Source organism: Callithrix jacchus, chromosome X, assembly GCF_049354715.1.
Source record: "Callithrix jacchus isolate 240 chromosome X, calJac240_pri, whole genome shotgun sequence".
NCBI lineage: Eukaryota > Metazoa > Chordata > Mammalia > Primates > Cebidae > Callithrix > Callithrix jacchus.
In genome coordinates this window covers 35622157-35694245 of record NC_133524.1, presented here as the reverse complement: position 1 = coordinate 35694245, position 72089 = coordinate 35622157, and the positions used below count along the sequence as shown (strand labels likewise).

Below are 72089 nucleotides of genomic sequence, written 5' to 3'. Positions count from 1 at the left end.
TCTTTGACACGGTATGTTAACAAAAAGGCAGATAATACTATGGTGCTCGGTAACCTTTCCAGGCAAACTTCTGCTGTATCAAAGCACGTTTGGAGAGTAGGTCCCTCTTTGTCCATATCAGTGCTTAGAGATAATGTGACAACTTCAGACATCAAGCACAAGTTTTCCTATTTTTAACTTTTAGGTGATTCTTCTTCTTAATCACCATCTAGCTATTATGGTTGTGTTAATTCTTTGAGGCATAGGGTTTGTGTGAAGGCAGCAAATGAAGTTGTAACAAAACATTTAACACGTATAATCATGAAAAGTATGTTTTCTCATTTGACTACAAGGTACAGATACTGTTTCCCATTAGAACACACAGGCATAAATTTGACAATATAGAAATCTTTATAGGGATTTGTTTCCTTATATATGTTTCATAAAATTTCCAGTTATATTATTTGAAGACATTAGCATGTTTCAGTGCTTCTTAATGAAGATGAATTGTGGAAAATTTATTGCTCAGTCTATTTCTCTCTGCAAATCTCAGTATTTGGCACTTATCTTTCCAACCAACTTGCAAGACATGGAATATTTTGAAATACTTTCCCCTATTGTTCAGGCTTGAGTGAAAAAAAGTTTTCCCTGTCTGTCTCAGTCAATAAACATTAGTGCATATTTAGCCAGGCGTTTAAGCTTTGAGGATGTTGCAAGTATGAGCCAAAGTACAGACAGCAAACTACTGCTACTGTCATTTCATGACATCTTTGAATCAGAAATGCTCTAAAAGATGAGACAACTTTTAAGCCGTATGCTCATTCAAACCAAAAGTACTGTTTGGCTTCAGTTAGTCTTGTTTGACTATTGTGCTGTTCGGATGGAGAAAGCACTTGTAATATGCTATTTTCTTGAAGTTGGGCTGGTTTGTATTGGAAAGTATAAATATCCATAAATTACATGCATTTATATACTTTGAATGGTTTGTGTAGTATCTATTTTTAAATGAGAGCACTTTTAGAATTATAACTTACGGAAATACAAAGAGTAAGGATTGGGGGAAGTTATTTAATAGGAAAAAGAAGTCAAAAAGTTGGATCTTCCAAGTGCTGCCATTTAGTCATGACTGCATGTTATAAGAGTGTGCAGGTATGGGAAAGAGTAGAAATCTGGCTGAGGCAGTTGGATTACCAGAGGTCAGGAGTTCAAGACTCGTGTGGCCAACATGATGAAACCCTGTCTTTACTAAAAATACAAAAAATTAGCAGGGCATGGTGGCGGGCGCCTGTAATTCCAACTACTCAGGAGGCTGAGGCAGGAGAATCGCTTGAACCTGGGAGGCAGAGGTTGCAGTAAGTCAATATTGCACCACTGCACTCAGCCTGGGCAACAAGAGTGAAACTCCATCTCAAAAAAAAAAAAAAAGTAGAAATCTGACTGGTTGATGGAATTGATTAGCTTTGGAGATTATGCTCCACCAATAATGATTTCTTAGAAAAAAAAATTTTGCCAGGCAGCGAAATTTGTACCACATGACCCTACACCCCTGGTCAGAGATAGTTCCTGCCTTTAGGTAGCTACTCTGTTTCTCTTGCCCATTAATTTGGATTAGATCTCTGCATGCAGCTAGTAATAAAATGCATAAATTATGGGGCTTTGGGGTGTGCAGAGATGCAAAGAAAACATACTGGGAAGAATAAAGAAATGAAATAGATATGCACAGAGAAGTAGTCCAGGGAGAGCCCTGTAGGACCCAGAGAGAACAAGAGTCAGTGGTTCAGTGGTCTCAGTTCCTGGTAAGGTCAAGTTGCCTTATGTTCCATAAAAGACTCCTGTGTTCTTCCAATAATTTCCTGTTTTGATTACGCCAGTTTTAGTTGGACTCAAGAGAATCTTGACAAAGACGCTTTTGTTAAATGGTTCAATATTCATGTGCTAACACTCCAAAAAAGAATTGAAAAGTACACAAAGATTTGTTTACAAACTTTCTATCCCACCCAGGAGTGCCAAACACTCTCTATTCCCCCATAAAAAAAATTGATTCCAGTTGTCTTACAGTAAAGTGTAACTAAGTAAAAATATTTTAGTATTAACTCTCCATTTTTGTGTTTATTTTTCTCCGGATCAAAATCATGTACTAAGGGGAAAAAATCAATCATCATCAGATGACATGAAAACTGTCCTGGAGTCTCTGAAATCATTCATGGTAGTTTCTTCTCCATCGTCTCTGTAGGATACATTACCATTCTGCATTGGCCTATAAGAGAGCATCATTCATGTGTGTTTTCCAGTAATGCTAGTTTTGTTGACTTTTTTTTTGTGCTCATGGCTGCTTTTGAGGATTTTACAATAATATCTCACACAAATAACTACCAACTGGGGTTTTTACCACCTTTGTTCTAGTGCTACTTTGGGCTAAGGGGAATCAAGCCCTGGTAGAACTAAGCATGTGGAAGCAGACATGTTAATAGACTATGGACAAAGATTGTACTCATCCAAATCTCTGGTGACTTGACCTACATGACTGCTTAAGCAAGTCAAGCTAACAGTTACAACTATTGTTAGATCATCCCTTGGCTAACATAGTGACTTTACATATGAAAAAATGATTGTATACAAGAACAGACAACTGAACCCAAAGTCAGGACCTAGTCTCCACATTTGTGTTCCCAAGTCAGCCTGGGGTTAAATAAAAAAAGGGAAGTGAAATCCCCCTTTCTTGCTATCAGGTTTCCTAAAGGCAAATCTTTTGTGTGTGAAAAAAATTATGACTTGGATATATTTCTATCTCAGGTACACCTATGACATAGATTTAAAAACTTTCAAATAAAGGACAGTTTCCTATGACATAGACAAACACCTACAAAGAAAGGAAATGTCTTTTTGCAAAGAAACAAAAAAAATTAGGTGTTTAAATGATGTGGTACACTGATTTTCTTAGCTCTAATCACAGTGTATTACAGGCAATCAAATTATCTGTCATTTCCACACCTTTTTTCCAGGGCCAAAGAAAAGCATCCACTTTGAGAAGTTTTCTTTCTTTTTTCCTCCACTTTGAGAAGTTTTAATTCCAAAAAAACAAAGTTCTATTGACTGATGGACAATCAAACTTTGATGGATTCTGTATGACAGAAGATGTCCTCAGCCCCTTAAGAGAAATTGATTCATCATCAAAAGTGTCCTCTGGTATAATACACCATCCCTCCGTTGTTGTGAACAATATCTTCAACTTTGGTAGTGAAGTCACATACACTCAGAACACAAGACAAAGGAATGATTCTGACAACTTTTGCCAGGGAAAGAAGAGCACTGTAAGACTTGAGTGACAGAAAAAGATTTGAGCAATATAGTGGGACTTCCTACAGGCCATTTTAGTTCTGTCAGTATTAGATATTATTACGTACTCTACATTATAATTTTCTCATTTGTTTGTATTTCTCAGGCCTTCAAAAGATGCTTGGACATATATAATAAAAATTCTAACCCATTAGCCTATTCCCTTTTCCTATGGCCTGAGTAGCAAAAGCTATTTGTTTTTGAAATACTAGAAAACTGTCACATTCCCTGGGTCAAAAGAAAATATGTGCCTTGTTATTTTCCTTTCTTATTTGGATCTAACAATGTGGGGAAAAATAATTTTGCATTCCTGACTCCTTCATCAGAAAAATCACATAAGAATCCACATAACAAACATAGCATGAGGCATTTAAGAGTGCTGCATTTTGCACACTATATTTAAGTGCTGCAGGAATAAGAATAGAGTCTTAAAAATATATCCGGTCAGGACTTGCTTTTTCCTTTCTCCACAATCTTTAAATGCAAATACATGCATACTGACAGCTCTCAGAAAAATAGACCTAATGAGAACTCTCCCTTTCCCAAGGGATGCCCTCTGCCACCATCTATTTATGGAATAATATCTGGCTCCCTACTTCATTCTTACATTGTACATTTAAAAGAGCAATTTCCATTTTTGAAGTATTGCTGAAAGGAAAGAAGTCATCTTTTATCACAGTCAGGAAAGGTCAGCAAGTCAGTAATCCTCCATTCGCTTACTGAAAGAAATATCCTCTTTCCTTCCACATCAGACCAGAAAAGTGATTTATCTGAGATTGGCATTAATACGTAAAATGGCCAATGCACCTAGCTATGCCAGGGCAATCTCTTACATGGTCCAGAGCCTTCTTTTATTACCTGTTAAGGCTGTGAATTGAATCTGCTGGAGCAAGCATCGTAGATAGGATTTCCAATCTCCTCCCAAGCACTCTTCCATAAGATCAAATCCTGGCAAGGCCAAAATGTTTTCATAATAAAAATCGACTCAGAAGCTGTCTTTACTCCTGTGTCCTGATACTGACCTTTTCTTTGTATTCGGTGGTACACACACACGCACACCGCCACACCAATTTGCGGAAGTTTTTGTGTTTCTTACAACTGTATTTCATGTTTATTTTTCAGCTCTCCAACCACTAAACAAGTTTTATTGCATCTTTAATATGGGCTCAATACTATACAAGGCAGCAGGACATTGCTAAAAATATAATTTTAGACTTCTAGGGTCCTAGAATTCAAGTTGGGAATACAGCATGCACATAGAAATAATTCTTCCTTATGTTGTAATATGACTTACAGTTCTCAAAGTAAGTTCACTAATCTTATTACAACCTGATACTTTTACTAACAATATAGAGTATGTAGCAGGGTTTTGACCAAATTTAATGTGTGCTTATCTAAAATGATTCATGTAAAAATCAATCTGAGTCTTTCTATGCAATTCTGAGTTAAGTATTTTCTTTTGGAAACAAAACCGAATCTCTAATTACCTGTAACCTGTATTTTGTATAAACTAAGGCACCACTGATTGTAAGATTTTATGTACCAATAAGAAAGAACGCAACCAAGATTTTGTGGAAAGGCGATCAAATAGGAACTCCCTAAATAAAACTGGGACACCAAAAGCTATATATATACCTTCATTGTAAGACTACATGACCCGGTAGTGTGGCCACAGAGAAAGAAATAGCAAGGGAACCTTCATATCTCAACCTTGGCATAGGGTGGAAAATTTTAACCACTAGAGAGTATTTAGGCAGATTTGAGGTCTGAATTCACATTACCAGTGTGACCCAAAATACCTCATACAGAGAATTTGTTGTAAAGTGGTCTCTGGTTGTAAGTACCTCAAGTTAGCTGGCCAAAGCAAGTGAAAATTCTCTCTGAAAGACTTGGACTTCAATCCAGGTTGACAGATATTAAGCATACTATTGATTATAAGATGCACTCTGATTTCATTATGTTAAAATATGTTTTAGAATTGATAAAATATAGTTGTTACTTATTAAGTGAGTAAAGGACTTTTACCCCACAGTCACCTCTTAGGATTAAAATATCTGAGATTTAAGAAAAGTCAATTGTCTCACATATCTTAGTCCTTATTTTTTAATGCCTTTTATTTTAGGAGACTTATCTATATATCTTCTGGAAAATGTATCCAGACTAGCATTTCCAAGCTAATACGTCATTTATTTTTTTAAAAAAACAATAATGGTAAAAAGCAGCTCAGACTTTAAGAAGTTTATTTGGAACATTTGCTCTTTATAAAAGCAAACATTTAAAAAAATTATGATGTTTAATCACAGCTTAGGTTCAGGACTGGAGATGAGCTAGAAGATAATCTAGAAGGAGTCCTTCCCTACATGAAATTCTGATCAGTGTTTTTTTAAATTTTGTCATTGTAAAATAAAACACAAAAGTGTACAAATACAGATGTAGAGCTCAGTGATTTATCACAAAGTGGACATTCATATAACCATAATGAAGATCAAGAAACAGAAATTGCCAGCACCTTAGAGATCTCTCATGCTTACATTATCACTGTATTTCCATTTTGCCCAACCCACAGATAATCATTTCTTTGTCCACCTTTTTTAAATAGCTTGAGCATGTAACTATTCATTTCTATACATCAGTTTTATTTAGTTGGTCTTTTGAACTTAGGAAAATGTACTCATGGAGTATTTGTTTTGTGCCTGTCTGGTTTTGCTCAACATTATATTCTTGAGCTTCATCTATGTTGTTGCATATAGCTTTAGTTTGGTCATTCACATTGATGTACAGTTTTCCATTATATGAAGGTGCCACTATTTATCCATCCTGCTACGTTTAGACATACAGGTTGCTCTCATTTTGGAATATTACAAATATTGATGCTATAATTATTGTGTGCAAGTCCCTTGATAAAACTGTAGATACAGTTGTTTCGCACATTTAAAACTGGAAATAAAATTGATGTGTAATAGGAAATTTATATGTTAGGCTTAGCATGTTTCCAAACAGTTTTCCAAACTGGTAGTACCACTTTGCCTGCTCACTAGCTATGTAATGGAGTGCCAATTTTTCTAGTTTCTTTTGTTTTTATATTTTAGTTATTTGGCTGTTAAAAATTTGTTGAATGACTTTTAAGAATACATAAGAATTTTAAAATAGTATTATGGGATTATGTTCTAAGAATTAAAAATTATTGACAGGATAAGACAATAAAGCAACGATGGTTAGGTAAAATTCAGTAGGAACAAAACACCAGCTGACCAAGTAGGGTATGGAGAGACTAAGTGTCACTGAATTTCACTTGAAAAAGGTAATGGAGTATTACTAAAGTGTGGTAGTCAGAAAAGAAAACTGTCATCTAAATCTAATCTAGCAGGGTAAGTTTTCCCTAAATAGAGCTTGTATATTGCCAACTGCCAATGAGGAATGAACATTTCCCTCAGTAGATGTTTGTTAAGTTGATTAATATGTGAATGAGTGAATGACTGAATGCTTTGTGCTCAAAGCTGAATATTAAAATATGGAAAGACACTCCAAGGCAAAGCTCTTCTGCTCTTTCTCTCTTCTCCTTAAATTTCCTTTTTATTCAAAGAAGGACAGAAAAAATTAGGTGACAATTACCAGAGAAACCGATGATTAAAATAAGAACCAGTTAAATCAAACTCAAAGTTTTTTGGAAACATTTATGAAGCCATAGGTTGTGTATAAATTATTTAAGTCTCAGCTACCCTTTCCAAAGCAGAATTTTCTTTTCCTATTCTGCTGAATATATTTCTTTTGGGTTCCTTTTGTTTTATTTTTCTTCTCTTAAGCCAATTTTTTTTCTTTCCCCCTTTTAAAAATGGCATTTTCTGTGTTTTTTTTTTCTTTATAAAAAGAATACTGCACACAAAACCTTCCAGATCAAAATGTTCCTCTTCTAGTCGCGCCCTGCTCAGCTTAGATCCCATGCTTCACCAGTCATGCTCCTGATTATTCATTTCATTCAGTGCATAATTCTATTTTTATTTTGTCAAAAAAAAAAAAAACTCCAGGAGATTTCAATACAGGACACATGAAAAATCGAATGGAATTTTTAAAAAATCATGCTTATAGAGAATATTCCATGTAAATAAAGTCATACCTCATAAACTTAATCCCTATTAGCGTCTCCAGACTTTTTTATGTTTATTCCAATTTCAAGGCATAATCAGCTTTTTGTTTTGCACCATTTTTATTTGCATGCCTCCTCTAGGCTGAGGAATAAATGCCTTGTTTCATTACCATTCCCTGAGGTTATTTTGGTTCAGTGGCCTGATGTGTGTAACGCTTCATAAAATTAAGGAATATCTTATTAATGCCTTCATTTTCCCTTCAGGTTTTTTTGTCTATAGGATCTATATCACAGATTCCATTTACTGTAAACTTAAGCTATTTTTAATGACAGCTGCCAAGAAAACCGTGGCTTTATTTTTCTGTTTACTTGGTATTTGCCTAGCAAATAGCAGTGGTCTATCATTGATTTGGAAGGAAGGTGGCATGTTAAATTTCACCATTTATCAATTTTATCTATGTAACTAGCTTATCAAAGAACAGTGCATTTTAAATCATCTGGTGCTTGCCTGGGGTTTCTTTCTTTATGAGATAAAGAAAAAATTTAGCTGGAATTTCACATCTTTGAAAAGGAGTTGCAGCCTCATAATGATGCCTTATATCTTCAGTGTGCTTCAACACTGAAAAAGTACTTTTGAAAAATAATCTAATTTCATCTTCACAAGAACAAAGCCATGCAGCATGCTGGTTAGAATATGGCCTCTGGAGCCAGGCTCCCTAATTTCTCCCCTGCCTTTGTCATTTACTGTCTGGTAATGTGACCCAGGGTCGTTTATTAAGCTTTTCTCTGGGTGTCAGTGTCTTCTTTTGTCCAATGATGATGACATTGATGCCTGCAGATGCATTGGGTGGATGAAATGAGATACTCATTTGTATCTGTTAGTTACTTTCATAATAGTATGTATAACAAAATAATCCTCAGTGGTCTACAACTATACCTGTGGTTGGCTAGTAGCTGGCTATATTAATCATGCTTGGCCTTATCAACAAGTCTGTAGACTGGCAAGATATCTATTAATTTAAGATAGCCTAGGTTAAGATGGCATAGTGTCCTTGGCTCTGTTCTACATGTGTTCATTCTCTGGTAATCTATGCTAGACATATTCTCTTAACAAAAAAGGGATAATCCCATTGCATGAGTTCATTTCAAGCCCCTGCTTATTCAAACATGCTAACATGCTATTGACCAAAAGAAATCAAGTTGTTGAGCCCAGACTGAAGGGACAGGGTAAGTCAGCCCACTCATTATGGGAGGAAACTAAAAATGTAAATTGCAAAAAACACAAATACAGGGAGAAAAAAAAAATGTAGCCATCTGATATGGTTTGGCTTTGTGTCCCCACCCAAATAACATCTCAAGTTATAATCTGCAGGTGTTGAGGGAGGGACCAGGTGGGAGGCGGTTGGATCATGGGGGCAGTTTCCTCCATGCTGTTCTCGTGATAGTGAGTCAGTTCTCACAAGATCTGATAGTTTAATAAGGGGTATTTTTCCACCTTCATTCTCTCTCTCTCTCCTTCTCTCTCTCTCTCTCTCTCTCTCTCTCTCTCTCTCCCCCCTCCTCCATCTCTAACCTCCTATCATATAAGATGTGCCTGCTTCCCCTTTCAACATGATTGTAAGTTTCCTGAGGCCTCCCCAGCCACATGGAATTGTAAGTGAATTGAACCTCTTTCCCTTATAAATTACCCAGTCTCAGTGAAATTCTTTATAACATTGTGAAAACGGACTAATACAAAGAGTTGGTACCGATAGAGTGGGATATTGCTATAAAGATAAACTGAAAATATGGAAGCAACTTTGGAGCTGAGTAATGGGCAGACGTTGGAACAGTTTGGAAGGCTCAGAAGACAGGAAGATGAGGGAAAGTTTAGAACTTCCTAGAGACTTGTTGAAAGGTTTTGGCCAAAATGCTGATAGTGATATGGACAATAAAGAGCAGGCTGAGGTAGTCTCAGATGGAGATGAGGAACTTTTTTGGAACTGTAGCAAAGGCCGCTCTTGCCATACATTAGCAAAGCAACTAGTGGCATTTTGCCCCTGCCCTAGAGATCTGTGCAACTTTGAGAGAGAGAGTCTGAAATTAAAACTTAATGTTTAAAAGGGAAGCAGAGCATAAGTTGGAAAATTTCCAGCTGGAACATGTGATAGAAAAGAAAACCCCATTTTATGGGGAGGACTTCAAGCCTGCTGTAGAAATTTGCGTAAGTAACAAGGAGATGAATGTTAATAACCAAGACAATGGGGAAAATCTCTCCAGGCATGTCAGAAACTTTCACAGGAGCCCTTCTCATCACATGCCTGAAGGTCTAGGAGGGAAAAATGGTTTCCTGGGCTTGGCCTAGGGCCCCACTGCTGTGTGTAGCCTAGGGACTTGGTGTCCTGTATCCCAGCCATTACAGCTCCAGCTGTGGCTAAAAGGGGCCAATGTACAACTTGGGCCATTGCTTCACCCTCTTTTGCCATGCCTAGTAAATTTTGTTGACAATGGGTTTGAAAAACATTCTACTAGTAGGCTATGCTTCCATGTCCTCTAGATTGGTTATCATGTCCTCTTGATATTAACTGAAGCAGTGTGTTTATAAGGAAACTGGATGATCACATAATTACAGTGTTTCAGTTCACACTGGATATGCTACTTAATAAAATGAGAGAAATATAGACTCCCAAATGAAATTCCCTTGCTAAGCCAAATACATGATTTTCATATGTCACTCATCAGGTGACTGTAAGCCAAACAATTCTACTTCTGAATGGATATATCTAATACCTAGTCTCTGATGAAAGATGAAGTTTATTTTGATCTAAACTATTTTAATCACTTTTCCATGAAGGAATCTTTTTGTTACCTATATAGTGTTCAGGCAGCCTTAAGACTGAAATAGCTTTAAATAAGGAGGAAATCCTATTAATAAAATTACTCACATCCTCTGTGCTTAATTGCAAGACCTTTGGAAAAACAAACAAATTACTGTGGAATGAAATTCACTCAGAGATTCTAATGATAAAGGTTTTGGGATTTGATATCTTTATAAATTGAAACTCAAAAAACAGGAAAGGTAAATTGTTCATAAAGTAGTATTTCCACTATGCGTATGCATTCCACATTTTAAATTATTTGTATTCCATCTTTGTGCCTTTAAAAAGGTATCTAACTTTACGCTTTCTGGGTCAGTGGTAATTGCTTTTCTTCTTAGGTCCACTGCCTATTGTATAAGCTAAACTTTTGGATCTGTCATTTCAATGAGACTGTAGCTATCTTGTCAATATGCATGTGTAATCTCAGGATTAGCCCACTTTCTCAAATATAAGGGAAGTAGTAACACTGGGAGTAACAACTAGAATTTGGACCAAAGGATCAAACAAATAAAAAGCCCTAAATGGATGAAAGGGAATGACCAGAGTCATGAACTCAAAGGCCTATGTGCTTACAGAGATGACATATATTAATGAAACTTGTTGTGTGCAAGACACATAGCAGAGTGGTGAGGCATATGTACAACTGAGATGGTGAGAATTTATTTGGCCATAGCCCAGCTGCTAGGCTTATGTGAGAATATGGGTTCGGTTTTTCACATCTTCTTCTTTTCTATAAAAATGAAACATATTTTTGATTTGAAGATGCTGATAGTCATTTAAAAAATTATTTAACATTAATGTAAAATAAGCTTCAATATTGATCTTTGAGTCATCATTCCTACACATTGTAGGTATAATTTATATAAAGTAAATCAGACATATTAAATATACAGTTGAATAGATTTTATTAAATGTATATATCCATGTAACGTTTACCCCAAATGAATTATGAAATATTTTCAATACCCCAAAATGTTCCTTTTAGCCCCATTACAGTCAATTCCCCACCTCCAGTAGTAACCACTCTTGATTTCTAGAACCACAGCTTAGATTGGCCTGTTCTAGAACTTCATATAAATTGCAATTACACATTCAACTTGCTTTTGGTTTCTTTTGCTCAATATAATGTTTTGGAGATTCATCCATATTGCTACATGTATTAGTAGTCTGTTGGACCAAATCTTATGATAGAATTGAGCTGCAGGACCATGTTTGGTTATTCCTGGATTGGAGACAAGACAGTAGTGAAGACAAATAAAATTAAATGCAGAAAAGATGAGGACAGATCATTGTGCTATGAGAGTGTTAAAATAAAACAATATAAAATAGTGGAAATAAAAGGATTGGAAGGCAGTAGAGAACAGAGGAATCCTTAGGTAGGCCTGTCAAGGTTTTTAAGAATTCAGGTATGAGAGGGACGTGGATGTGACCAAAGAAGTTAAGAAAATAGCTGATGATAAACAAAGGCATGATTTAGAAGTTAAGAAAAAAGGAATGTGATTTTTTTTTTTTTTGAGACAGAGTTTTGTTCCGTCGCCAGGTGCCAGGCACCAGGCTGGAGTACGGTGGTGCAATCCCGGCTCACTGCAACCTCCTTCTCTCGGGTTCAAGCAATTCTTCTGCCCCAGCCTCCCGAGTAGGTGGGACTACAGGCGCTCGCCACCACGCCCAGCTAATTTTTGTATTTTTAGTAGAGATGGGGTTTCACCATGTTGGCCAGGACGGTCTCAATCTCTTAACCTCGTGATCTGCCCGCCTCTGCCTCCCAAAGGGCTGGGATTACAGGCGTGAGCCACCGCGCCTGGCCTGGTATATGACTTTTATTACCTAAACTCAGTAGATGCAAACCTTAGGAATTTTTTTTAAATAAAAACATGAGTTAGCACACATTTTGTTGTACTTAAAAGACGTTCTTGTGGTGTGTCAATGCACATGTTCTATTTCTTTTCATTTATTACACCTACATTTCCTTGTCTCTCTCTCATTTTCTTTTTTTAAGATGGATTCTCACTCTGTTTCCAGGCTGGAGAGCAGTGGCCTGGTCTTGGCTCACTGCAACCTCTGTTTCCCAGGTTCAAGTGATTCTCCTGCCTCAGCCCCCCAAGTAGCTGGGATTACAGACATGCATCACCACATCGAGCTAATTTTTATATTTTTAGTAGAGACAGGATTTCACCATGCTAACTATACTGGTCTGGAACTCCTGACCTCAGGTGATCCACCTGCCTCGTCCTTCTAAATTGCTGGGATTATAGGTGTGGCCCACCACGCCTGACTCTCCGTCTCCTTTTTAAACTATGTTCATCTTTTGTAAAATAAAAATTTAATTGTAGAATAGGTTTACATTAGAAAATAAATTTCAAAGATAGTAGAGAGAGTTCCAGTACACCCCACGCTCAATTTCCCCTATTGTTAATATCTTACATTAGTGTAGAACATTTGTCACCATTAATGAATGTATATTGACCTATTACTATTAAGTAATGTCCAGACTTTTTTCAGATTTCCTTAGTTTTTATTTATTGTTTTGTTTTTGTTTGTGTGTTCATTTGTTGCTAATGACCTTTTTCTGTTCCAGTACCTTTCTTATTCAGGATACTACATTATATGTACTTGCTATGTCTCCTTAGGCTCCTCTTGGCTGTGACAATTTCTCATACATAACTTATTTTTAAGGACCTTGACAGTTTTGAAGACTACTGATCAGATATTTTGTGGAATTTCACTCAAATAGAGTTTGATGTTTTTCTCATGATTAGACAGGTGTTATGGCTTTTAGGAGAAAGATCACAGAAGTCAACTGCCATTGTCATTGCATCATATCCATGGTACATGTAGTCACATGCCTTTATCACTGTTGTAACGGTTAATGAGTGTCAACTTGATTGGATTGAAGGATGCAAAATATTGATCCTGGGTGTGCCTGTGGGGATGTTGCCAAAGGAGATTAACCTGTGTTAGTGGGCTGGAAAATGCAGACCTATCCTTAATTTGGTGGGCACCATCTAATCAGCTGCCAGTGAATATAAAGCAGGCAGAAAAAGGTGAAGAGACGAGACTGGCCTAGCCTCCCAGCCTACATCTTTCTCCCATGCTGGATGCTTCCTGCCCTTGAACATCAGACTCCAGGTTCTTCAGTTTTAAGACTCGGACTGGCTCTCCTTGCTCCTCAAGCTTGCAAACAGGCTATTGTGGGACCTGGTAATCAGGTAAGTAAATATATATATAGGTATATGTATATATGTATGGGAAGGGAAGGGGGAAAGGAAATATATATATACATGCATGTATATGTATATATGTACATATTTATATGTATATATATTTAACATATATGTATAGATATTTATATTTATATCCTTGCTGATTTATCACCTAGCTGATGTAGTGTTTGTCAGATTTCTCCATTGTACTCTTTTCCATGTTAAAGAGTAAAGAGTTATGTTTCACTTTCTTGAGAGTGCAGCTACATAAATTATTTGGAAAACCTTACAATCTTTATCCCACTCAAGATGTCAATGAAGGCACTGGAATTGGGCTATTTTATTCTGCTAGAAAAGACAAGCTAATGGGGATTAGAGGACAGGTGACAACATTGTGCTCTGTTATGCATAGCAAAGAATGATATATATAACACCAGGTTTTAGCATGTTATTTGATTCAGGCACTATCTGGTAATATGCTCAGAAAAGCCATGGATAGATCTGGTGATCACATGAAACCTACAATTGTCTTCATTCATACATGTGTGTACCCACATTGATTCATACATTAATTTATTCATCAGTCTTTTCAACATCTGTATCAAGGGTTAAGCTAGGTGGAGGTTGAATGCTCTCATATTATAAACCTCAGAATATAGAAAGCTTAAGTTCTATTGGAAACCCTTTAATCAATGATCATATGGATTCTTTTACTTAAAAATAATTTTATTAAAAAGTCAAACTGCTTTTTTTCTCTTTTGTTTTCATACTTGTACTTTTCATGAAATTATGTTTTTCTGTAAATATATATAGTTTGATATTAAATTGTTTTTATTCTTTAGAGTGATGTGGTTTTATACATCTGCTTGTGTTCAAGTGAATGCTCCTAGTTTAGTTTATGTAAATATTTAGACAAGGAGGCTACTATCCAAGTATATTAGTCAGGACATTTTGGATGGCAAATGACGGAAACACAATCCAACTAGATTTCTTAAGAAGTGTGGTGATATACGATCTAACAGGCACTTCTGGATATAGAGTTGACTTCTGTTACAAATACATGTCAGGGAATTTTTCTCCATGTGATGGCAAAGTTAGCCTTAACGTTCCAGGTTTGCATGGTCCTGAAGGCATGTAGTCTACCAAGGCAAGAGAGACTACTTTCTGAACAGTTGTGGTTATAGACCCAAAGACTAATCTTGTTTGTTGGGCTTAGATCAGATGGCAAACCTGAACCAATCAATACGGACAGGGACATGAGATTATTTCATTGAATAGAGCATGAAAATGAGGGATGAAATTTCTAGAGGAACTGAGATTAAGGGAATATTTCCCAAACAGTTACTGGGCAAGCAAAATACATACCTCTTTGCATATCATCTCTTACCTTCATAGAAGATAATTCTAAATACAGCCATATTTACATGACAATACTTAACACCTCTAATAGGATTGTTATCCTGGATATATAAGCATTTTAGATGACTCCAGCTGAGTAACAGATACACCAATTTTAATCACAATTATTTTTAAGGGAATCTACCAGAGAACTCATTTTTGTAAATTACTTTTAAGTGGGAGCTAAATAATAACACACAGAGGGGGAAAACAGACACTGGGGTGTACTGGAGAGGGGGGAATGGGAGGAGGGGAAGGATCAGAAAAAAATAACTAATGGGTATACTCAGCTTAATACCTAGGTGATGAAATAATCAGCACAAGAAACCCCATGACATGAGTTTACCTATATAACAAAACTGCACATGTACCCAAGAAATTAAAATAAAAGTTTTAAAAAAGAAAGCAGTGATATGGTTTTATTTATTAAAATTCTGTCATTCTGACCTGCAATTAACTCACATATACATCTTTGAGGCTTTGCAGATTAAGCAAGGTTTTGTTGTAGTTTCAACTTTTTTCAGGGTTTATCTCTTAGGACTTTTATAATGGTACTGAAATTCTGCCACAATGATCACTGATTGTGGTTTGTTTGTTTGTTTTTTTTTTTCAGGATATTTTTTTCTCTCCCATCTACTTTTCTTCTGATCATCTGGTGGTAGTCTTTTACCAGTCCTTTACCACTTAACAACGATTGATTTTCATTTTCCTAACTTGTGAAAATTAAGCTTCCATTGTAAAATTATTTCTGTATTGATGGAACTTAAGCACAGGTCATCTTCTGCTTCTCACACTTAAGATAATCTCCTCTCTCTTTTTCACCGCTATCTCATGCTTTGGAATGAAATTGAACCACAGCTCTCTAACAGACAAATCTTCAACAAGGCCACTGGTGTCTATTATCATTCAATAGTCAGAGAGCAGATAAAATAGAAATTACTTCTTTTTGAATCCCTATTCTTCCAAAATTGCTATACTTTAGTTCAATTCTCTTGAGTTCAATTCATGATTGTTAGACTCTGCATTTGAGAGACTTTGTTACTTGAGGCTTAATTTCAGACTGAGGCTTTTTTGCCATTTTGAGAATTTGGATGACACTGACCTACCAACATATGCTACTATCTGTATTCTTGAAGATAGTTTGGTAAACCCTTCAGAATTGGATTACACTGTATAAGCCAAAATATATTTAAGTTTTCTCTGTTGCTTGCAATGTAGACAAGATCCATAAACTATGAGTTAGCCTAAAGCTCGGGCCAACAACAAAATACTTTACTGTGAAGCGAAGCCCAAGTATATATAATGAGGTACTTTCATAATGTTTAGAAGAATATTTTTGGTTAGACAAACTATCCAGGCACAGTTGCTCATCCGTGTAATTCCAGCACTTTGGGAGGCTGAGGCAAGTGGGTATCTTGTTGCCAGGAGTTCAAGACAAGCCTGGTTAACAAAGCAAGACTCTGTCTCTACAAAAAATTACTTGAGTGTAGTGGCTTTGTGCTTGTAGTCCTAGCTACTCAGAAGGCTGAGGCAGGAAGATTGCCTGAGTCCAAGAGTTTGAGGCTATCGTGAGCCATGATGGAGCCACTGCCCCCCAGCCTAGGTGATGTAGCACAACTGTCTTTAAAATATATAAATAAATAAACTTAAAATATATAAAATTACAAAAAATTTAAAAAGATAAGAAAGAGTAAATCAAATTCCATAAACCATAAGGAAATGCATTTCTTTGAATATCAGGAAAATTAGAGGTGGGGCAGGATTCAAATACAGAAATACCAGTGTTTCAATGATTCAGTAAAATATGCATCTCTTTACTTTGCTTTCCTAAATATCAGCTTCTTTTCAGGAGGATGCCTATGGCAACTGGGAGTGCTTACTTTTTTATTCATTCACTGAAACAAACAGAATAACTTCTCTCCAAAAGATGAATATAATTAACTCTGATCACTGTTAACTTAGATTACATGACCTATCTGGACAAGAAGAATGGCCAAGAGAAATGCTGTGCTCTGATTCCATCAGCAAACAGGTATTCCATGTGGAGCCGAGGATGGAGTAGATACCTAAACCAAACTGAGGTTCTGTTAGGAAAGAAAAAGTGTAGTCAGCTCTTTTTCATTTTTATTTTGTATTCTAATATCTTCTAAATTTTATTTACAACACATGGGCATTTGATAGCCATTTAATATGTGAAAAGGCAAGTATTGAAAATACATTGGAGTCTAAGTACAAGGTGGTTCATAAAATGCAGATGCTCAATTTTTATATTAAAGACATTTTTCATAACACAGAAATAAAAAATCTTTTCAAATCGCTTATTTTAATTGGATTTATTTCTTGGCTCTAGAAATAAACCACCATTTTAATCTGTGCAATACACCTTCAAACACCAGAGATGTGCTGAGTCACTGATAAATAATTCACTCATCCTGGAAACAGACAGATGAAACAATTTCTGAAAGCTGCAGACATCTAAGTTTCCCCATACGTTTCCCTGTTGAGATTAGCTAGTACAGATGAATGCTGGCATTCTAATCAGGACAAAAAAAAGGTCTATACTCCTTTAAATTTTTAGCAACCTGTCATGGTAAATTTCTGATGTCATGCCTAGTAATGTTTTGTGTCAAGAGTCCTTAGGTCTGCTGAGCTTAAGTGCGAGAAATAGTTGTGGATAGTTGATATTTCCTCTAGAAACAGTCACATTTGCAAATAATCACATCTCCTTTAGGGGATGTCAAATGCAGGGGAGTGAAATAATTCTACTCTAAGTCATATAAAAGTAGGTTTGAATTCATTTTACCCAAACTACTAATGTAGTTAAAGAATTTTTTTCTGATTTTTATCCGACACTGCTGATTACAAGGCATCTTGAACATTTATTCAATAATCTTCCTGGTCAATTTTTTAAGTCTCTGAGTAAAATAAATTAAATAACCTTCACCTACATAAATGATAACTTAGATATACAGGAATAATAGTAGTTACATAGTATATGTACATTGTACTTAAAAGCTAATATTGACTGTTAAATGAATATATGTGCTTTGGTGATGTTGAATAACTTTTGAGAACAGAGCTACAGAATAGAGGGCTATTTTTATTGAGGATTCAAAACTACATATTATAAAATTTTTCCAGGTAAACCAAACTAGATCAAAAAAGAAATTCTTGTATGTTGGGCAAATTTACTCCTGTATTAATCAGTCTAAATATATTTTCTCAACAAATTATCTTGAAATTTAAAAATATTGTTAAGGTTAAATTTACATACAGTGAAATGAACAGGTTGTAAGTGTATAATTGAAATGGGAGAGTTCCCTGACCTTCCTCACAGGATGTGTGACGGGTGTGGCTTGTCTGTGTCTGTCCTGTGCTCAAACCCCTTACAGGAGGGGGAGCATACAGAAGGGCAGGTGCAGGATCTGGGGTGAGCACGTTTTTTAGGCTCTGGCCTGATGGTAGCATCTAGAGGTGGATATCTAAGACTTTCAAAGCACAAGTGGGTGTGTGTTACAGTGGGCTCTTTTAGCTTTGCCATCTCCAGATGGCTTAAGCAGTAAAGAACTCAGTGGACCCTCTATCTTTTTGCAAGGGCAGAGGGCCAATGTGACAGCTTTTTGTATCCCAAGTTCTTGTCTAGCGTTCAGAAAAAATCAGGTCACAAATGGACTTGAAGGTTGGTGAATGTGGGGGTTTTACTGAGTGGTGGAGGTGGCTTTCAGTGGGAAGGATGGGGAGCTGGAAGAGGGATGGAGAGAAAGGATGATCTTCCTCTGGAGTTTGGCTGCTTAGCAGCAAAACTCCTCTCTGATCATCCCCAGTTGAACTCCTCTTGATGATCATATGTTCCTTCTCTTCTCTCCTTTGCCACTCTTCTGCTCTTCTGTTCGTTTGCACATCTGCTCATCTGCTTGTGGAGCCTGCGGATCGGGGTTTATATAGGTATAGGATAGGGAGATGTGGTGGGGCAAAGGCAACTCTTGTGTGTGAAAACAGGAATGCCTGTTCCCACTTAAGGCTGTGGGTTTCCAGGGTGGGGCCTTTGCCAGGGAATTGCCATCTTCTACGCAGTATTTTCCTGTCTCCTGTTTGTATCACAATACCACGAGATTTTATATACACACATGTAATATAAACATTCACATATAATAGACATGTAATTTATATCCACTCAAGATAAGATCAAGAGACACTGGTGCTTCCTTTTTCTAACCACATTCCCTCAGATAAGAAATCACTGCTCTGAATTCTATTGCCATGGGTTAGAATTGCATGTTCTAGAACATCTAAATGGAATCCTAAATATTTAGTATTTTGTATATTTCCTCTAGAAACAACCATGCTTGCAAATTATCACATCTTTAGGGGATGACAAATACAGAGGAGTGGAATTATTCTACTCTAAGTAATGTCAACATTATTTCTATGAGATTCATACATGTTGGTTTGTGTATCAGCAGTTCATTTTTATTGCTAAATATTACTTCATTACATGAATATATCACAGTTTATGTGCCATCTTGCTGAAAGACTTTGAAATTATTTCCCATTTTTGATTATTTTGAATGAAACTACTATAATCAGTAACATACAAGTCTGTGTGATCAAAGTTTTTTGTTTAAATAAATACCAAGAATTGGAATCATAGAGTAATGAGTGGTATGTGTTTAACTGCTTTAAATATTGTCAGTTCTCCAAAGTGTTTGTATCCCTGTGGTTTTAGTTTCCATTTCTGTGATGACTAATAACATGAGAATATTTACATGTACTGATTGGCTATACACAAATCTTCTTGTATGTAGTATTTGTTCAAGAATTTTGTCCATTTTTTATTAGTCATTTTTGAGAGATATTTATATATTCTAGACACAAGTTCTTTGTCAGATATGCTTGTTGCTAAAGTTTTCACTCTCTGTGGTTAGCATCTTTATTTTCATAAAGATTATTACTGAAAAGCAGACATTTACTTTGATGAAGTCCAATTTATCATTTTTTGAATGTTTAGTATATTTTTGTAATGGCCACTCTAAGAAATCTGTGCAGACTCTCTGTTCCCCAAAATATTCTGTAATGTTTTCATTTAAAAATTTTTGCAGTTTTAACTTTGGTGTTAAGGTCTTAATCCATCTCAAAGTAATGTTTGTGCATTGGGTAAAAAGGGGAGAAGGTTAGTTTTTCTGTATGTTTATTAAGTTGTTCCAGCTGGATTTGTTCAAAGTAATTTCTTCTTTGAATGGCATTAAGCTCTTTCTTAAAAATTAATTGTATAAGTGTGAGTCTTTTTCTGAATGATACAATCTTTTTAATTGAGGTTTTTGTATATCCATTTATAATACCACAAGAAGCTCATCCCCAAGACACATAGTCATCAGATTCTTCAAGGTCCCTCAGCAACCTAACAAAAAGGCTACCATTCAACTTAGCAATCCCATTACTGTGTATATATCCAAAGGAATACAGATCATTCTATCATAAAGACACATGCATACATATGTTCTTTGCACCTCTATCCACAATAGCAAAGACAAGGAATCAACCTAAATGTCCACCAATGGATTATTGGACATAGAAAATGTGGTACATATACACCATGGAATACTTTGCATTCATAAAAAAGAATGGGACTACTTCCTTTTCAGCAACATGGATAGAGCTGGAAGCCATTATCTTTACAAACTCATGCAGGAACACAAAGCAAATACCACATTCTCACTTAAAAGTGGGAACTAAATTATGAGAACACATGTACACAAAAAGGGGAAGAACAGACACTGGGGCCTCCTTGAGGGTTGGGGGTAAGACAAGAGAGAGGATCAGGAAAAACAAATATGTTTAATTATAATGATATTTATTTATAATATATATGAAATAATATGTAATATTTGTAACTATAATAAAAATAAATAGGCTTAGTGCCTGGGTGACAAAATAATTTGTACAACAAACCCCAATGACATAAGTTTACCTATATAGCCAACAAATAGATGTACCTGTGAACCTAAGAAAAAAGTTAAAAATAACAAAGACCAAAAACATTTATTAGAATGTATCTCATTGCTAAGTAACACATGACTATATTTTTATTTATGCTTTAAATATTAGTTTTTTAAAAAATGGTGAAACAAAACGAAAATCAAAATCATTTATATTCATACTTGCTGTTTCTGTCTCATTACATTTTGCTATTGATGTCTGTTTCTCTCTAGTATCATTTTTCTTTGTAGTGAATGATTTTCTTTATCTTTATTCAGAGGTCAGATCTGCTAGCAGCAAATTTCTTCAGTTTTTATCTGAAAATGGCTATTATACAAGCTATGTTATTTATTTTTTTAAGGTACAGATTACAAATGGTTAAATTTACCCTTTAGGTATACAGTTCTACTAGTTTTCAGAAACACATAAACTCATTTTTTTAAATCGCTATATAGAACATGGCCATCATCCAAAACATACTTCCATGTAGCCCTTTCAATTCAATCTGTCCTCCCCCTCCCAGCCACTAGCAGCCATGGCTCTATTTTCTGCCATATAATTTTGCCTTTTTCAGATGAGCATATAAACTAAATCATGCTCTATGTATCCTTTAAATTGGACTTCTTTCATTTAGCATAGCAAAGTTGAGATCTATTGAGTCATTGGATGTATCAATAATTATTGCTGAGTAGTATTTCGTTGTGTAAATATACCACTTTTTTTGTTCACTCCACAGTGGAAAAACATTTGTGTTTCAAATTTTGGTGATTATGAATAAAGCCACTATGAACATTCATGAGGAGATTTTTTTTTGCAAACTTAACTTTTTTATTTCACTTGTGTAAAGTTTCTGATTGATTTGAACACTTAACTTCGTAAGAAACTGATAAACTTTTTTCCAAAGTGGCTATACTATTTAGCATTCACAACAGCAGTGTATTTCCAGTTGCTTCATAGCCTTACCCATACTTATCAGAAATTTTTTGGCCCTTCTAATAGGTGAGCAGTGGTACCTCATCATTTTAGTTTTGATTTCCCTAATGACCAATAATGTTCAGCATATTTTCATGTACTAATTTGCCATCTGTACAACTTCCTTGTTGAAGTATGACGAGAAGTTTCTCCTTGACCAAACTTTAGTCGGACTTTGCTGAATTATCTTCCTAATTAAGCCTCAACTCTTGGACTTTCATGTCTATCTTTTCATTGCCCAATTTTGGCAATAGTCCTGCTAAATTAATTTAGCCAGATATCAAACTAAATCCTTATCTCTCATTATATCCTCGATATCAAACTAAATTCTTATCTCTCATTAGCCCCTCAGGTCCGATCACCCTGGCCTATCTCCAGCAAAAATATAGCTAGGTCTGTTTAGCCAGAATCGCCCCCTTATCAGTTAGGCTTCACCTTAATAATTTTCCCCCTCTCTACTCCTTGTGTATAAATTCCCACTTTTCCTTGTATTCAGAGTTGAGCCCAGTCTCTTTCTCTACTGCAAAACCCCATTGCAGTAATCCATATACCTATTGGAGTAGTCCTAAATAAAGTCTTTCTTACCATTATTTAGTAAGCACCATGACTAACTTTTACTTTAACAAGTGTCTGTTCAAAATTATTTTCAGTATTACTGACTTTGAAGCATATATACAGGATATAAGACTTCCTCAAATTTTTGATTCGCAAATACTTTTTCTAGTCTTTGGTTGATCTTTTTATTGTCTTAATAGTGTTCTTTTGAAGAGCAGACATTCCTAATTTTGGCAGCCATTGTTTCCAGTAATAAGTCAATCACCATTTGTATCCTTTCTCCCTTGTTTCTCTGCTTAGGCTTCACCTCCCTGTATCACATTCTGAAAACTCCCTCAAGACAAAAAGCCAGGTTGAAAAATGACTCACCCCATGTGTTTCCCTCTCTTAAGTATCAAAGGTTCTTTCTTTTCCTTTTTTTTTTAAAGCTTTGCTCAGTGCCTGAAAACAGCTGACACAAACAAGCTGTCCAGTGTTAGAGTAATTCATGATAAGAGGGTAAGCCTTACCTGGTTACTGCATCATGGATATATGAAATATTCCAGCATGTCTACTCTTTTTACTTTTATTTCTCCAATATATATATGAAGCAATCAATAATATATTTTTGGATACCCTCTATGAGTGTGTGTTCATTATTAAAAGATCCATATTCCCAAACTTAACAATTTTACCCTTTTATAGGCTTAGAGAAGTACAGAAATTATTCAAGAGTTTTTACTAGCTGCTGTTGCATCTCAAACATATCAAGATGTCAAGTGATAGGCTGTAAATGCATGATTTCAGACCTCATTGCTGCTCTGCATTTCCATTACACCCAATTGAAACTTTCATCCATTTCCCATAATAATTCCAAATTTTTATATCTTCCTAATATCAGGATAATTCAGAGCATGAGTCTCCTTTTTACAAATTCACTAATTAACATGATTTAACACCTTCATGGCCATATTCACTTGGGAGAATTTAACCCAGATGTGTATATTCAGATCTACCATTCTTGACTTTATAACTGTCAACAGAAATAATATGCTTATTTGCCATTGAAGTCCTGCTTAAAGGAGCTCCCATATTTGTTGATGCTTGTCTTCCTCCCACTTTAGTCTTCAAACAAATATTTGAGCTTGGAAATAATTATTGAACATCTCTTTGACCTTAGTAACACAGATTTGAAAGGAATTAAGGCATGCATTTATGGATTTAACAATTCAAAGAAGTCATCAAGGAACTAGTTTCTTTCAGGTCTTGTGCTAGACTCAGGAAGGCAGGACACAAACATGCATAAAACTCATTTTTCATCTATTAGGAGTACACAGTTTAGCTTGGAAGAAAGGGATATTAATACATTTTGTGAATGTAATGCAACTGTGTGTGTCTATGCATGTTTGTATGAGAGAGGTGAAATTTTGGAGAGTTAGGAACTAGTTCTATAGATTGGTGGTAAAGACCCATTAATTGGTCCTCTGATTAAAAAAAAATGTGTAAGAGAGCCCAACTCAATTAAGAAGAAGCTGAGGGCAGAGCACAAAACCTTGAGACAATAACTTTAGGTTAAAATTTTATACTATAATACTGATTAGGATAGTTGCTCTGAGGTTCTGGAGCTAAAAGCTAGAAATCTCTTTTCCAGCTAGATGCAGTGTGACGTTTGACATGCAAACTCCTCTATCTCATGGCAGTGAATGATTGACAGAAATTGCCTGACCTAGGCCCAGACTTGGCCATATGCAAACAGGCCAGCAACATGATACAGATGGTGATCTATACCAAGGAATATGCAACATGAAGTAAGACTGGTAAAGCAACCTGAGCTAAAGTTGGCAGGTTCCTTGTCAGACAAACTTGCTCATTAAACCAGAAAAATCTGAGACAAAGGCATTAGCCAGGCAGCCAGGCAATATTTGAGGTAGAAACACCAGCAGGTTTTAAATTGCTGCTGGTGCATTATTGATCGTGACTGGGGTACATTATTGATCATGACAGTAAGGGAGGCTTGAGGCCTTATGTGTTGGCAGCAAAGGGAAGGACAGTTATATCATTGAACAGGACTGATACATTATTGTCAGTGTAAACACCAGTATTTTGTAGCTTATAAGATGATTGTGTCCACAGGGAAAACCTCCAATACCCATAGCTATGTTACAGCTTTAATGAAAGCAGGCATTCCTCTCTAAGATCCTGCTATTTCTAGAGAAAAGGAAAATTCTGTAAAAAACTTTAACTTGCTTCTCAGAAGAGTGACCCAATGCTAAGACAGCAAGACAATATAAGCTCGCAGATTTTTCAGTAGAGATTGTATCATAAACTTAAGTGCTTAAAGAAAAGCACTCAGTTTCTTAAATTACTACACAGAGTAATTAATGAAATGAAAATTCTTGCAAACACCAAGTGCACTCAAGAACACTTGAAGTACTTGGCAATCATTCTGAAACTCTTTATTAAAACTTTAAAGCTCACCAAATCAGGAATTATCAGATAAAAACAAAAAAAAGATATTTTGAAGTATTCGTGGCGGTCAGGGGATTGCTTTAGTCAGTACTTTCCTTTCCTCTCCACTGCATTAATTACTGTACTTACAAAAAGTTCATTGCCCATATATTTGTGTAAATTGTTTAATTTTAGCAAAGTATTTCTGCAAAAGATCTTTCACAGAATGCATAAAGCTTTCCAAGCTTCAGTGTCTTTCATATGAAAATACTAAGTGAAATATGAAGATATTAAGTTAAAAAAATAGAAATATATTCTAATGATGTAGTTTTACACATGAACAAATGAATATAAAATAAAAATATTCATTGTAACTTAGTGTAAAAATAACATTTTAAGACAATCTAAATGTACAAAATGGAATGCATTGATTATAGTATTGTGTCTTAATGGACAATAATGTAACTGTATACAGTCATATTCACAGAGGGCTTTAATGACATATGGAAGTGGCCATAATACAATGAGATATTTTAAGGTTGTGAAATAATGTGACCTTAACAGCATCATCTTAACTTTTATATAAAGTTCATGCTGAGCCTGGGGTAAGCAAGCACTCTCATACATTGCTGGTGGCAATCCAAATGTTACAATCTCATATGAAGTAGAATTTGGTAATTATAACAAGAGCATATATACACTCATCCTTCAACTTAGAATTCCAACTTCTCAGAATTTACCCTGAAGATACAACTCCAACAATATGAAAATACTAATGACCAAGGTTATTTATTGAAGCGTTATTTGTAATCATAAAATATTGAAGACTACACAGATGTCCAAGCTTAGAGAGAGGTTGAATAAACTATGTTGCATATACACAAGTAACCGTAAAACAGAATGAGAAAGATCTCTATGAACTAATATGGAGTGAATTCCAGGAAGATAATATTAATTTAAAAAGAAAAAAAACTGCAACATTTACCTGGACCAGCAGCCGGATTTGCCCTACCCTTCCTGTGCATAAATTATGGTTCAGTAGGGGCCTCTCTGTTCCACACACAGGCATATCTCCAGGCATTCAAAGCATCCACTCGCATGGACTAGCAAGCTGAGGTCTGCCATCCTTCCTGTGCAAAGATCCTGGTGCAGGGGTTCCTCTCTACTTCATGGCCAGGCAGATTTCCAGGAACATGGAGCACTGACACTCCTGGATTAGAAATTTAGGGTACCTCTTCCACTCATGCAGAAAACTTGTAGCTGAGGAAGTTTCCCACCTCCATGCCTAGGCACACCTCTTGGTGCTTGGTGGGTGCCCACCAGATTTCTCCAAAGCACTAGTGCTTGTGCCTGCCACTGGGGACCTGCAGATGGGCCTGATTATTCTTTATCTACCCATCTTGACCCTGTGACTCTGGGCTAAGCAGGGAGCTCAGCCCACTGTGCACTCCACAGATAAGCCCATTGCCTGAGGTAACAGAGAGCTTCTTCCAGTAAAGAAGGATTATGTATGTACCCACTCATATTCGTTGCAGTAGTATCTTACCCATAAGTGTCATCTACTGGCTTGTGGGTTGAACTACACAGTCAAATATAAAACCTGCTGAAAGAAGTGCATAGGGCTATAGAAGCAAAGCCAAAAGTCCCTAGTCAGTACCTTCTAAAGTCATATCCCCTAGGGAGGGGAGTGAAAGAAAAGCAATACTATTATAAGGAAAGAAAGAAAAAAATCCTATCAGCATGAAAATATTTATTAGAAATTAGAATTGCTAGGATCTCCAGATAAGAAGAAACCGGGGCAGGAATTCAGTCACCATAAATGATCTGAATGTAGTGACACCAAATGATTAAACTAGCTCTTCAGCAGTGGTCCCAAACCAAAATAGAAACTCAGAAATGACAGAGTCTTCAAATCAAGATCACAAGAAAACTCAGTAAGATCCAAGACAAGGTTGGAAATCAACACAAATAAACTTCTAAATCAATTCAGGAAATGAAGGTAAATATCTTAAAAAGAAATTAATCAGAGCTTCTAGAGTAGGAAAACTTTAAAATACATTGAAAGCTTTATCAATGGACTGAACTAAGTAGAAGAAAGAACTTCAGAGCTTCAAGATTGGTCTTTTAAACTAACCCAGTCATACAAAAATAAAAAAGAATTCTAAAAGATAAAGACTTTGAGAAATATGGGATTGTGTAAAGTGACCAAACCTACGAATTATTGGCATTCCTGAGAGAGGAAGAGGAAAAGGAAACAACCAGGAAACATATTTAAGACACTAGTTCAAGATAATTTTCCTAATCTTGCTAGAGAGGTAAATATCCAGATGCATGAACTTCAGAGAACACCTGAAAGACACTCATCAGATGAGTGTCTGACTTTTCATCAGAAACCTGATCAGCCAAGAGAGATTAGGGGCTATTTTTGTCATTCTTAAAGCAAGTAAATTCCAACGGATAATTTCATATCCTGCCAAACTAAGCCTCATAATTGCAGGAGAAATAAAATATTTCCAGAAAAGCAAGCACTGGGGGAATTTGTTACTACTAGACCAGACTTAGAAGAGATTCTTAAGGGAATTCTAAACATCAAAGCAACAGAATGATACCTGCTACCACAAAAGATTACTAAAGTACACAACCCAAAGACCCTATAAAGCAAACACAAAATGGAGACTACTAAGAGACCAGCTTACAACTTTACAGTAGCATCACAACCTCACATATCATATAAATGACCTAAATGCCCCCACGTAAATGGCACAGAGTTGCAAGTTGGATAAAAAAACAAGACCCATTCATCTACTGTCTTCAAAAAACTCATCTCACACAAAACAACCATAGGCTCAAAGTAGAGAATTGGAGAAAAATATATTATGTGAATGGAAAACAAAAAAGAGAAGGGGTTGTTATATTAGATAAAGCAGACCTTAAACAAACAATAGTAAAAAAGGACAAAGAAGGGCATTACACAGTGATAAATGTTCAACAAAAATACATAACTATTCTATATATATATATATATATATATATATATATATATACATACCCAACACTAGAGCATTTCGATTCTTGAAACAACTTTAAGACCTACAAAAAGACTTAGACAGCCACACAGTAACAGTGGGGGATTTCAACATCCCACTGAAAGCAGTAGATGGATCATGAAGGAAGAAAACTAATAAAGAAATTGGAGATTTAGATTTGGCCTTTGAACAATTGGACTAACCACAAAATATACACTGTTCTCATCTGTACGTGGAACATACTTTAAGATGTACCACATGTTCAGCTAGAAACGAGGAATCATTAAGTTAAAAAAAATTGAAATTGTACTAACCATACTTTCAGAACACAATGGATAAAAATAGAAATCAACTCCCTGATTTCTCAATTCCACACAATTACATGGAAATTAAACAACTTGCTCCTGAATAACTTTTAGATAAACAATAAAAGTAAGGCAGAAACCAAAAATTTTCCTGAAATAAATGAAAACAGAGATACAACAAAAATTTTCTGAAATCAATGAAAACAGAGATACAACAAAATCTTTCAGATATAGCAAAATCAGTCTTAAGAGAAAATTTTATCTTTCTGTGCATAGTTATTTTACTTAACATAATGTCCCCCAGGTTCATCGATGTTGTCACAAATGACAGCATTTCCTTTTTTTAAAACTAGGTATTTTTTTGCACTTTTATACTTTCCTGTATTTAATACAGTTTATATAATAATACAAACTAAATTTTTAAAATAAATATATGTTTGTATTTAAAATAAATTTATGTTTGTGTTCGATACATATTTCATTCTGTAGATGGTAATAATGTGTGACATTTTAGATTTTTCTCAGTGTGGTGTGCGGTAATACAAAAAAAATTAACTCGAAGATTTGCTTTCTTTTCCTGATTACTCTGCTAATTGCCTATATTTTGTGAGTCATTTGACCTCTTTGATGTGAGCTTCTTTATCTGTAAAATGAGGAGTGTTGATCTACCTTATTTCAAAATTTCCATGATCCTTTTGATACCAAATTAAACATTACATGTTACTCTTAATTGGATATCTTAATAATATTGGTTTTGCGTTTTCAAATTTAAAACCCTCTGCATGTTCCACGTAATATGTGTTTTCCTGTAGCCCGTAATACCTGATGCCTAATAGACGGTCTTCCAAATCCTTGACAGGAAGTATAACTTGTAATCACATTTAGACTTTGCTATATTAAAGGTTCTCCTGAATTTGCTTATTGAAGAAAAAAGTCTTTTTTAAGTATTTTATCTGAATGTTGAAAATATTGCAAGTTTGTGTTAAAGACAATAGTAACTTTCACATGCATAATCACATTTACAACCTATTTTTTTGCCCCAGTGAAACATCATTGCCTATAAAAGTTACATATCTGCTTCTCTTATTGAGTGAAATTGGCTTTTGACTCCTTTGATTACATGATAATTAAATTGGACATCTGGTTCTAAGAGATGTATTTTCTTTGTGTTTTCATTCGTTTATTGTTATTTGCATTGTTGAAAAATGCATTAAAACTGAGTGATGATGAAAAAAGCAGAATTCTGTCAGATGGAGGAGAATAAGCTTCTCACTGCATATACCATTTTAACTTTGAATCTTTCAAGTATAGATTTTTCTATTTGTCTATAGTTCTTTCTGCAAAACATGTTTTTCTTCCTCAAATCAGATACCATCTTTCAGGAGGCAGAAAATGATGGGGGATGCTTATTTTTTTCTTCTCTTCATCACTTACATCAGGTGGCTACACTGATGCCACAAAATAATAGGGGTAAGTTCTAAATTGAATCTAGCAGAATTCTGTGTTATATTAAGTAGGATTTTAGTTGGACCTTTGGTGATTGCATAGAGAACTAAGTTTAGACAGTTCTAGATATTGGTTGTATAAAAGTTTCTCTCTATATATACAAAATAAGCCTTTTAGCCAGAATTTTGAACTGCAAATAAAATATAGGCTTTTAAACACACACACACACACACACACACACACACACTCACACAACTCACACACATACAACTCAATTATTTAAGGAACCAGGAAGAATATTGTTCTGTAATTTATTATGTTATACATTCACAATACTCATATACTCTGGAATCTCATTTAAATAACAGGAAGTGACTTAATAAGCCTGACTTCTACTAACAATACATTTTGGGAAATGTACACCCAACTGTGATCTTTGCCTTCAGCAATTTACAAATGACTTTAATATGCCTGAGAATGCTGTTCTCTAATGGCAGGGTGTAAAGATATCGTTCAGTGTAAGAAAATGGAAGCAGCTGGTATTATTGTACATGCTTCAGATCACAAGAAAATAAGAATATATCCTGTTTCCACCATGTCCAGAAAAATCTCTCTTAAACCTCAAAAAATTAGGAATCAAATTATTTTGAAGGCTTTTGTTTTTCCCTTATTGTAATGAGATATAATACTTGGGACTCTGAAATTTATTTCACTTCTGAAGAGTCCTGCAATTTGGGAAAATTAGTGAGAAAGCACTGTTGAGACAAAAACAAAACAACATACCAATGATTTAAGCTATAAATAGTCATGGTTTTCTTACCTTTTAGTGAAATACAGATTTCACATTTGGAACAGGACTTCTGTGGTAATGTGTTTGAAAATAAACACCAACAGTTTTCATTGAATCTAATTTACATGCTATTGATTAGTAATGCTTAGCATTTGAGAGCTTGGAAGAAAACATGGGAAGAAGCGATCGTCCAATCACTGTTCCTTCACAGACAGCAAGGAAAATTACCTAAAGTCTATGCCCAAGTTCATTCTCAGACCTCCTAATAGATTTCTTACTGAGGCCCTTCAATTCACTTAAGGAAGCAAAATGATGTTTTTTAAGTATTGACTCTTAAAAGCCAGAAAATCCAAAGGAGATGCTGACAGTTGGTGATTTTCTGAAGGAAAGTAGAAAGAAAAAAATAGAGTTGATATTTTAGCTTTGGTTCTTGACAGAGTCCAACATGTAGCTGCAGCTTGACTGTCTATACTTTGAATTAAATCAGGATAAAAGCAGCTGGTTTATTATTCATAGGTCAAAAACTTGGCAGAGAGGTTAAAGAAACAAAAGTAGGTAGTGGGAACAAAGACTCTCTGAAGAAGATCACATAAAATGTAGTTACTCTATCCTAACTGCACATTTAGAATAACCTGGAGCATTGTTAATAATGCCCAGACCTCAACACAGACAAACCAAATTAATATATCCAAGGTTGTTCATGGGCATGTGCAGCCATGATTGAGAACCACTGATTTAAATGACCATTACTATTTTTCTACCATATAGCTATAATGGAAAATTTTAGATTGAAAATATTTAACCAGTTTAAAAATATTTTTCTTTCTTTACCAAAGAGGAATTGTGCAGTTTGAGGGTATTTATTTAATAAACCATATGTTATAAAACATATTTTAAATAAGACAGTCTTGGCTCATACATGGTAGGAACTCCACGAAAGTTAGTCTCTATCTTTGTTTTTTTAGTACATCTATGTATTTATATATTCACATAGGCACAAACACAGATACATATATAGTAGTTACATGACATTAAATAAGTGTGTTTTTTTTTCACAGAAATTAACCTCACACAGAATTAACCTCATTTATTATTACTTGAATGGCAACCAATTATTTTCCCACAACAAAAAAAAGTATTTGAGTTTTAGCATTACTTTCTAAGGTGTTATTACTTTTGGCTATAAAAGGAGCAACAAGTCTGTACCAGTAAAAATGTTTTGGTTGCAGGTAACAGAAAATTTTAACAAGGATAACACTTATTGACTCAATTTTCTAAAAATTCCAAACATGTTTGTGTTGTACATTGGTGTAGATGTAGATGGCTTCAAATTAGAATTCGTTCAGCAAAGTAAAAGCTTTTTATTTTGATAGAGTAAGTAGTTTTTGCCTTTCATAGAGTTGACCTATTCCTGAGGCTGGCTCCCTTAGCTCTTTTAAGATGGCTGCCAACACAACCTGTGACACAGGCTTCCTAGTTCTTCTTCAGTGAGCAGGTGAGAGCGTCTCTTCTTCCAACCATAAAACAGTGCTAAGGAACATTTTTATTAGGCCAACTAATTCACATCACATGCTCATTCTTAACCACACATTGGCCTAAAGGGAATGAAATTATGTTGACTGGTTTGGGTAGACCCAATTCTGGAGCTGAGAGATGGGATAACACGGTTGCCTTGTGTGTGTGTGTGTGTGTGTGTGTGTGTGTGTGTGTGTGTGTGATGATAAGTGGGTAGATTCCAAGGAAAGCAATCATCAGTGTCTACTATGCTGATCAAAATAACATATTTAAAACAACTAGATCAAGGAAGAATTAATAAATTAGAATTAATAAACATGTATGGATATTTTTATTATCCACCGTAGAAAAGTATGTATAGTTAAATTATTGGTTGAGGTTCAGATGCAACAAATGTTTTCCATTTTGGATTCATGGAGGGTATAATGTATCCTGCACACCACTATTTTATATACATTTATAAGTTCATATTATCTATTATTTTGAGTAATTTAAAAACAGTTTTGCCACTCTAACATTCCTTGTTATATTCAAATATTTCACTAGAGATAATATATATAGTTCAGAGGGTCTTAAGTGTTCTCACAGCAAACTGACCTTAGTGTTTCAATAAAATTTTATGTGGGGACCCTAGACAAAATTTACATATGATCTGTTTATTGAGTTATGCCCTGACAATAGGCATTTTTCACACTGACAATTTAGTAGCCATTTGGGAAAAAGTGTAATACATATAAATTAAAAGAAAAATAGAACTTTTATTCTTAACCACAGGATGTTTGTACCTGTTGAGCACTGTATACACTCTCAAACCTTGGAATCAGTTTGTAGATGATCACCCTCATTTCTTATAAAATATTGACTTTTGTGTAGTACTTTCTTTGTATCCTGGCAATTGCTAAAACCCTGTTTCACGAATATACAATGTAATCAAAGAGGAGTTTCATGTGGTCTAATGATGAAACTGGAAACTACCTTTCCTAGTAATTTTTACTGTGTCTGATGGATATTAGTACATTACTTTTGATTTTTTTTTAGTTTTCACAGATTTAGGGAGTACAAGTGCCATTTTGCTACATGGAAAAATTGTATACTAGTCAAGTCTGGGATTTTACTATAGTCATCACCTGGAGAGTAAACATAGTGCCCACTCAGTAATTTTTCATCCCATACACCACCACCCCCAACTTCTCACCCTCCCAAATCTCTACTGTCTATTATTCCCGTCTCTATGTCCATGTACACATATTTTTTGGCTTCCACTTATGAGTGAGAACATGCAGTGTTTGACTTTTTGAGTTACATCACATCAGATAATGTCCTCCAGTTCCATCCATGTTGCTGCAAAAGACATGATTTCATTCTTTGTTTATGGCTCTGTAGTATTTGTGTGTACACATCACATTTTCATTATCCACTTATCCATCAGTGTATACCTACATGGATTTTGCATTTCTGATATTGTGAATAGTGCTGTAATAAACATACGGTTGCAGGAATCTTTTTGATATAATGATTTCTTTTCCTTTACATACTCAGTAGTGAGACTGCTGAATTGAATGGTAGATGTATTTTTAGTTTTTTGGGAAATCTCCATACTGTTTTCCATAGAGGTTATACTAATTACATTCCCACTAACAGTATATAAGTGCTCTGATTTCTGCACATCCTCACCAACATCTGTTATTTTTTGCCTTTTAATAATAGCCATTCTGACTGGTGTAAGATGGTGTCTCATTGTGGCTTTGATTTGCATGTCTCTGATCATGAGTGATATTGAGCATTCTTTTATATGCATCTTAGCCATTCGTATGTCTTCTTTTGCAAAATGCCTGTTTGTGTCCTTTGTTTGCTTTTTAATGATGTTATTTGCAGGTATTGTGTCGAGTTGTTTGAGTTCCTTTTAGAGTCTGTATATTAGTTTTTTGTTGGATGTATAATTTACAAACGTTTTCTCCAATTGTGCAGATTGTTCATACTATTGATTATTTCTTTTATTGTGCTCATGGCCAACATCACACAGAATGGGGAAATCTGAAAGCATTTCCCCAAGATCTGGAACAGGTCAAGGACACAGATTCTTACCACTCCCAGTCAACATAGGTACTGGACCTGTTAGAGTAATCAGGCAAGAGAAAGAAATAAAAGATACCCGAATTAGAAAAGAGGAAGTGAAATTATCTCTTTGCTGACAATAGAGTCTTATACCTAGAAATCCCTAAATACTCCTCCAAAAGACTCCTAGATTTGATAAATGAATTCAGTAATGTCTCAGCATACAAAATCAACGTACAAAAATGTATGCATTTCCATACATGAGTAATGATCAGAGAACCCAATCAAGAAGTCAATGTGTTCTGAAATTTCACAATAGTTGTTAGTATCATACAGTGCCTTGATACACAGTGTAGAAACTGTAGTTTTAGTTGTAAGAAGATACAAAGTAAGAGTCAGAACTGGAAAGCTAGGTTTCCAATTAAAAAGTATCAAGAGATGGCAACTAGTATTGAAAAAAAGGGAATCATCATATGCATTTTTCAAGTATCTTCTTACAAAGTTACATATTTGATTTGCAGAACAACATTTTTACTTTTACAGAATTTTTCTAAAACACATTAATTATAAAAGTGTATCATATTCTATAAACTGATCTTTGGAGTTTTTAAAACCATCTATTCTATAAATATTTCCTACTCAAGATTACTGTGGAATTACAAAATTATTCTAATGAAAAATGGGAAGAGGACAGTCCAGGAAGAGATATAATCTTACATTTTTATAGATTGCAAATTTTACTATATTTCTACCTAAAAAAGGTACCAATACCAAATGGCAATAACTCGTGGGACCACCAAATGTTCTGAGCTAACTCATTGGCCTTATTGACATATCAAATTTATAATTAGGGAAATAATACATTATTGTAATTTTTCCCTTCTGAATTTCCTTTTACAATGGCTGATTATTAAAGAATTAGGATAGAAAAGTATTACTTTTTCTCTTCCAAATAATGACCAAAAAAGCTCATAGGCTAATGTATCACAACAAGATATTAGAAAGAGAAAAATCGATTGTCAGTAAGATACTTTGTAATAAATCTTACAATAGTGACCTTGTTTGCCTGCTACATACTGTATAAAGAAAAGAAGCCAATCAAAACTGCATGAATGATTAATGCATTTCATACAAAGTTCAGTGGTATTCTTAGAATATATTCGCTAATGTGCTGCAGTCATAAGAAGGCAAACAAATGTTAAAGCTCAAGTAAGGAGTTTCAGAAGGAGTTCTTAAGAGAGACACATGCAGTTAATTTCTTCGTTTCTGTTGACTGTACAAATTGAAGTACTGATATTAGAATACATTTTGTAAGGAAAAGAAATGACATTCAGATTGCAGTTTGAAGTTGTGAAAACTAGGGAACTATGCAGTAGATTTGATTATTGAAAAATCTTATAATAGGATTATGCATTTTGCTCTGTTGACATTAGGTTTAATAACAGGATTTTCCTTGGCCAAAGAAAGTGTGCCATTTTGTAACGCAAATTTTAAGAGTGAATGTGTGGTTTACCATATCTTTTTTTTTCTTCCTGCCTCAATGTATAACAGAGGACAAACGGCTGGGTATGTGGAATGACTGAGCCCCTGAGATATTTAGAATGTTTGTCAGTGCAGCATTGCCTAACCCATCCTGACTGATGCAAGTTATTGAGCATTAATATTAGTATAAACTGAATTTGGGGAAATTGAGGAAGAAGGAAAAGAAGCAACTGTTTTCTAAATAGGCATATCAAGGTATTTTTGGGCAGGTGAAAGAGTCAGGCTGTAGAAAATGGAGAAAGAAGAAAATAAAACTTTGGCAATAACTCCACTGTTGGAATCCATGTCTTGACACTATGGTGAACGATCACAGCTCTCAAGATTATACTGGAACAGTCACTGCTATGCATTTCCTCTGAGCTCAAAGAGTTTTAGCTACTTTCTTAGGGCTTCACAACTGGTAAGGGACAGACTCAAAACACATTGCTTTCAATTCTATTACACTGTCATCTAAACACAGAACGTGAGCACCTGACTAAATGTGGCAGCTGCTCAGAGCTCTCTTGGAGAGAGAACCTACTCTGGGGAGTGCAGTTAACTAGCAGCCTCCAGCTGCAGTGCCATTAGGATTTGGGATTCAGTATAGGCATTTGAGCCAAGGATACACTCTACCCAGGAAGTCCCCAGCCAATGACTGAACATGGAAGGGGGATTTGGGTCTGGCCATTTCTGCCCAATGCAGTGTCTCCTGTGGGCAATCTGTATGCTATGCTCTCCATTGCCAAGACTTTCTCAGAGCTGCACTGTTCTCTGAGGCTCTTCTTATCCCCTCCTCCTAACTTTTCTCTTCTCCGTTCACAGGAGGTGTCAGAACATCACTGTTGGAAGATTTTCTTGGCCCACTCTTGCCCTCTTCCCTCTTATCTTATGTAGATGTCACCTGTTAAAAAAAGATATTCTGACATTTGTAAAAAGGTAAGAAAGACTTTATTTTGGGGACTATTACAACAGATGTCAACACTGTTGTAATAGGGAAGACAGATCAGGCTCAACTCCTACAGAAGACAACTGGGGATCTATAGTCTGTGTGCAGAATGAGGGGCATCAGAGGATGAAAAGTTACGAAAAGCAAACATCAAGGGTAGAAGCATTTTTGCTAAACTAACTTAATAGGATTCTTGCTGAAGTCAGGGCAGGATGATTGGATATGACAGCATAATTACTACACTGCCTTAGTAGGATTCTTGCTAAAACTGGGCTAGGCAGGCCAAAGACAGGGCCTAGTTGAAAAGAGGGCTCAGAGAAGGCTGTCTAAAGTTTGGCCAAGGAGGCAGTCTTTGTCACACCCCAATAAATCTCTTATATTCCTTGTTCCATCTTGGCATCTACTTTCTAAGCCCTTGAACTGACACACTTAGGTGAACTGGAAAGTTTGATCAATACCATTGTCAGTGGCAAAATGTGTACACCTTCATGCCAATATTATTATGGCTTGAAGAAATAATGTTTCTTCTGCTTAAAAAATAAAAATGGTTAGGGTTTTGAGTTCTAGTAAAGTGCTGCCATCTGTGGGCTATTTCCCTTTTGTTAAGTACTGAAGGTAGGGATTCACAGATTGTCTTAGTTAATGCTAAAACTAAAGCTGAAGTAAAATGACTTGTGTAAGATAATCCTTCCAGTAAATAGCAGGGCAAAATTCAGGGCCAGATCTGTCATATTCTAAACTGTCACTATTTACTCATGGTCAGAATCCTAGCTAGTAAACTATTATGCAGGTTTGCCGTGTGTTGTGAAAGAGATGTAATATTTGCAGTTTGATTTGTTGTAGGAAAAAGTTGAGGGGCATAAGAGACTTTGTGTTAAATTGTGAATATAACATTTTATACACACTTTTCCCATGTCAAGCCCCTGGTTATGCCAAGCCCCTAGGGTGTAAAACCTGTTAGGCTCAAACAGATGGTTTCAATTTGTGTGTACATCTCTTTGGAGTTCTATGGCTAACAGAAATCTGAGAACTGGACAATACAATAGAAAACAGAAAAAAATAAACAGTTCTAAAGTCAACTTATATTCAGAATATTAATTTTACCTCTTCTGAAAAAAATAAGAATGTAAGAAAGTTTGGTCATGGACCCAGATTGTGACTCTCAGCTCTCTAGACTACTTCAGGAACTGCTTGCACCAAATTCCATTCCTACTTATGTACCTTCTGTTTCGTAGTACCTGTTCTAACCAGCAGTGACCACTGGAGAAAGCTGGTAATGTATTGTGTATTGGAAATTAAATAATGAAGCAGCAAGTTAAGAGATAGTGTCAATAGTCTAAATGGTATTGTTTAGGTTTTGTTTTTCCCTGAACCGTGACTCTGAACCCATTGATTCTTCATGTGACTTATCCCAGGTATACTGCCTTAGCCTGAGTCATGAATGGATTACTGATTCTTTATCTCATAAAATGAATATTGCAAGCTGTAGCAGATATTGTCATTACTGTGCCCAGATCTCTGATTCCTTTTTACTTTGCACTAGTGTACCTAAGCTCCTTTTTGATGTTCTTTTGCTTCTAACAAGAACTTTGCATCTTTTTGACAACACTGCCCTTGGGCTACTGATGACTCTTTCGTGCATGTACACACACACACTACACATACACATAGCTAGAAATACCTAGGGATTTACATCCTCTGTTTGATAGGCAGGGCATAAAAACCCAGCTTTCTTTTCTTGGGACAAGATAACTGAGACTTAGCTTTCACTCCAGGATTCCCCTATAGAATAAGACTTAAGTCTCACCATCTGTAGGAATTTCCCTGAGATTACATCTTTGTTAGACTTCCACCTCTTGCCTATCCTGTTGCCCACTTGACTCCCTTACCAGTTTCCCTTAGGTCAGGAGCACTTTTATCTGACAAAGGTCTAATACCCAGAATCTACAAAGAACTAAACAAATTTACAAGAAAAAATGAACAGCCCCATCAAAAAGTGGGCAAAGGATATGAACAGACACTTTTCAAAAGAAGACATTTATGCAGCCAACAAACATATGAAAAAATACTCATCATCACTGGCCATTAGAGAAATGCAAATCAAAACCACATTGAGATATCATCTCACGCCAGTTAGAATGGCAATCATTAAAAAATCTGGAGACAACAGATGCTGAAGAGGATGTGGAGAAATGGAAACGCTTTTACACTGTTGGTGGGAATGTACATTAGTTCAACCATTGTGGAAGACAGTGTGGTGTGACAATTCCTCAAGGACCTAGAAATAGAAATTCCATTTGACCCAGCAATCCCATTACTGGGTATATACCCAAAGGATTTGAAATCATTCTATTATAAAGACACATGCACATGCATACGTATGTTTATTGCAGCACTGTTTACAATAGCAAAGACTTGGAACTAACCCAAGTGCCCATCAAGGATAGACTGGATAAAGAAAATGTGGCACATATATACCACGGAATAGTATGCAGCCATAAAAAAGAATGTGTTCATGTCCTTTGCAGGGACATGGATGAAGCTGGAAATCATCGTTCTCAGCAAACTGACACAAGAACAGAAAACCAAACACCACATGTTCTCACTTATGAATGGGCATTGAACAATGAGAACACATGGACACAGGGAGGGGGTACATCATACACTGAGGTCTATTGGGGGGTGAGGGACTAGGGGAGGGCTAGAAAGGGGTGGGGAGATTGGGGAGGGATAACATTAGGAGAAATACCTAATGCAGGTGACGGGGGGATGGATGCAGCAAATCACCATGGCATGTATATACCTATATAACAATCCTGAATGATATGCATATGTACCCCAGAGCTTAAAGTATAATTTTTAAAAAATCACCTGCAAAATAAATAAATAAATAATCACTTGCACAGGAGTCCTCATCTAAGAAACATTATCTGTTTCTAACCCAAGAAAAGTACCTACTAAACCTAAGGTACTACGCGAAGCAGTATATATGACTATTGCCCTCAAAGAGATAATTGAGTAATCACAATAGTGTGTGCAATAACACAGCTGATATAAATTATGAAATGATGTTACTGAGAAGGAAGTGATTATCATTAGCAATTTTATTTACACAGATTAACGTTTAAGCAACTTCTTTAAGGGTGAATGGATGGGTAGATGTTGCCAGGATGAAAAGAAATGAAGGGGATTTGGGGCAAAAGAAACAGACTCTGCTTTGATAATAGTTTCCCTGGAAAGGATTTTTGTAGACTTCACTTTATTCTGGAGCTAGTGTTTAACAGAGACGTGTGGAAGAAGAGCTCCACTATGAACTCTGAGAAGGGAGGGACTCTTTCTCAATTATACTGGTTATATCACTAGTATGTAATACAGGGCTTAACACGGATGGTCTTTAAAATATTTTCGGACAAGTGAACCCAGAAACAAACACATTCTGGCTTTTCTGTTTTCTGTTATGTTCCCCAAATTTAGCAAGTTTAAGTTATATAGAAAATCTGCATATAATAAGAAAACAGTCAATAGACTAAGATTTTTTAAAAATGTGCTAATTCATTTTAAAAAAAGGTAACATTTAATCAACTCGCTTAATATCTTTAACTTCCTACTGCGTTGCAGGCACTCTGCTGTTTTCTGATTATGAATGCTAGTCATTAGGAACTTAAGATTTATGATTTGGGCATTAGTACACATTCAGCAGCCAATTGTGTGACTTGAAGCAAGTAATCTATCTCTGTGAAAATAAAAACAGTGCCTATCTTATAGGGTTCTGTGAAAAGTATATGAAGAAATGCATGGAAAATTGAAATCATAGTGTGTGGCATAATGTAAGTGCTCAATAAGTGTTAGTTGTTATTCATGTTAGTGTTAGGATTGTGACTATTATCTTCCGTTATTCTCTCCTGCACCAGATTTATATAGGTTCTGTGACTTTCTTTGCTGTGGAGTCAGACTTTTATTGTGTTCCATTCTTTTGAAAGATTAAGAAAGATAAGTGAGTATAGCATACTAGTTACAAAAAACCTGACATCCCCCTCAGCTACTGAATGCTTAGTTTCTTCATTTGTCTCCAAAGAAAATGATTAACTCTACATCTTGGCAAGACAAATACATATGTAATCAGTTGGCTTCCATTTAGTGAATGACTGTGTAGATTTTCAGTGTAACCAAAGGAACTGTTGCCTGCAGTTTCTCTCCTAGCAAACAAGGAAAAATAAAACGCCTTTCAGATAGGAAAAAGCAATGTTAAAGGTATACAGTCAAACGCTTAATAAATACTCAGATGTTACATCAGCCATTGTAAATACTTAAGAAAGATTAGGTGTTTTCAAATTTAAAGTTAGAACATATGAATTTTGCACATTTGATTCTGTTCTGTAATTCTAAAAAAACTTTGCTCAGCTTATTTTGTTTGAAATGAGATATTAGTTTTGATTTTCCCATTGGCGATTTTTAAAGAATTATAATGTTCCACTTAATATGTTTCAAATATTTTTATATTAAAATCCCGAATTTGATAATAAATGGGAAGTAGAGACTCATGATAATTATTTATCTGTCTTTAGTATTTAATACATGAATAATATTTATTTTATTTTATTTGGGATATCTGATATTTCAGTCACTTGCCAATAACTTCAGTATGATTTTCTGTACATCATAATTGGAAGAGGACACTGGAAATTTTCAAAATATAATCTGACTATCAAATTCAGTGAGGCCTGTCATTTCTCATTGCTTGGTTTAGTGAAACCTGCTTAAAGACTTGACTATGAAATATCATATGCTTCTTGACACCTACACTTCTGACATAATAAATGCATCAAAAATGACTATTAAACGTGAGGCTTTAATTTTGTCTCAACTCCTTTGTACTTATTTACAGTTGACATATTATAATTAAAAATCAGGTTTGATATTTTACACTAATTTTATTCATTTAACTTATTTCAAAACTAAAATGATATACAATGCATATAACCTTTATTTAGCATCTCACTGTGATCTAGGAAATCGTACTTGTACTTTATTATAAGCTTGGAAAATGGCTCGTATCTGTTTCCAATACTGTTCACACACCGCTTTGAAAATTTTCTTTAAAAATCTTCAAATCAATATATATTTTTTTCATTTGGTTCCAGCCAAAATAGTCTTTACCTGCTTTTGTGAAAATTACTTTCTTTGGCAAGTAGAATGGCTAAATCTGGATCATGAATATCAGAAGTTCATGAATTTCCAATTTATGTTGAAAGGCTCTAAAATATTCTTTGTGCATTGGGAAAACTTATTTATTCAAAATAATATATATAACAAAATTAAAATATCACAAAAATTACTCTAGGAATATCTGGGACAGTGTTACATGAAAATGTAATGCTATGTTTAGGTAGTTCATTCAATTTTGTCTTCAAGAGCTATCAATTTTTATCACTCATCTGAATAACTTACGTTATCAAGCTAACTGATCAAGAGCTACTTAATTGGATTCAAAATTTTTCTAAGCATTGTACAAAGTGCAAAATAAACAGAAGACATTGATTTTACTTTTAAGAAACAGTTCTTATTTGGGAATATATATTGAATAAAAATAATTTTATCAGAGAACAGTTAAATATAAATCTTTGTGGCACCACTCTAAGTTTATGTTTATAAAAGAGGAAAATCATTAAAGGCTGACATTTATTGAAAACTTTCCAGGGGGAATTGTCGCTCACACTTGGATTTGAAGAATGTCTAGGATTTAAGCACAAAGGAACAGACTATCACTGAACTGCTTGGATTTGCATGTAAAAGAAAATACCATTTTTCATTTTTAGAGAAAATATGATATTAATTTTTAATGAATAAGACAAATATTAATAAAAATATGTAAATAAAATTTGTTGTAGGTATAGCCTTTAAATAAATGTTATTAAAAATACAGATAGACGCAGCCGAGCGTGGTGGCTCACGCCTGTAATCCCAGCTCTTTGGAAGGCCGAGGCAGGTGGATCACGAGGTCAGGAATTCAAGACTAGCTTGGCCAAGATGATGAAACCCCGTTTCTACTGAAAATACAAAAATTACCTTGGTGTGGTGGCAGGCGCCTGTAATCTCAGCTACCCAGCTACTCAGGAGTCTGAGGCAGAGAATGCTTAAACCTGGAAGGCGGAGGTTGCAGTGAGCCGAGATCACACCACTTCACTCCAGCCTGGGTGGCAGAGCCAAACTCTGTCCTCTGTCTCAAAAAAAAAAAAAAAAAGAAAAAGAAAAAAGAAAAAATACAGATAGACAATTTATAAATTGTGTCTTTTTTTATATCTTCAGACTATATTTTAGGAGGCAAATATTCAGTTGTGGAGTCAGACAGATCTTGATGCAAATTCTGTTTCTGCAATTTAACAAATACTTGATTTGAGGCAAATTATAAGTATCAGTTTCCTTATCTATAAAATGGGGATAATAAATGGACATAATTTCATTGGTTTCTGAGTAAATTCTTAGAAAAACTTAGGCATGTACCCTGTCCATAGAATCATAATAAATATTCAACATGTTAATTATTATTAACTATCATGTCTTATTTTTATGTATTCTGCTCTATTTCACAAAGGATTTTGAATGGCAAAAAATATCTATAAAATAAAATAATAATATATACGTTGAATGATTCCTTTAAGTCAAAGAATTTTTTTTAATCCCTCAAAGTTGGCCCTTACAATCTCATGAGCCCACCTCTTCTGCAATAGTCTCTGGGCCTAGAGGAATTGAATAGTTTTTTTTTCAGACTTAATTTATGTTTAACACTTATACTCTGTCTTTATAAAAATCTCCTAAAAATAAATGCAGCAAAGGTGGCAAACATCTCTAATATAAAATTTCAGTGTGCCTGAAAGATTTAAATAATTTACTTAAACACTACCAATATTTTTATATCAATGAAAGTAGATCAAAACTAAAAAAAATACTATATGCTTAAAATACATCGAAATCATTACCCATGGATTGAAAGCAGGTATATTTTAAAAGACAAACTAAACTAAGATAGCTTTAAAGTTTCTGCAATACAATTGGAGCACATACGAGTACAAAGCATTTTGCAGAGTCCTTTATTTTAAATTTCAACTTTTATTTTAGACATAGTGGTACATGCACAGATTCATTACATGAAAATATTGCATAATGCTGAGGTTTGGAGTGTAAATTCCATCACCCTGATATTAGGCATAGTTTTTTAATTCCCCCCCACACACCTTCCATCCTCTAGTAGTCCATAGTATCTATTGTTCCCATATTTATGTCCATGTGTGCTCAGTGCTTAACTACAATTTATAAGTGAAAACATGGTATTTGGCTTTCTATTCCTGTGTTAATTTGTTTAGAAATATGGCCTCCAACTCAATACATGTTGCTGCAAAGATCTCTACAAGGAGAAATAAAAAAAACACTGCTGAAAGAAATTAGAAATGGCACAAGACATGGAGAAAGATTTTATGCTCATGAATAGGAAAAATCGGTATTGTTAAAATGTCCAGACTCCCCAAAGCCATTTACAGATTCAATGCTATTTCTATCAAATGACCAATGTGATTTTTCACAGAAGTAGAAAAGAAAAAAAAGATTCTAAAGTTCAAATGGAAGCAGAAAAGAGCCTGAATAGCCAAAGCAATCCTAAGCAAAAAGAACAAAGCTGGAAGCATCACACTGCTTGAATTCAAACTATACTATAAAGCCACAGTAACCAAAACAGCTTGGTACTGGTGTACAAAAACACATAGACCAATGGAACAGAATAGGAAACTCAGAAATAAAGCCATACAACTACAACCATCTGATCTGATAAGGCTGACAAAACAAGCAATGGGTAAAGGACTCCCTATTCAATAAATGGTGCTGGGATAACTGGCTAGCCATGTGCAGAAGACTGAAGCTGGACCCCTACCTTTCACCATATAAAAAAATTAACTCAGAATGAATAGAGTATTTAAATGTGTGACTTTAAACTATAAAATTCCTGGAAGACAACCTAGGAAATACTCTTCTCAACATTGGCCACCATCCATATAAAAATGATCTGACTTGCTCCTCCTTGCCTTCCACCAGCATTGTGAGGTCTCCCCAGCCATATGCAACTGTAAATTCAATTAAAGTGGCAATAATGGGCATTCTTGTCTTGTTCTGATCTTAGAGAAATGCTTTTGGCTTTTATCCATTACATGTGATGTTATCTACAGTCTTGTCATACATGGCCATTTTATGTTTGGGTACATTCTTTCTATATTTAATTCATTGAGTTGTTTTAAATTATGAAAGGAGGCAAATGCACACATCCCCTGAATCGAAACTAAAAATAAAAATGAAAAATAAGTGCCACCATTTGTAAGATGCTGAATCATGATAAGAACAGTCATTAATAGTTATTTTTCTTGACCATAGCTCCTTCATGTGCTGTTTTCAAAGCTGGGTTGTTGAATGAAATGAAATTTTTGGTATGCAACCTTGCAGGAGAAGTGGATCTAATATTTCAGATTCACCTGTGAATAAAAGATTTTAAGGGTTTTCTTCAAGGATCATTTATTCATTTGCAGAAATCTATTTCTTAAGAGCTTGTAAGTTTTTTCACTTATTGCCTGACAATATTTTGTAGAGTCATCCTCTTAAAGAAATGCACATCTGCATAGCAGTTGATGCTTATTGCCCACATAATATGGATAAGAAAATGTTGTTGTGTAAAATATTGCTCCTTCTTCCACCTGGAATGTTCTTCCCCAATCTAAGTATGTTCTCTCTCCTCATCACTTGGGTCTCTACCCCAATGTTACCTTCTGAGAGAGGCTTTTGCTGAATTCTTTATCAAAAATAGTTAACTCTCTCCATGTTCCCTCAGCCAGTCCTTCTCTCTCTTCACCATGATTAGTTTTCTTTATACCATCTGTCACTTGCTAAAAGGATGTTATATATTTATTTTTCTAATTAATTATTATAAGTCTCTTTTATTAGAATGATAGCTCCATGAGGATGAAGCTTTTGTCTTATTTTATGCTATGTCTCCAGCACTTAGAATCCTTAGAAATTGCCCAGGATTATCTGAATGTCTCTCTTAGAACAATACCTGGTACATAGTAGCAATTCAGTAAAAACATACTTATTGAAAGCATGCTTATATTGTACTTTTGTTTACTATAGCATTCATCATAATTGTAATTAAAATGAGTCATGTCATTAGTTGTATATGCCTTTATCCACTCTCCCACTGGAATATAAAATTGTGCCTTTATTTTTCATTGCATTGGGGTTAAGTGGAATAAACACCAGAAAAGTTTTATTGCTTACCCTCATGAAATCTAGTGAGGCAGTTTTCTATGGAAGATCAGCATGATGAAAATAAATAACAATTTAAGAATTTAAATGAAAGATCAAGACAACATAAACCTTAGGAATCATATTTGTTAATGCTAAGCTATTTCTAGTAATATGAGATTAGACGGCAAATAAATATCTGGCATATGTTTTTCCAAGTATTACAAGAATGAGATAGAATGGAAAAGTAAAAAAAAAGATCACTCACCAAAGAGTCAGAGTTCAAGTATTTTAAAGATAATGACTCTTATAAAAAAAATAGTAGAAGTATTAGAAGAACATTAGCATAGATGCAGCTGTAGATCACCACTGCAGGCAAGTAGTGAGAAAAAAGCCTGGAAGTTAGAGTTTCAGATAATTAGAAATTTAGTTTTACAACTTTGGACTTTAACTTTTGTCAATGACTGCTGGGAAAGCAAGAAAGACTTTTAATCATCTTAGTACAAAAATAAAATTGATAGGCCGGGCGCGGTGGCTCACACCTATAATCCCAGCACTTTGGGAGGCCGAGGCAGGTGGATCATGAGGTCAAGAGACTGAGACCATCGTGGTCAACGTGGTGAAACCCCATCTCTACTAAAAATACAAAAATTAGCTGGGCATGGTGGCACGTGCCTGTAGTCCCAGCTACTCAGGAGGCTGAGGCAGGAGAAATGCCTGAACCCAGGAGGCGGAGATTGCAGTGAGCCGAGATCGCGCCACTGCACTCCAGCCTGGGCAACAAGAGTGAAACTCCATCTAATAAATAAATAAATAAATAAATTGACATTTTAGTGATAATTATGGAGGCATAGTAATGTAAATATAGTAACAAACTAGAGGAAGGAAAATCAGATAGTAGACCAGTAGTGACAAAGTAGCAAACACTTCCAATGGAAACTTAAAGTAAGTAATAGGGTAAAACACACATTTTTCCAATCAATATTGAGTTCCTACAATATATTCTGACACTTATTTCTCAGAGGCAATAGATAGTCTGCTGTATTCAGAGCAGGAATCTGTCATTTACTTCTTCTAAGCAGATAATATGTCTAGATATATTCTAGCTATTATATTCTATAAATTGCCTAGGAGTATCTGAATGTCTCTCATAGGAGACTATTAGGGCAGTCACATTATTTATTGGAAATAAAGATTTTGTTTATGTGCTTATGGTCACAACACTTATTTTAAAAAAAACATGGTGAGTATCGACCTCTGCATCAGGTTTAAAAATTTTTGTTCCTAACTTTAGAAGGGTGAATTCCCCATCTGATTCATGTGCAAAATTCCAAATAATTTGGGATTATACATGAGGAATTAAGAAAAAATTATTTCCATATAAAAAATAAGCCTATATACATTTAAGACAACTTATCCTCTTTTAAAGAAAAAAAAACTCCATTATAGATAATATAACTTAGAAACATCTTGGGTTATTTTCAAAAGAAAAGAAACACATAAGCTCTCTCAGAGGAAAAATAAAGAGCTGTAATAGCAGGTCAAAGGAAAAGTCTTGTTGAGATCCATTAAGTTCTTAAAAAGATTTATTTTAGCTATAATTGATGGCACAAAATGATGTATTTCATTGAAGAAGAAAAAATAAAAGCCCAAGTGCTCTTCTAATTTCTATTAAAATTGGACCCATGAATCTGAAGATATTACTTAAGTTGTAATTTTCACAGAAAATCTTGAGGTTATTTATGTTACATGACCAACCACAGACTAATTCATCCTGATTAGGGTATAACACTAAATGCCAATGGAAGAAAAAGATGTGCTGGGAGAAGGTCTTGATGTGTGTGTGATGGAGTATATGTTGTTTGCTGAGAGGCGATGGCAAGGAACACTGAGCCTTCCCAAGGCAGAAAAGTGCTAGAATAGTAAGCAATGTGTACCAGTCATGTACTAGTTAAACTAGTTACCAAACACAGGATACATGACATTGTCCCCATTGCTAATTTGCAAAGAGTGCTTTCTAGCTTATTTCTATTTTAGTAGTGAACAGGCACTATCTGCCTGTTTAGTCTATCTTTATTCTATGAAGAAACACTGAGCACCTGCTTATTAAAAATAATCACTTGGTCACAAAGAATAAATAAGTGGGTCAGAGTCTGCTCTGGGCTTTCAGCTGGGAAATGCTGTCAGCCCCTTGACATCCCACTCTGATCCCACCTTTGCATTCTATGTTTGTGTCTGTTTCTTAATTCCTTCAGCGCTGCCTGGGTTGGGGTCTCCAAGACCCAGCTGGTCTCGGCAAAGATCAGTCACAGCTGGAGGTGGAGTTTGTAATTCCACAGGAAGGACATTGAAATTTAGCCTGAAGTAATGTATTACAATGCCTTTTCTTATTACATAGTTACACTTTTATGGCATAAATTGTACTCAGAGGTAAAACATCCCGGTGATTGCAGTTATTCTGAGTGGCTTTATAAAAATAGTCTTTTGGAAGGAGAAGGAAAGTTTTCGCATTGATAATAATTGTTATTGTATTAAAAGCAGTGGCTTTTTACTAACTTGAAACTGCAACTGATCCCACTTGCTTTCAACGATCATTAAAATTATAATGCAATAATTGTAAATAATGAATTATTTTATTTTTTTTTAATTATAATTAATATTATTGAGGACTGAGCTCTGATTTTTTTTATCTTACCAAAATTTCTACCTAAGGGGTCTAGGGAGTCATGCCCTACAAACCATAAATTCCCATCAGATGGGTTTTATTTGACCCTATATATCATGACTTACTTTTCAGTCTGACTGTGGCATAACATTATGAGACAAGGAAAAAATATTTAATGCCAAAATATATTTCATTGCCATACCTTGAAATGGCCCTGCAAAATCTCTTGTGGGAAAAAAATCCACATCTTATAGATAATCCCCTTTCCCCTTTGTTTTCCTTCCTTTCTTTCCAGATCCAGGGAACAATCAGCTAAGAGACAGGCACCCTTTTAAGTCCTATAAGAAACATTGTACAACCTGCTCTCTCTCTGAAGCCTGCTATCTGAGAGATTCCTCTACACAATAAAACTTGGTCTGACAATTTTTCTATCTTAACCCGAACATTCCTTTCCATTGATCCCAGGTCTTCAGATAACTCAACCAATTGTCAACCAGAAAATGTTACATTTACCTATAGACTGAAAGCTCCTGCTTTGAGTTGTCCTGTCTTTCTAAACCAAACCAATGTATTTCTTAAATGTATTTGATTGATGCCCCATGTCTCCCTAAGATATATAAAACCAAGCTGTGCCCAACCACCTTGGGCACATGTTCTCAACACCTCCTGAGGGCTGTGTCATGGATCATGGTCTCTCATATTTGGCTCAGAATAAATCTAATATTTTAGAGTTGGACTCTTTTCATCGACACTATCACGGTTACCTTATACATTATTTTAGAGACTTTGGAGAAAGATCTCCTGCTTTATGAATTTATTATAAATTAATAAAACAGTCCAAAAGATCATAAAATAGCAAAATTAATTTAAGGAAGGGGAAAATGTCAGAAGAAATCTAATTTACTTCTAGTTTTCATCTGCTTCTTCCTATTCTATTCCACTATATTTCCCAGTGGGAAACCAGCCCCTCACTGATCTAAACCTTGTCGAAAACTAGTTAAATGGCTTAGTTTAAAACAAATTTATCATTTTAATTCTGAGGAGAAAATGAATGATCAAGAAACAGTTTTGATATCAGTTTTTCTTGATGTCAGATTAGTATTTCTTTGAGGATTGTGTTTTTAATGCTGACAAACACACACAAATCTTCACATCTATCCCAAGGATCATAATATTTTTTATAGCTCTACAAATTCTCCAGGCCGGCCTATTTCAATTATACCCTTCAATTTTTGAGCCATTTATTCTGCCTGTGTGGACAGGTGATTCTACAGAAGCCAAGACATTTCTTATTATTCAACAACCCTTTACTTTCCTACTTAGATTACAAATAATAAGCGAGGTTTCATGAATGGGTAACACAGTATGTAATACCAGAGAAAATTGCAGGGAGCCTTATACAGCTATTCATAAACCTCATGATTCAAGGTATTGCTCTCAAAAGGGGAAAGACATTTTTGTGGAATGTTGAGTGTGTTTCCTGTTTGCTCCCAGGATGGCTATAATGCTTTGTTTCCTGCAATAGAATTAGGATGTGGTTTTAGAATGTGCTTACAAAATATATAAGAAATAAGATTAAGTAAGTTTGGTTAATTAATATTATGTATTATTTATGTAACTAAATCTATACCCAACATCCCTTTTCCTCTCCCTACTCACCAGCTATAAAAAGCAGATATTTCTGTACAATTGTTAAACAGGTTATGGTTCATTATGGTAGAGTATGTTTTTTGCTATCCTTTTTATACTGTGATTTATGAAACTAAATAGATGTCCATTTTTTGTTTATTGACCATCAGAAACCTCAGAGATAAATCTCTGTTCCTCTTTTGATGGATATGCTGGAGTCAAATAATCATTAAAAATTACTTTTAAATTGAGATATTGCATCCATACAGTAAAGCACACAAATCTTAAGTGTACAGATTAATGAACTTTTGTTATACTATGTGATTTTTAAGTTCATAAATTTACTACCTAAATCAAAATAGAGAATATTCCCAGCACCCTAGAAAGCTGCCTCCATGTCCTTTTCCTATCAGAATGCCACAAAAGGTTACCACTATTCTGACCACTACATAATTTGAAATGTTATGACACTTCATACTACATTAATTATTCTTATTTTTATTTTGACTTATTTTTCATTACCTACCTTTAAATTGCATTTTTTGATTTGTTTTAAAGTATAAGACATCTTGAATTCTTAACTCGGGACAAGGTAAGTCATAAAATATTCTTATGCCAACCATGGTGGCTCACTCCTGTAATTCCAGCACTTTGGGAGGATGGGTTGGTTGGATCACCTAAGGTCAGGAGTTCGAGATCAGCCTGGCCAACATGGTGAAGCCCAATCTCTACTAAAAATACCAAAAAAAAAAAAAAAAATTGGCCAGGTCTGGTGGTGTGTGGCTGTAATCCTAGCTACTCAGGAGGCTGAAGCAGGATAATTGCTTGAACCTGGGAGATGGAGGTTTCAGTGAGCCAAGATCATACCACTGCACTCCAGCCTGGGCGACAGTTAGACACTGTCTAAATAAAATAAAATAAAGTGAAAAATGTTCTTAGGAGTTAATTCACAAAACTGGTAAGTGTGTAAAGTTGGAATGGGAATGTAGGCACTGTGGAGAACAATTACCATATACTTCTGAGACATCAAAATGCTTAAGCAGATAAAAAGGGGTCCCTGGAGAATCTCCAACCCACACGACAATTGTTTACATAAAATGGTATTGTGTGGATGAGGAAACCTGTCCAGGGCTTGTCTGGGCATGCTCACCGCAGACTGGAGCCTGACATGTGCACTGGAGAAGTGGGTAAAGCCACGGGGAGTTTGCGCCTTATGCAGGTGCGGAGCTTGTTCTCTTCAGCTTGTGTCATGACCTGGGAATCAACCTGTGAGTGATGGCCTGTTAGCAGGACTCCATCTCACTTTGCTGATTTTTTTTTCTTTTTGCTCTTTTCCCAATAGAGTCCTGCTCTACACATCCTTTCAATGTGTCTGTGTGCCTACATTTTTCTGGTCATGTGACAAAAACCTGAGTTTTAGCTCAACTAAGGAGCAAATTTCTGCAACATTTTTGATGCCCAATGTGGGAGTTGAGGGAAGTTGAGTAAGATAGAACCACATTTTTTTTTCCTTTTGATTTTAAACCTTTTTGTCTTTGGACTTCTGAGGGTAGAGGAAATTATGCCTCCCTCCCCATTCCCACATTGCTCCCCAGGGTCGGGAATGTCAGCCTTTTCCTTCTTTTTTGGAGGTGGCCAGGTAAACTGGTGGCTCCTCAAAGCCCATCTTAAGTTTCTCTCCCAGTTGGAGAAACACATTTGCATAAGAATAAGAGATTTTTTCCCCAGGCATCTTTCCAACCCTGCACATTAAACTTTTTGCCCTTTTCTCTACCCTGTTAATAGTTAACTTTTAAGTGGAGATTTTTTTTTCCTTTTATATGTTTTCCTAGGCCAGGAATGATAAGGATCGCTGTTTATATTCCCTGTAAAGTTTTAATTATGAAAAAGGATTTGTGACTTTGGTCTTAAGTTGTAGCCAATCTGGTATAATCAGTAGCAAACTTTGCTGCAGGCTTCCATTTTGTTTTGTGTCCTTGGGAGCATAACCTGTAACCACATGGCAATGTTTTGTTTAGCCTCTGTAATTTTACAATGGTGGCCAGGTTCAATCTTGGCTTTGGGAATGAGTCCTTTCTGGTTTGGTATCTAGGTGACCTTTGCTATTTTTTGATTCTCTTCTGGTCCACGAACTGCCTTGGATTTTTCTTTCTCTAAGCCTTTACTAAAGTTTGAAAACCAGAAATACTGGTTGCTTGGTGTGGCTTCAGTTGGGGAATGGGGGAGTCAAAAGGATTTTCTTAACGAGTGCACAGCTTAATTAAAAGTGGATATTCAAGTTTTAGGTATATTTAGAAGGTCTTTATGCTTTTCTTTATTTGAATTTTGTTTTGCTGGAAAAAGGTTTTTTTCTGTCAACTGAATTATTTTTCTCCATTTTGTCTTGCCACTCAATGCTCACATGAGAGGCTCTACGATAACTTCTGTGGGCATGGGACTCCTTGGGAAAGACAGAGAAGGTGCCACTGACCCTGTTTTGGGAAGAAATCTGTATTTGAAAGAGAACCCCAGGAATTAAAAGTGGATAGATTCCTCTAAAAATCTGTTTATTTCCCCACTTATGGCATGTTTTCCTAGCCCTGTCTCTTAAAGGGCTCCACTCAGAGACCAATAATCCAATTAGGAGATTGGCGAATGAAAAATCTTGGGGCTGCTGGGTTTTCTTCTGCCTGTCTGTGTAGTTATATATGTGTTGTGTGTGTGATGTCTATAAAAAAAGAAGCACTAATTAATTGACTTAAAGAAGAATAAGCTCTTGGAACAAATATTTTTCTAAAGGGAAGAAAAAAAGATGTATCTTTTAGTTCGCATGACTTTAATGTTTCAGAAACAAAAACAGCCTAAAAGATTATTGGTAACATGCAGATGTCATCAAAAAGTTAATTTTTGCCTAAAGTATTGTTTTGAATTAGATGAAATAAAGCTAAAAGTTTAAAAAGTTGTGGAAGGATTATAAAAATTCATCTTGCAAATGAAATTTTATATGTGAACATATTAACTAAATTCAAAAGGGTATTTTATGGTTTTTCTGTAAATTGAGCATTGAAATAAAAGCACAAGGTACTCTCAAGGCACTAAACTGCTCTTTAGCAAAATTTGTGAAGCATTAAAAAAGGTTTTGCTTTTTAAAAAAATTTCTGAGTCATCATTTTGACAAAATAAATAACTTGTGGTCATCTGGAATTCTATTTCATAACACTAAATGTTTTAAATCTCTAACATTTAATAGGGTTCTCCAAATTAAACTTCAGTTTCAAAATTATGTTTCTTGATGCCTGGCTTTTCGATGCTACAGAGGACCTCTGAAGCATCCACAAGAGAGGCAAACAGACTAGTTAATGTGTTTAGGTACATGGGATTGCCAAAATGATGTTTAATTTTCTGGTTATATTTTAGGAAATAATATTAACATAGGTTCCAAAATTATGTGGGATATCTAAAATTCTAATGTCTGAGTATATGCTATCAATCACAATTAAGGTTGTTATGTTAAGTTTTATAAAAGCTTGGAGATAACCACATTTCTTGGTCAATCTTCTTTCTGACTGTAACCACCCTGTACATTTTGTTATTCACAAACAATGTTTGTCCTGTTTTGATCCTTTTCAAAAGACGGCTTATATAAACTCTGGGACCCTGACAAGTGCTCTCAAATACAGGTTTCTGATAACTTTGGAGACTATAACACTGGAATAACGGAAAACCATACAGGACTCATGAAGATCTGAAATGTTCACGAATCTCAAGCAAAACAAGAGCTAACTAAATAGACTAATAGAAAACTGAAGTAATCTTTTTGACTTTTGCTTGAAATATTGCTAATCTTTGTTTCATTTTTCAGAGTCAAGGAAACGTATTTTGAGCTATTTACAGACTTTAATAATTGAGAAAGGTGTGTAAACAATTTGGAATATGTTTGTTTCTCTCTGACTGGGGAGAGATTGGGCATACATAGTAGGATTGGATAGGGGAGATAGGGCGTACATAGATAAGAATGGATACTCCTACTCCCTAAGCCCCCCTGTTAACACGAGTGAAAGCCACTTTGACATCATGAGTAGCACCCTGTGGTGGTCACCAATACTCATGGATACAAGAACAGAGGAAATAAAGAAGAATTCCTCACTTTCCCTCCCTCATATACCTCTAGAATTTGGAAACTATCTGAGTATTCTTAACTTATGGCAATATAGTTATTTGCATCAGAGCAATAAGAATCCTTTTGCAACAGGATACAGTTGGAGAAACTGCTTGTTTTACCAGGGCTTGGACTGGAAGGGTATGCTACTTTTAAGGAGTCAAGCTCATCTTGCAGAGCTAATAAAAGCCCTTTGGGAAAACTGGGCTCATATTCTGGGCTACACAGTCCCTGGACAGGGTTCCAAACCTTTCGAGAGTAAAGAATGTAACTTTCCAACAGCAACCACATAGTCTTGGGACCTCAAGAAGAGAGGAGTTTACCCAGCTAATAGGTATTTGAGGATACAAACCCATGGCTGGGCTCACCTTGAAAAGGTCTTATCTGGGATTCCTTGTGGAACAGAGCCCCATCAAAGCCAATCTAAAAGGTGTGTGTAAAGCCAGGTATGGTGGCTCACACCTGTAACCCAAGCACTTTGGAAGACCGAGGCAGGTGGATCACTTTAGGTCAGGAGTTTGAGACCAGCCTGGCCAACATAGTGAAAACCCATCTCTATTAAAAATATAAACAATAGCTGGGTATGGTGGCACATGCCTGTAAGCCCAGCTGCTTGGGAGACTGAGGCAGGAGAATCACTTGAATCCAGGACACAGAGGTTGCGAACATGCCACCGCACTCCAGCCTAGGCAACAGAGTGAGACTCTGTCTCAAAATAAGTTAATAAATAAAAATATAAAGGCATATGTAGAAATAAGTATTCTTGCCACACTTTATGCAAATAAGCAGATCAAGTACAAGATTAAGTCTATTTTGCAAACAACAAAGTCTTATGATTTGTTTTAAACAGAAATGAGGATTAAATTATGTTTCAAAATTGATCATACATTTGCCATTGAATTCTTGACTCATTAGTTGATTTTTAGTTTTTGCCTACATTTTAAACTAACCCTGCTTATTCCTATAAACCAACCAGTGATCACCAGCTGCAGTTCAAAAGGAACAGGAGGGACGGGTATTGTAAAAATCTGGATCAATGTACTGGTTCTGAGCAATTGTCTTGCAAATCCTGCCACGTGATGGAAGTGGGTGCCCATCACCCGGAAGTCTCCTTTTTGGGAAAGTAAGACCAATGGATTTAACCAAAGCCAAACCCCATGCACTCAAATCTTAGCAAGCATATCTGGGAGTTATCTGGGCGTAATCTTAGACAGTTATCTGGGAGTGTCACAAGACACCCTTTCTCTCCCTTGCTGGAGAAGGACTCAATTTCACAGCTTCACCTTAGCATTTGGCTTATGATAAGTAGTTCATATAACACCCCTCCCCACTGAGACACATTTTTGGTCTCAAGCTCAATTCTAAGTTTTGGGTGAAAGCCCCAAGAAGAAAACAAATCTGGGCCGGACGTGGTGGCTTACACCTGGAATTCCAGCACTTTGGGAGGCTGAGGCGGGTGGATCACAAAGTCAGGAGTTAGCGGCCAGCCTGGCCAATATGCTGAAACTCCATCATACTAAAAATACAAAAATTAGCTGGGCATGGTGGCACATGCCTGTAGTCCCACTTCCTGGAAAGGATGAGGCAGAAGAATCACTAGAACCTGGGAGGTGGAGGTTGCAGTGAGCCCAAGATTGTATCACTGCACTCCAGGCTGGGCAAGAGAGTGAGACTCCATCAAAGAAAGAAAGAGAGAAAGAGAAAGAGAGGGAGAAAGAGAGAGAAAGAAAAACAAAGAAAGAAACAAACAAACTGGATCTGAGGGACCTAGAGGAAGATGACAACAAAAGTTAAAAGGCACAGCACAGGTGGGCATTACTAATTCCTGCCAGTTGAGCCAAGCTTCCCGTTTCATGGATAAAGGTCATGCTAGTATTCATGGCATAATTGAGTTCTAAGGAATTCAAAGGCTACTGACAGCAGGGGAGATAGGGCATATGCAGTTAAGAGCAGATACTCCCACCCCCTAGGCATCCCCTGTTAACATGGTTGAAAGCTGCTTTGACAGCCATGGGTGGCACCCTATCATAGTCACCGGAACTCAGGGATATAAGGACAGAGGAAAGACGAATACCTCACTTTTCCTCCCTCATGTATCCTGGGCATTTGCTAAGAAGAGAAAGAAATTAGGGATGCCTGCTCCCCTTTCTAGATGAGTAGCCATTCATCTTCAGTCTGTACCCCTTTCAAATGCAAACGTAACCTCTGGGACTCCTCTGAAAAAGAAGCTTGCTGTTTTCCTTTTTCCTCCTCTGTCTTTTCTTCACAGCTAGGTAATTTTGTTTTTATACATTCCCCTCAGGTGCATCCTCCAAACTGGGAAGAGTTAATTCCCAAACCGTAGACTGGTTGGGCTCAGGGGAAGGGAACCCAGAAGTCTGACATGCTGGCAAAAGGGTAAAAGGTTTTTTGTTTTTTTTTTTTTCCTTTTTATACCAGTCAGGCTTTTGACCTCCCCCTCCCTGTGCAAACCAGTAAAAGACCTTGGGATTTTTTGAACTGTCCTTAACCCCCACTTGTGTGTTTTAATAGATGTTTTCTAATAACTCTTTTTGTCTCTTCTCACCTTCAGGCCATCAAACTCCAAATGGTCATGCAACCGGAGCCTCGGATGATAGCCCCTTTTGCTGGAGACCCTTAGATAGGCCTCTGAATAAGATCTGACCGCCGTTTTCCCAAAATAGAATTGGCCTTATGGTTCAAACACCTCCTACCCCCTGTCATTAGAGAGCAGTTAAGATTGGTTTTTGTCTTTATCTTTATCTTTATTCTAACAGAAGATAGATGTACATCTTTAGAGTGGGGAATGAGACAGTCAAATGCCGAGCCAGATAATAAGGGGTCCCTGAAGAATATCTGACCTGTGCCACAAGTATTTACATTAGATGTTTTCGTGCAAATGAGGGAAGCTTCCCAGGGCTTATCTGGGCATGCCCACAGTGGACTGGAGCCCAACAAGCACATTAGCGGAAGTGGGTGGAGCCACGGCGAATCCAAACCTTATGCAGGGGAGAAACCTGCTTTCTTCAGTTTATATGGTGACCTGGGAATCAATCTGTGAGGTAGAGGACCTATTAGCAGGTCTCCATCTCACTTTGCTGCGTTTCTTTCTTTCTTTTTTTCCTTTTCCAATAAAGTCCTGCTATATTCACCCTTCAATGTGTTTGTGTGCCTAAATTTTTCTGGTCATGTGACAAGAACCTGAATTTTAGCTATTCTAAGGAGCAAAGTTCTACAGCATTTCTCCATTACTGGTTTTTAAATAAATAAAGCTGAAATATTAATATAATCTTGTCTTTCAAATTTCAAAAGAATCCTTTACTCTCCCCCAATCCTCTTTAAAAGAGGTCTGCTTGAGTCATTAGGCCGTTGCTATTTCAAGTGTGATCCTTGAACCAGCAGCATCAGGAGCACCTGGGAGTTGTTAAAATGCAGAACACCTGGCTTGCTTGAGCCAGAATCTCCATTTAAATAAGATCCGCAGTTGTGCTTCCTATACATATTAAGGGTCACTCTGTGTTCCAAGGATCCCGCTTTCTCCAAGTAAAGGTACCGTCTTTTCCTCCTCTTGTCTCTTCTGGCCCTGGACCCATAATGGCTTTCTGCTGTCACTAGTCCCTTGTTAGACTGTGTAACTCTGTCAACATGTCCGTAAATAGATCCTTTTAAAATTTATTTTTTAGTCAAACGTTTAAGTATGCAATCTGTTTCCTGATAACTGATACATATTATCCATCCGAATATCTATATGTCTATCTTGATAGCTACGTTTGTACTCTCTCTATCTTTATTTCTGTAATACTTTTAGCATCTCTACCTCTTTCTGAAATTCAAAACAGCCATTTTAATTTTTTTTTTTAAAAAATACATAGTATTAGGACCTTTTCCCCAGTTACAACTAAATAATATCAAATCAGATATATAATAATTGCCCCAAAATGAAAATTCAGTTTTGAAGAAAAATTAAGGACTTCTGTGAATCTGGAGACGAAAGCAAGACAGTACTTGGTGTTTTTGTGGCTGTTTGGTAGGCAGCCTCTACATTGCCCCACAGTAATCCCTGCCTGCTGAGTTTTACACTGTTTTGTAATCTCCCTCTCTTGAAAATGGACTGAAGTTACTGACTTGCTTCTAACAAATAAGAATATGACAGAAGTGATGAAATGTAACTTCTGGGATTAGGTTATAAAAAGATGGTGGTTTTTGTCTTGAGCACTGTTACTCTGTCTTGCATTCCTCACATAGGAGGAAGCTGGCTGCCATGTTGTTAGGGAAGTCCTGTAAAGGGGCTTTACCTGGGGAGAAACTGAGAACTACTGACATAAAGATAAATGAGCCTGAAAGTGGATCCCCACTGTCCCCACCACCACCGTTGAACACTTCAGACAAGAAACACCAGCCCCAGACATTAACTGCAGCAATAAAATAAAAATGTAAGCCAAATTAAATTGAAAGCAGTTTAATTGAGCAATGAATGATTCTTCAATCAGGCAGCCTCCTGAGCCAGAGTAGGCTCTGCAACTCTAGGGCCGCGACGTGGAGGAAGAGGATTTACAGACAGAAAAAGGAAAGTGATGCACAGAAAACAGAAGTGAGGCACAGAAACATCTGGATTTGTTACAGGTTGGTGTTTGCCTCATTTGAACACAGTTCAAACAGTTGGCTACATTCGATTGGCCAAGACTTGGTGATTGGCACAAGGGTAAGCTGCTGTCTGTTCACACCTCCACTGATTATAGTTCACGGTATACAGAGAAACCTTTAGGCAGACTTAAAATACATACAGAGCCAGCTTTATCTGAAACTTGCCTTAAGCTTTTCCCCATTTTGGTCATCTTCTCAATTTTGAGAGATTGATAAAAACTTTGGTCATTGATGTCACCCTCACCATCATAAATGGTCTTATTTGGTCTTGAAATCCACTGGGAAATAGAGCAGTGGGTTTTGCAAGGTGAGAACGAGACTGAGTTCCTCTTTATGCCGGAACTTCCTGTTTACAGGAGAAAAACAAAACCTGGTCTGTTCTACGATCTATGTGTTTTCTTAAAGCCTTGTTTGATTATGTCACATTTAGCATGAATGACTCCATTTTGCTTTGGTCTGGTCTGTTGAGGCCTAGTGCATGAGCTCAGTCTAAAGCAATTGCCTCACACAATTTTGTTTAATAAAACTCCCCTCTTTTGCTTAGATTCTTACTTAGGTGAGAGTGTGACCAAAAGTTAGGGCCTAGCACCACTCAGAGTTACCATCATTTGGGAATTCTGGTCTCAGCATGTCATTCATAGGTCATGGTGCCCTCATGGCCTGACATTTATTTTAGCTCTTGTCATTTCAGTTGAAGACAGACCACTTGACATTCTAGAGATGGCTGTGTGCAAATGTTTAAAACCCTTGAGTGAATACAGCATGATGATAGAGAGGATAATACCAAGAGTATGGGGTATGCTCCTTGCCTAGGGTCCCCATAAACCAAACCACCTAGAATTAAATAGATTAAAAATGAGCTATATGAAGAGTCTATTCATTTAAGTAAGCAGTCTCTTCATTAATTTCCTACAACTGAATTTCTATAATTTACATTTGATGTATTTTTCCGTAGACCACAAGTGCCCACAGCTGCACAGATAATTCTGTGTAGCTAGTAAGTAATCTAGAACAATTCTATTATTTAGCATGACTTGCACAAGAGAATTAAAGTCTGTTGGATCACTATAGCCTTTACAGTAGGGTCTGCTATAGAGCCTATCATGAGGGATACATTTCTAATTATTGCCTCTTTTACTCCAAACCATGAAAAATGGACCACACAAATGATGCCTTTCTGGAAGAGTGAAGGCCTCTGGGAGATTTTTTTCTTTAGCCCATGATGTAGGTTAAGAGAGGTGAACCAATATTCTGTTTCTGACTGATTATGAGGCAAAGTATGTACCATTAAAATTTCTCATCTATGTGTGGCCTTCATCTTCCATCTGTTAAGGTATAAGGTTATCCATGTGTAAGACTGGCTACAAAATCCTTCACAAATAAACCCCATGAGTGCACATAACAGATCCCCTTTTCACTTCTATTGTCCTTAGAGGTATAAGCAAGGGAAAAAATATTAAAAGGTAAGAGTCTCATGATAATAGAGAAGTCTTGATCCGTGATCTTGGGAAAAGCTGTTCATATCAAGAATGCCAAGTTCTTCTGGGGAGGAACTTCCCTGGTTGGCTTTACCTTAAGGTGTTTTCAATGGGTGTACAGTTCCAAGAGTGTAAAAAGAACCTTCTTGGTTGTGAGATTATAAACTCAAAGTTCAAGTTCCTGTACTTTTGCTGTAGTATTGATGGAAAGGGCAGTCTTTCTCTGATGTTCTCAGAAGATGCAATCTTAAGGTTCTAGATGGTAATGAAGTTGATTGTCCTCAGCCATAAGATGCTTTCTTTACCTGGTGAAAATACCCTGTGGCATGACAATCTATGTAACATCAGCCGTTTGTATGGGAGAGCTATCGTACAACCAGGAAACATGCACCGTTCATGACAATTGAGTTAAATCCCTCTATAAATGTTTAAATGGACCATCAGGTAGCCAAATGTACCTGAAGCTTTGATTGTCTTCCCAGGAATATGGGTTTGACAAACCAAACATTGGTTATAAATGATTTCAGCAATTTAGAAGTCACCACACAAATATATATTTAATTTAGATCATTTTATTTTTTTCATGATGAGTCATGAAATGCAGAACCTTTAATAATGAAAGCTTCAAGGACTCAGGAAGGACAAGGCTGCTGTCCTGGTTCTCCAAGAGTCTGTGCTTAACACCGGTCTTATATCCTCTTGAATGCTGGTTGTTTCTCCAATTTAGATGTATAGCACTGATAACTGATGGGTTATCATAGGTAATTTGACTTAGACCATGGAGTTGATTCAAGTTGTATATCTGAACAATTTCAGTATTGACTGATTTAGCATGAAAATCTGGCAAATTTTTTGGTATTCAATTAAATTTTGTTCTAATTGGGTTAGCAGGTTTATAAACCAGTCTTTTAATTATGGTTTCAAGAATTCTCACATACTCTGAATGTCATGATTCTAAAGATACCAGAAACCTGTATTCAAGAGTGCTTTTCAGGGTTCTTTCCATTCTTTCATGAGCCTCCTAAAAGACACTATATTCTAGAATTCTGGGTGACTGTAAAATTTTTGGAAACTGTATCAGCAATTAACCATGGAAATGACTTTAAACACTCATAAAGATACAAGTGACAAAGAAATTTGGTTATTTCTGTGGTCTACATAAACTTAACATAATAACCATAATTATGATTAATAGCATATAATCAGACATATTAGAATTTTAGAAATCCCATAAAATTTTGGAACATATATTAACATCATTCACTAAAATCTAATCTGAAGAAGGTTAAACATTATTTTTTATTTTGACAATGCTCCCCATGTAACTTAACATGTCAGATAATTCTGTTTACCTCTCTTTTCAATGCTTCAAGGGCTCTCTGTAGCATCCGAAAGTTAGAGGTCAGAGAAAACAATTTGAAGCTGAAATTTGATTTTGGCAAGCCTGTCAAATATGTTGAAGGTTTAAAACACTTGACATTATAAAATAGAATTCCAGGTCACCATAACTTATTCATTTAGCCAAAATAATGACTCAAAAAATTTTAAAAGGCAAGAAGCTTGACTCATTGATAGAGGGAAGACTCAGCTTTCCATAAAAGTTGTCTCTTGTCTTTTCCTTCTCTTTCCTGTATTCAAAAGGCAAAAAAAAATTGATAATTCTTCAATATTACATCAAAATCTTGTTCAAGAAAGCCAAATTTTATGCTTGCATTAGTGTACTATTAATGTCAATAGTGTACTATTAATGCCAATTTTTAATAAAACCTTATATATGAATCTATCCAATCTTAAACAGTTTGACCATAAGGTGAGATTCTCATAAACCTTTATAACACTTTATGAATTTTTGTTAAAAAGTAGATCAGAGGTCTAAGAAAATTCTGTTTTGCTTTTACTCCAGTGTTCGATTTATAGAAAAATTGAATAATACCCCTTTAATTTTTACTAGATATTTCTTTTACAAGATTTGTCTTTCACAGAATTTTCAAAACTTTTTCAAAACTTCAGCTTTATTCTATCTAATTTAAAATAGCCTTTTAACCCTTTAATCTAAGCAAAACAATCCACATTTCCATGCCTTCTTATAATCTTTTACCTAAAACACATTTCACTTTCCTCACACACTTTGCATGTAAAACTGTTTTTTCACTAGTCTCGATTACATGTTACAATGTTATTCCTTAGCAATTTTTATTTTGGTGAAACACTTGCTAACTGATTTTAATCATGTACTAGATGTGAAGCCTAGAACACAAGTACAGGTAAAGTCTCTTTTCAACATAGTCAGTGGCCTTGGCTAATTCCACATGTCTCTAGGCCTTACCTAGAATCTAATGACTCCAAAGCAGATAAGTTGAACAATTGTCAAAAGTCAAAGAAGCAGTTTATTACCTTAAAGCATTTAGCAATTCTAATATCTGACCTGCCTGCCTAATTTAGACCAATGTCTTTATTTTACCAATAATCTTGAAAACTCTTTATTTTCCAAGGACTACTAAAGTCCAGTAAACTAAAAGGCATTATTGTTTGTATTTTCCTAACAAAATACTTAAGTGCTTATTTTTAAGCCAATTAATCAGAGCTCTTTCATATGAAAACATCACACACAGAACACATATAAATACATAGACAGAAGGAAATCCAATGATTGTACAGTTTTTCGTTTGTCAGTCTTTAAGTTTCTTAATTGCATTACTGGCTTCAGGGTGGAGTCCTTCAAGGAAGAGGGCTAGGAAAACATGCAGTTTCTAGGGCTTAATTAGCAGGCACAGATGGAAGGCAAAAAGAACCACCAAAATTCACAGTCCCAATTTCTTAAATTTTAATAATATATTTTATTTAATCCAATACATCCAAAATATTACCATTTCAATATAAAAACCTTATTAGTGATATAAATTATTTCCATCATACCAAGCCTTAAAGTCTAATGTGTGTTTTATGGTTACTGCCCATCTCAACTGAGACCAACCACCTTTTAGGTGCTCAGTGGCTACATGTAGCTACTGAAACCAACCTAATCGTCCTATATGGTTGTTTTGGGATAAACATAGAAATTGACCCTTCTGGTCTTAAAGCTGGAAACTTAAAGCCACAAGCTGTTTTGGATGATTGGATACCCCCCCCCATCTCCTCCATTGTGACAGTTGCTCCTCTGAGGGTTCACTTCCTCTTGTTTCTATAGGTGATCCAGGTAAGCCCTGACATGGATCCAGGCTTTAGTACCTTATCTTCCAAGGGCAACCTTATGGTTTGAATTAGTGGCACCCACCTCCACTACCTAATGAAATTGACCTAATAGAGTTTCATTTTTATACTGGATCCTGGATCCGCAAAAGAGAAATGCCATGGAACAAGACAATGAAAGATTTTACTGTGCATTTCATTACAAAGTAACCCAAAGCTCATTAGCCCATTCTGTGATTAGCTCATTTCCCATGAGAGTTTTATCTCTCAGTGGGGTTGGGGCCATGACCATACTTTCTAGGTGCTCAAGAGCATGCTTTTCTTATTCAAACATGTGAAGAGCTGAGTATCCCCTCCATTTATTAATCAATTTTCACACTGCTTGACACTGGGTAATTTATAAAGGAAAGATGTTTGATTCACTCACAGTTCAGCATGGATGAGGAGGCCTCAGGAAACTTACAATCATGAGAAAAGGTGAAGGGGAAGCAAGACATCTTCTATACAAGGTAGCAGGAAGGATAATAAATGCAGGAGGAACTACCAAACACTTACAAAACCACCAGTCCTTGTGAGAACTCACTCACTATCATGAGAACAGCATGGGGGAAACCACGCTCATGATCCATGAGGATCTGCCTTGACACATGGGATTATGGGGATTATAATTCAAGATGAGATTTGGGTAGAGACACAAAGGCTAACCATATAACCCCATAACTTCCATTTGCCATCCCTAAAAGTATATTTAGCCTTAGATTTTGAGAGGGATCTAATTGCTTTCAATTACTGTGGTTTCATGAGTAAAACAGTTTTTTTTCCCAAAGTGGGATCTGTGGCATCTCTGTTTTTTCCAAGGAGTTCCAACATGTTAGAAGTTATCTTAGGTCCTCTCAAATGTGCATCAAGAAAGGTAAGAAGACAAAATGGAGAAAAACAATTCAGTTGACTGAAGAAAACCAACACTATTTTTTTTCAAAAAACCCCAAGATCCAAGAAGAGAAAAAAAATATAAAAACTTAAAAAATATATCTATAGGTTGAATATCTGCTTTTAATTAAACTGACTTTAACAAAATATCTTATTACCTGACTCTTGCCAGAAAAAAAAACCTAAAAATAGCAAATATTTCTGGCTTTTGAACTTTACCCAGAGGAAACCCACCAGGTGCTCAGATAAAGGAAATTTCAAGATGGGAAGTGAGAAGTTGTTCATGGAGAGGAAGAGAATCAATAAATGGTGAAAGTCAGACAGAAAGTACTTATTGCCTAAGCCAGGATTGAACCTGGGTCACCACTGTAAAATTGCAAAGCCTTAGCTGCTAAGCTACATCATTAGGTGGTTTCCATTGCTCTTCCCAGAAGGAGCCTAGAACAGTAAATTTTGAGGTTGTGATGGCTTTTAACTGCTCAAGATAATTTTTAGAGCTAACTATGATATAAACCCCCAAATTCCTGTTCCCTGGATGGCAGAGAACATGTGGTCACAAAGTCGAGCTCCCAAGGGTATAAGACAAGACAAGAGGGAAACCTTATCCAGTTTTTTTTTTTGTTGTTGTTGTTTCAGGGACCCGCAGCAAAGTTTGTAATGACCAGTTTGCTGGGCTGGCTTGAACCGTGAGCTTATGGGGGTCCTAGGCTGCATTCTAGCCTATAGTGGTACCCCCTATTATGACAGAACAACGTAGAAATAAAAATTCATAGCACAAAGTACAACAGATTTGCCAGGGCTTAAGACTAGCCTCACAAATCTTTTTTTCCCATTAGTCATAACTTTACAGAGGAGATAACCAGTGATTTTTACCATTCATTCAATGAGTCTGCACAGAGAGAGAGAGGGCAGAAGTCTGACTGGTAAGAAATCCTTACTCTGTTTGCCAGCATGCCCAGGTTCCCTTTCCTTGAGTGGCAGTAGTAACCCTGCTAGTTGCTCCACAGCCGTGGGGCCCAAGCCACAACATAAAGAAAAATCCTATTTTTTGCTTTCATGGAATCATAAGCAAAAGCTTATCAATTTTGTAAGTTGCCACCCAACTAGCTGCATGGGAGACCCAAATTAACATTTCCCATTCCAGTCAGAGCAAAATATGTGTGACAAAACATAGACATTAGCCACTCTGCTTAGTGCCCAATATCGAATGGGCCAGGCTTAAACTTGCCACTGGTTGGGCTCTGCCATCTAATCCATTCAAAGTGGATTAACGGAGTTTCAACATGTGGTCTTTGGGCAAGGTGGTCATCCTGAGTAAAGAAAAGACAGGAAAGGGAAAGGAGACAGAGAGAGAAAAGCATTGCCTGCAGTGAGGGAGGAAAGGCAAGAACTTCAGGGAGACCAGAGAAAAACCCACCCATTGCAGCAACACTGAATCAAAAGTTCAGACAGCTGCTTGCCATCTGTGAAGGATCTTTTCCAGCATTCCCATAAGCCCTCACGTTTCCCCCTTTTGGGAGAAAAAAATTCTCTATGTTCCATGGTCCTGTGCATGTCTAATCCTGTCACCCATAGCTGTCAGCAAAGAGGGCAAGGCAGATTTATTTATTTTTTAGATCAATTAGTTGCTTAAACTTTTATTTGCCTTTTGTAAAGACTATATAAATAGAGAATTTTTTTAGAAGCTTCTGTACATTAATAGGCATCCCTAGATGAGGCTAATTTGAGAGCCCTAATTTTCTAATGCGTTTCAGTAAAGTGTAGTTCATTTGGAACATTCCACTGTAAGTTATTTTTTAGTAAGATTTCACAATTTCTGTAAGACTTTGCTGCTTTTGGGGTCTCATACTTATGCACATATAAGCTGGAAGGAACTCAGTTCTACAGAGATTAAGGATCTCATTATCACCTTAAATATTGGCTTTGCTCTCAGGTTCCCTTGATCAACTTAGCCAATGATTTCTTTTCTACATAAGCATGCAAGAAAAATGAAATAAAAAGGTAGAACACGAAAATCCCTGCAAATTTCTAAAAGCCAAATTTTACACCCCAAGCAATGTTTTGAATTACTACCATTTTTTTAATCTGACACAGTCAGGCATAAGAGGTCTCTAACTGGATCCAGTTAATTACCAGATCCAATCCAAGCCTATACTGAGTCCAGTTTCTATTGTGACTTCTAAACCCAGTTTGGATCAGAAATTTGCTCAAAGAATCTCAGAGAGCTCAAAACACAAATCCAAAGAGGTTTAGAATCTGAGAGAGAACTTATCATGTTTCGCAGTTTCTCTGAGAGAGAAACAGACACAATGGGTCTAAGAGGGTAACTCATTTGGCCACTTAGTGTTCCTGGGGGTTCTTAGAAACTCTGTTTCAGGTCCCACTTCTGACACCATCTGATAAATGAAAAACTTTAGCTGAATGAATTTAAAAGAGTTCAATTTTGCAATGAATAATTAATGAATTGGGTAGCCTTCTGAGGCAGAATAGGCTCTGAGACTCCAGAACAGCCATGTGATGAAAGAATATTTATGAACAGAAAAAGAAACGTGACATACAGAAAATGGAAGTGAAGTACAGAAATAACTGGATTAGTTACAGGTTAGCATTTGCTTTATTTGAACATGGCTCAAACAGTTGTCTACATTTGGCCAAAACTTGGTGACTGGCACAAGTGTAGGCTACAGTCTGCTTATACCTCCACTTGTTATATTTCATAATGTACAGTGAAACCTTTAGGCAGAACTTAAAAGATACATAGAGGCAGGTTTAGGTTAAACTTGATTTAATAGAAGTCTCATAAGAGACTTTGAGCCACAGACAACCAGCTAAGTTCCTCCCATTTTCCTGACGCATGAGGCTGTGAAATTATAAATTTTGTATTTAGCTACTATGTTTTACAGTAATTTGTTACACAGTAATAGATAACTAATGCTGCTAGATTGTTTTAAACCATAGAAATAATTTGGGTATTTTATTAAGAAGAATAAATTTTATTTCCTTTGTGCTTTTTTCTTCTAAAATTTACAGCTCTCTAAAAATTAATTTTGGAATATATTGGGGTCACTTTTTTTTTCTGAACTGTAATGGTATGATCCTTGGCTCACTGCAACTTCCACCTCCTGGGTTCAAGCCAGTCTCCTGCCTCGGCCTCCTGAGTAGCTAGGATTACAGGTGTCCACTACCATGCCCACCTTATTTTTGTATTTTTAGTAAAGATGGGGTTTCACCATGTTGGCCAGGCTTGTTTTGAACTCCTGACCTCGGGACATACACCTTCCTCAACCTCCCAACTTTTTGGTATTACAGGCCTGATCTACTTCACCTGGCTTATCTGGGTCACATTTTAACCCAAATAAATTTTCCAATAAATGGATATCCTAGAAATGAGAATGTAAATGTAAATAGTTTAAGATGTTAAAAACCTGCATAGTTTTGTTTAGTGCTGGTAAGAGTCTTCTAGAGAAAATGTGACATTAACTTAACTGAAATTGGTATATGTCTCCAGGGAAATATGGAGTGACTTTTGTATTATATAATACAGAGAATGGAATTTTATAAGCTGATTTTACATATGGATGCCAAGATATACCTCTCCTACATTTTTCATAGCTTGAATGAAAAATATATATAAAAGAATGAAGAGAAACCAAAAAATAAAAAGTTGATACTAATGAACTGACAAGTGCATATGGTTGCAATGATAGCTCAGTCATTCTTGCTTCCTTAAAAACAATGTGAGGAATACAGCTGAATCCAGTGACCATAACATTCAAATGAAATAATTTTAAATATCTTTTTTCAAATTTAAATTGTTTTCAAATAGATCAAATAGGTCTTTTCATCACTAAAGTATAGGTAAAAATGAAGAAGAAATTCTAATTTAGCAATCATAGGTGTTCTCATTTGTGACAACCATCAATTTTTCTTTGATTTTTAATCTCCTCTCTCCTGCCCCTCCATTTGCACCATTTTTAGCAGGAAGAATAGCAGTGAATAACAGAGTTTGGGAAGAAATTTAACCTCCAGAATCATGTTCCTTTAGAGGACAAGCTAAACTTTAGACATTTAGGGGTCCACACTCCAATGTAAAAATCCATTATTTGTCCAGGCATGGTGGCTCACACCTGTAATCCCAGCACTTTGGAAGGCCAGGGTGGGCTGATCACTGGAGGCCAGGTATTCAAGACCAGCTTGGCCAACATGGTGAAACCTCATCTCTACTAAAAATATAAAAAATTATCTGGGTATGGGGACACACACCTGCAGTCCCAGCTACTGGGGAGGCTGAAGCATGAAAATCTCTTCAGCTTGGGGAGGTGAAGGTTGCAGTGAGCTGAGATCATGCCACTATACTTCAGCCTGGCTCACAGGGTCAGACTCCATCTCAACAACAATAACAACAACAAAAATATTATTATATTGGGGAAGTTTCTCATTTTCCTCTTTTCTGGACATATATAATTGTAAATTGATATACAGCATAAAGATAGAGGTAAAAATAGAAGCTTAGTACTAAGTTCTAGTATGAGGACAAGTGATATCCCATCTGGAACCACTGGTTAGATGAAAACACAAGTTGAAGAGAAAGGAAAAAGAGGGTAAAGACTGGGGGAAAATTGAGTAGGCTGAAGGACTAGAACAGGGGTTCTCAGACTTAAGGGATGTACAGAATCATCTAGAGGGCTTGTTAAGCTACAGATTTCTAGTCTACCCACACAAGTTTTTGATTCAGTAGGCCCTGTAGGGAACCCAAAATTTTGCATTTCTAACAAATTGTAGGTGATATTGATGCTACTACTCTGGGAGCCACCGTTTTATAACCATTGGACTAGTGTATTTGGCTTAGTTATACTTTAATATAATCAATGTTTCCTAATGTATTATTAACTTATTCATAGTACTCTTGTTTAAAATCCTTAGCGATGGCACAAATGATAATTATGCCTGGTGGTTATTCATCCTTCCTCTTCTTTCATCTGTTCGGGGAAAAATGAAAGAGAGAGAAGGGATTGCAGAAAATTAGATGTTGAGTGTTGGCTAATTTTTTACTGTCTTACTCTTTGTGAAAGGAGGCAACATCTTTGGTTAGTAGAACTATTTTGACCAGTTACTGGTGTAGATTAATAGTTCTTTTTAGGAAACTCTTTGATGGAAATTGTCCATGGAGCTACTCAATCCTGGAATGTCCGCCTGGAGGCTCTGCCAAGTCAATTAGATATAATTAGGATTTGGGAAGAAGTAGTTAAAAGTTTGAAGTATTAGTACCTTCTGCAGAAAAAGGAATGGGATCAAACAGTCATGGAACAATATACAAGGATTTTATGAATTTAGCATTGGACAGCTGTTCTGTATGATTTTCTCTCTTATTTATATTGGATTGATAGAGTCCTAATAATATCTATATGTCATGTTGCTATGGTTTTGGACATGGTTTGTTTGGTCCTGAAAAGTCTTGTGTTGAAATTTGATCCCCAGTGTTGGAACTAGGGCCTGGTGAGAAATGTTTAAGACATGGAGACAAATCCTTCATGAATGATTTGGTACCATACACATGGTAATGAGTGAGTGAGTTATTGCTCTATTAGTTGCTATGAAAACTGCTTGTTAAAAAGGTTCTGGCATCTTTCTCCTTTCTCTTTTGCTTCCCACCATGTGATCTCTACATATCAGTTCCCTTTCACCTTCCACCCTGAGTGGAAATAGCTTGAGGTCCTCACCAGAAGCAGATGCTGATATCATGCTTCTTGTACAGCCTGAAGAACCTTGAGCTAAAGAAACCTCTTTTCTTTACAAATAACCCAGCCTTAGATATTCCTTCAGAGCAAGTGTGTGTGTGTGTGTGTGTGTGTGTGTGTGTGTGTATCTATTAAGTCCTGTAGTTATGTACTTCTTGGCCTACTTAAGTAATCAGCATTGATGGCAATTTAAAAAATTAAATTGGATATTTAAAAAAATCTGTTCTCTGCAATGTTTTCTTAAAAATGTAACATAATGCACCTTTATGGTAGAAAGATGAATTTCTTTGTGGTCAAATCACTTTTCTCAAAGTCTAGGAAACTTCAGGGATTTCAGTATATTATCTATTGAAAACTAGTTTTAATGCCTTTCCATATGGATCTGTTACTAGAACAATACTCTCTGATATGATTTGAATTTGTGTCCCTGCCTAAATCTCATGTCAAGTTGAAATACCCATAGTTGGAAGAGGGGCCTGGCTGGAGGTGACTGGATCATAGAGGTAGGCTTTTCCCTTGCTCTTCTTATGATAGTGAGTGAGTTCTCATGAAATATGGTTGTTTAAAAGTGTGTGGAACCTCCCCCTTCTCTCTTTTCCTTCTGCTCCAGACATGTAGGATGTGCCAACTTCCCCTTGACCTTTTGCCATAGTCGTATATTTCCTGATGCCTCCCTAGTCATGCTTTCTGTACATAGAAAATCATGTGCCAATTAAACCTCTTTTCTTTATAAATTACCCAGTCTCAAATAGTTCTTTATAGCAGTGTGAGAATGGACTAATACATCATCATTGAAAATATTTCTATTTTCACAAAATTTTTTAGAAGTCTTTTAAAAGAATAATTGTTTTAATAATATTATAAAATTCATACATGTTCAAAAATGATCAAAGCACTGGATGAAGATAAAAGCAAAAGTATTTTTCCAAATTGAACCATTCAAAAGTAAATATCATCAGTACTTGGTGAATTTAATTTCTTGCATCTCTATGTGAATGTTGGTAAAACTTTAGACAGATACAACTTTAGAAATATTGGATCATAATAAAATGCTACTTTAGTTAAAAAGCAGTTTTGGCAGACACGTTGATCTATCTAACATCTATCCACCCTTTATTTCTTTCTGATAATACCCTGGTACTTTTTGTGCCAAGATCCAAAAAATGTTAGATACTAATTTTCCACTCTCTTTTGAAACTAGGAGTGGTCATGTGATGAGATTTTGAATAATGAAACCCAAGACAATATTGCTATGAATATTCTGAATGATTTTTATCTTGGAGAACAAAACAATGTCAGAGGGGAAGACCTTTTATCCTTTCCCCTTACTTTCTGCTTGGACTGTTGAAACTTAATCCCCATTGTGACAGTATTAAGAGTTGGGAAATTTGGGGAAAGTTATTAGGTCATGGGGGCAGAGCTGTTACAAATGGGATTAGTGACCTTATAAAAGCAATCTGAGGGAGCTTGTTCCCCATTTCTGCTATATGAAGACATAGCTAGAAGGTACTGTTTATGAGGAATGGGCCATAATCAGATACTAAATCTGCTAATACCTTGATCTTGGACTTCTCATCCTCTAGAACTGTGAACAATAAATTTCCTCTAGAACTGTGAGCAATAAATTTCTTTCGTTTACAAATTATGCAACCCAATGGACTAAGCAACCAAATGGACGGAGATAATTCCCTTCTTGCCTTTTTGCTTTGGATGAAAAGTACTCAGATTACTTCTTGTTTACTTTTGGATAATTTCAAGAGTGCTGACAATGTTTTTGTTTTAAATCAGTTTTGTTCAGCATTATAATTGCTTTTTAGGGAGAAAACTTGCTGACTTCCATACTTGGCCACAGATAGAAGATTGCTTCCAACAATCTCTTTTTGCGTACTTATGCTTGTATTCTCTGTATGTTCTTTTGTTGTTACACAAATCATTTTATCTATATTTCAGAGATTGTGCAAAATATTTTGTCCCAAATATTTCTATATTTATTTCAGCAGTTCCTTT

The 72089-nt window shown here is 36.0% G+C and overlaps 1 long non-coding RNA gene across 1 annotated transcript; it reads left to right on the top strand.

Moving 5' to 3' along the window:
* Window positions 1-36392: 36392 nt before the first annotated feature.
* On the top strand, window positions 36393-57262 carry LOC144580978 (uncharacterized). Its single transcript, XR_013531394.1, has 2 exons — window positions 36393-53857; window positions 56676-57262. It is a non-coding gene; the product is annotated as an uncharacterized LOC144580978 (long non-coding RNA).
* The last annotated feature ends 14827 nt before the right edge of the window (window positions 57263-72089 follow it).